Below are 72,089 nucleotides of genomic sequence, written 5' to 3'. Positions count from 1 at the left end.
GCCCGTCAACGACTTCGCTTTTACTTACTTCTTCAGTTGGCTGCCACGCTTCATTTGAAGCACAAATATCTCGTTGACTCGCGGTCGTGTCTGGACGCAAACTTCCGCAACGAAGTCAAACACAGCTGTCTGAACCAGGCTTAAGAAGTCGATCATTATATGCCTGTCGCTCCCTTATTCCTTTTATCACAATCTTCAACACGCATGAGAGCACGCCCGTTCCGGGCGCGCCGTGGGCTCAGGGTCGGCTTTCTAGAGGCAGCTTCTCGGCTAAGACTAGGTGAAAGAAGGCGTTGCCGAAGCTAGCGCACACGCGGAGTGGCGTCTCAAGTCGAGTCTCAAGCGCTCGCACGCCCCAGGCTTGTCTGGTTTTCCTTCACCTAGTCTCAGCTACGACGCTTCGCGACTCCAACTAACTATAGGGGGTACTGTTGCAGTTTCAAAATGGCGGAAGTATTGAGGGTCGAAGATGCGGGCAGAGCCTTGCTGCTGACTAGCATTCTGGATTTTGCGAATGCGACGAAATATTCGCGTTGCTATGAGGAGGCAGACCGTCTACTTCAGGCAGGTCACCTTTTCCTCTGCGGAAAAACGACATCGTCCGAGGACAAGTTAAGTATTTTTGCCTTGTGCCTCGCGACGAGCAGCGTGAGGGGAGACCCCCATGAAATCAACGTGGAGCTTGTTGCGGGAGGTGACAGCTGCAAGTTCAGAGTCGAGAGGGCAATCTGCTCGTGCGTGGCAGGCCCGTCGGAATGCTGCAAGCACACAGTGGCCGCTCTTCTACATTGCAACAGGTATGTACCCACAAACGGGCCTCGTTGTGCGGCGCGAGTACGAGATGGCCTTACGGCATCCCTGATCGTTGCTCGCCGATACTTTTATGGGCGCGGGCGTGCTCGCGGGCACAGGTGTTTTCGCACGCTGACGTCTCTCATTAAAGCACGATAGTCGATTCGGCTTTAAGCGCGCGCGATTAGGACTACCGCGATTTCGGGAAATGGGTGGTACCCTGAACGTTTCTCTGCTGTGGTCAACCGCACCGTGCGTTAACGTGGTCGGGTTTCGCCGTTTCATCAACCGCAGACTTAATTGTGGCTCGATGGAACTAAGAGTCAACATACGCAACAGTACATACATCAAAATTGAGAACAGGCAGGTTGCTTCATCTGTAACAACTTTTGGTTTCGGTTTCATCTTGCAGAACGGGAATTCACCGGCTGGAAGAGCTGAGCTCCACAGATAAGAAGTGTACGTGGAAGAAAACTCCTGGGCAAGCACTTTATGGAGAGCCTTTACAGCTGAAGGCCTTCTGCCACGTTAAGACTCTGCCAGCTCCCCTGGAACTTGCACCTGAAGAGGAGGCAGACACCCTGAAGCAGCTGATGGGGGCTTGCTTCAATTCTGCACTTGCTAAGCACAGGTATTTACGAACTGCTCTTCTGAAGTGTCTTTGGTTCAGCTTTCATAATAAATTTTGTCTTCTCGCAGACTTAAATTTTAATTTTTTTATGCAATCACTCCATGAAATAAAGCGCTGGCACAGTATAAAAACTTATGTGTTTGCAGTTCTGCGAACAGCTACCATCAGCAGCAGGACGAAGGAGGGCGCGCGCTTTTTGAGTGTGGCCCCCCGGACTGAGGCATTCGACCACTGGCTCCCGACTGTAACGGCCATAGGGTCATTCTTGTTCCTCAGTGTCGGAACAGCCATTACCTATGGCTGTTCTGACATAACAATTGCCGACAAGGGAAACTCACGACCCACCAGACACCCTGCCTCGACAACGAATGCCCACCAGCGCAACGCCATGGACATGCCTGAGTTTGGTCGCATTCCAGAGTTCGACGGCAGCTCCAGCTCATGGAAATCCTGGTACAGGCGGCTCCAGTTTTTTTTTTTCTCGAGGCTAACGATGTAAAGGACGCATGAAGAAATGTGCGCACCTGCTGACACTGTGCGGGGTGGAGACCTACGACGTGGTCTGCGTGCTCGTACAACCCAAGCAGCCAAGCCAGGTGACCTTCGACGAGATCGTCCAATTTCTGAAGGCTCACTTTGACCCGACCCCTTCCGAAGTCTTCAGCAGAGCACGCTTACAACGTCGCGACCAGGAGGTCGGCGAGACGGTCAGTGCTTACAAGACAGCCCTGAAGAAGCTCGCTGCAGACTGTAACTTTGGTACCAGCGCAGATCAAGCGACAAACCCGACTGTCCTTCTCCTGGAAGTGATGCTGCGGGATAGCTTCGTGTGTGGCCTGCGGAGCGAGCAAGTGCAGCAGCACCTCTTCGCTGAAAAAGACTTACCCTTTCAGAAGGCCTTCGACTTCGCCCTGAGAGCAGAGAATGCCGTAGAGGATAAAAAAAACGCACCTCCACGTGGCGACTGCTGTTGATTGGGGCAAAGCTCTGCTGGTGCTTGTCTGGGTAGACGCTGAGCCACAGCATGCCGAGCTTTTCGTTCGTTTTCATCCATGTCACGCTGCGGTCAAATGCTCAAATGCGTATGTAACCACGTTCCATACTACACATTCTCTTTCTGACATGGATGAAAACGAACGAAAGGCTCGGCATGCTGCGGCTCACCGTCTACGCAGACAAGGACCACCAGAGCTTCGCCCCAATCAACATCATTCACCACGTGGAGATGCGGCTTTTTTCTTTTCCCTACACAAGCACGTGCTCGTGAGCCCGTGAGCTCACCAGCAGGAACACGTGCACCAGACAGCGGACGGACGTACGGACATGGCTAGCCCCTAAGGAGCTTCGCCCCTGAAAAAGGTGAAGTCGGAATTCAAAGACGTGCACAAGGCAAGTGCAACTAGCTGCCAGACACGGAACGAAGATCGGCCCAGAAACCGTCTAAAAGCTCGGAACGCTCAACGCTGCTGGCGGTGCGACGCACAGCACAGCCCGGATACTTGTAGATTTACGACAGCCTCCTGCAACTACTGCAAGAAAATTGGGCACATTGAAAAAGCGTGCATCAAAAAACGAAAAGACACAGACAGCTCGCACAAGAACCACAGCATAGAGCAACCACACACCTTGCTGCAGACAACTGCACCAGACGTCAGTCACCAACGCTCAGTGGACACGTCGACACTGTACGAGCTCAACTCGGTGCCAACTGCTACAGCGCGCCGAAGTTCACACTGAAAGTGTCGGTTGACAACAAGCGCCTCACCTTCGAAGTCGACTCAGGAGCAGCCTGCACGCTCATCAGTGAAGCAACATTCGTCTCCACATGGACTAACGACCCGCCACGGCTGGAAACCAGCAAAGTCTCCTGCGCACGTGGTACGGCCAGTCGCTTCGAGTATTGGGTACCACAGACGTGCAGGTAACACACAAAAGCAAGACCTGCAAATTGCCACTCTTGGTTGTCAGAGGAGCCGAGAGTAACCTTCTAGGGTGGAACTGGTTTTCACACCTCGGGATAGACATCGCTGGAATCAATGATGTGTCGGACGGCAAATTTGTCTCCAAGCTGCGAGACAAGTACCAGTCTGTGTTCGGCGAAGACATCACAGGACATGTCGGTCCTGCAGTACAACTTGATCAGCTCGAGGGCACAGCACCGAAGTTCTTGAAAGCATGGTCGGTCCCCTTTGCTTTGCGATCAGCTGTAGAAGCTGAACTGGATCGACTGCAAGACCAGGGCATAATAGAGCCAACTCTGCACTCAAACTGGGCAACGCCCCTGGTATTGGTATGTAAGAAGAACCGCACGCTACGCATCTGTGGCGATTACAGCTGCACAGTGAACTTAGCAGCTAAAAGGGCAGCTTACCCACTGCCGACATCAAACAAAGCCATCAGCAACTTGACAGGAAGCAAGGTATTCAGCACCCTCGATCTGACCCAGGCTTATCAACAGCTCTGCATAACTCCTGAGACAGCAGAGGTCCTGAACCTCAACACGCTGAAAGGACTTTACAAGGTCAAACGGCTTCCATTTGGGATTTCGGCGGCGCCAGCCATATCCCATCGCTTCATGGAGTCGATGTTGACTGGTCTCCCAAGTGTATGCACATACCTGGATGATGTGATCGTCGGTGGAAGGGATGCCACAGAGGATGCCACGGGACTGGAAGCTGTTCTGAAACAACTGGAGAAGTTCAATCTACGCCTTGCAAAAGACAAATGCTGCTTCAAGGTTCGGGAGGTCTTCTTTCTGGGACACCGAATTGACGAATCGGGCGTCCACACTACAGAGGAGAAGGTTCGAGCCATTGTGGATGCTCCAGCGCCGACTTGTAAACAGGCCTTACAGGCATTTCTCAAAATGCTTGCATTCTACGACAGATTCCTGAAAGACAGGGCAGCTATCGCCAGCTGTCTTTATGAACTCCTTCAGAAGAACACTGTGTGGAGATGGAAAGACAGGCACCAGGAAGCATTTGAACAACTGAAGAGCTTGCTCATCAAGCAGACAGTACTGGCGCACTACGACGAAAGGAAAGAACTTTTTGTGTCCTGCGACGCTTCACCTTACGGCGTCGGAGCAATCCTTTCTCAACGTGACGACCAGGGGCAAGAGGCATTGATCGCTTTCGCTCCACGTACCCTTGGACCAGCAGAACGGAACTACGCCCAACTGGACAGAGAGGGCCTCACAGTGGTGTTTGGAGCCCACAAATTCCACAAGTATATTGTGGGAAGGAAAGTGACATTCATCACTGACCATCAACCTTTGCTGGGCATTCTGGGCCCAAAAAAACCGACGGCTCAAGTCCTGTCTCCACGGATGACCAGATGGTGCATGAAACTGTCTTCATATGACTACGACATTGTCTACCGGCAGGGCAAGAACCACCAAAACACTGATGCATTGAGCCGTCTGCCACTACCAGACAGTGAGGATGAGCCATAGCCACCTGGTGACATACTAATGTTTGAAGCCTTATCAACACAACCATTCACAGCCACGGAGATAGCTTGTCTGATGCAGCACGACAGCACTTTGTGTGAACTGTAGACTGCCATACAGAACGGCACAGTGGACAGACTCAAAGGTGACAGGTTCACGCCATACAAGCAGAGAGCTGCAGCACTGGCACTTCTCCAAGAGTGCCTTACCTGGGGCTCTCGGATCATCATCCCCACGACAGCACGTCCTCATGTCCTAGCGCTTAAGCACGCAGGTCACAGGGGCATGGTGGCAATGAAGAAGTGTGCACGGAGCTACGTCTGGTGGCCGGGGCTTGACAGCGAGATTGAGGGGACGGTACAGAACTGCCGTGTATGCCAAACGACACAGAAGAACCCACCAAAGGCTCCGATCCCTGTCTATGAACGTTCAGAGACACCCTAGCACACGCTTTATCTAGATTTCGCAGGGCCAGTGCACGGACAGACCTACCTTGTTGTAGTTGACGCGAGCACAAAGTGAGTGGAGGTACGTCACATGCCTCGAGCAACATCGGTTGCTGTTATTAATGCGCTACGGAACCTTTTTGGTACGTTTGGTATTCCGCGGAAAGTTGTCTCTGACAATGGAAGCGCATTCGTCTCCAACAAGATTAAGAAGTTCTACGCTTTAAATGGTGTGCAAGCCGTAACTGCTGCAGCATATCACCCTGCAACTAATGGACAGGCAGAACGATATGTCGCTGAACTCAAGAGGGCACTTCTAAAAGATACAAGCGGAAGCATACTTGCTCGCTTCCTCTTTCGACAGCACTCCACGGCCCGCAGTGCTACGGGAGTGACACCAGCGAAAGCGATGTTTGGCAAAGAGCTACCCTGCCCCCTTGACCTACTTCAGCCGAAGACAGCAGCGGAGGCCAAGGAAAGTCAAGATCCACTGGGTCCAGCTCGCCGCTTCGCCAGAGGGGAGAGAGTACTGGTTCGCCGGTTCCCAACTAAGCCAGACTGGGTTCGAGGCAAGATCTTGCGATGGGCAGGTCCACGTTCTTGGCTCATTGAATGCGCCGGTGGCAAGGTACGTCGCCACTTGGACCAAATTCGGAAAACGACACAAGCAGAAGAGACCTCGACGCAACCGGCAGAGTGGAGTGTGACAGATGACCTGGGTGAGCCAAATGCTACCCAACAACTGCCAGCAACCAAAACATCCCAAGTGTCCGGAAGTCAACTGCGGTCTCCACGGGCCAGACGTCTTCCAGACCGTTTTAAGGACTTCATCGTATGGGGGAAGAATTAACATGTTCGCAGTTCTTCTGCAAACAGCTATCATCAGCAGCAGGACGAAGAAGGGCGCGCGCTTTCCGAGTGTGGCCCCCCGGACTGAGGCATTCGATCCCTGGCTCCCCACTGTAACGGCCATAGGGCCGGTCTTGCTCCTTTTTCTTGTATATATTAAACATCAGTAAGCCAACTATGGCTGTTCCGACATAACAAAAGCCTAATAAGCAATTAATCAAAAGAAATGGGGCGACACTGATTGTGCGGTGTCAGTGGCAGCGCACAATCAGTTTTTCATCGCCGTGGTGTCGTCCCATTAGTCCTAATCTTTATTTGTGGCACTATGCCAACAATAAAGATTAGGATAATGGGGCAACAATGATTGGAATTATAACTAGTGACTGCAGCCACATCGAATGTTTATTTTATTAGTCGGTGCACAGCTGTCTGCTTTAGCTGTATGTTGGCCGCCTATCCTTTCAAAAAGCCTTTGACACACAACCAGCCCAGAGTTCTCTCGGCTCATTAAATTCTTTCTCGAGACATGGGAGCATTTTGTTTGAGAAATGTAATTCAACTTTGCTTATGAGAATTCTACTCGAATGGCTTCAAAGTATCATCTGTACAAAGACATAGGTTAATTTTTGTTTATGGATTTTTACTTTCTTTTTTAGGAGGCGGCGGCGGGCAGAACAGTCATGCAGGTGAGCCAGGGACATGCTTATATGGCCCCAAGGCGTAATTCGAACTTGGCAAGACCATTAAATAGGCAATACACGATTCAATAATAAGTTAGTACGTTGGATCGTGTGCAATGGTTGGTGTTTTACTCTCAAGCATTGTGTAGACAAAACAAAACAGTATGAGGGCCACATAGGGCAAGCATGCATTTATTAGTAGCATTTGATCTCCATATGATCTTTGTCTTGCATAGTAAATGAAAAAAAAAGGAAGTATGTGGTATAATTAGGGTGACCACCTTCCTGCTAGCGAAATGCGGGACACGCAGTGCAGGGCGGGGGTTAGAGGAAGTTTATCAACACGCACACCATGAACCGAGGCTGTTAACAGATTGAATATCCTGTGCTGTTTATACACCTACAAATTGTATAGCAGCAATTAAGTTAAAATAATTTTCACTCCCAGTGACATATTTTTTAATTCTAAATATGTTATTAAATGTGTCGAAGCTGAAAACATAAAAATCTGTTGCAGCAGAACTCAATGCATCAAATGGAAATAAGAAACCGTAAATCTTTTTCGAGTTATTGTTCCCTGTCAACGCTTACTTTTATCAACATGGCCCTACATAAATTTTTAAGATTATTTTTTTTTCAGCCTTTGTGAGTTGCACGCTTTTTGCTTTGTGTGACTGGCTTCACTGAAGAAAAAAAAAGATGCCACAGCAACCCTCTCAAATTGAAGCAGCGATTTGAAAATAATTACAATAATTTGTATCTAAACTTTTTGACGAACAATTTTTTCTTACAATATTTTACTACCAAAGGGAGAGGCACAACGGCGCATGTGCGTCGGATCTGCTGGAAGAAGGACGGTTGCTTCCTGCAATTCTTGTGTAGAAAATGGTGTACCATTGCGATTCGCACGATTACCAGCGACCTCAGCGCTTTTCCGTGCCACGTTGTTCGGCAGCACCATGAGTTGCAGAGTGAATTTTACAACAGTGTGAAATGCGGGACATTTTGAAGATTCGAGAATTTCTCGCGGGACGTGCGACACGAGCCCTCGATGCGGGACAGTCCCGCGAGTCACGGGACGGGTGGTCACCCTAGGTATAATTGGTGAGCATCAGTTTGATTTGGGCCGCAGGCATAGTATTGTTTGTGTGTGTGTGCTATTCCAGTGTTGGACGAGAGGTTCTGCCAGGTTGTAGAAAGCTGCGAGGGCAGTGTTCTCCTGAAGAGGCTTGCTGCAATCCCTGCCTCTCCTCCAGAAGGCTGTGCCAACTTATACAACAAGGAAGTAGTTGTTTCTATGGAAACAGCTGCCACCTTGCTGCGCGACACGAAAGACAACAAGGCAGCCTGGATGATGCAACGCCGCTGCCGGATTACAGGCAAGTGGCGTGTGTGCAGAGCAAATCTTTATTCACACTACAAGACAGATGTTAAATGTTTCCGAGATGTCCAGAGGCTTGCTAAACTGTATTAGTGAGCATTGAAAATGTTTTGAAAATATGTGTCATTGGTTTTGATTTAACATTAATCAAAAGCGGTGTTTCGCATATTGCTCGCCTTAGTGTGTGCCTTAAAGGTGCACCAAAGACGGTTCTGAGATCATCTGTCCTTAATGGTAACTCATTCGATGGGCTCTGTGCATCCTAAATATCAAAAAATTATGCTCGTGGAACGCGCGTTTCCCTACTAAAAATGTGATTTGCAATCGGGATGCGCCCCTTTTTGCACCGGACTTTCCGCACAAAAAGAGCGGGGCATAATCCAGCCGAGCGGATGGCGGCGTGGCGACACTGCTCGTCAGTCAACCTAAGCTGTCGCTCCCATAGCAGACGGCGTGGCGTCGTCTGCTATCGGAATGGCAGCTTAAGGTTCGCTGACGAGCAGTGTCGTCATCCCACCGCCCGCTCGGCTGGATTATGCTCCGCCCTTTTTGTGCGGAAAGTCCGGCTCAAAAAAGGGCGCATCCCGATTGTAAATCACAGTTTTACTAGTAGAATGAGTATTGCACAAGCATAATTTTTAGATATTTAGGATGCTTACAGCCTGTTGAATGAGTTACCACCAAGAACAGACAATCTCAGAAACGTCTTTGGTGCAACTTTAAGGTTGTGTCTTTTATCAACACTCTGCAGTTTGATAAAAAAAGAACACTTCCAATGTTGACTTTCCGGTAGAATCGCAAAATGGCTTCAAGTCACAATCCTTATGCAACCTCATACACATGAAGGTGCTGAATGTGACACAGCTTTAATGGTGATATAGCTGTGGCCAGTGAGCATGGTTATAAAAATCTATGGAGATATGCCAGAGCTCGTACTTGGGTTCAAACCGTCATTTCGGCTCCTGAAATTTGTCCATGACAAACGGGAACCTCACAATCGGGAATACTGAAATAGAAAAGCATAAACACCTGAGTTGCACATTTGCGTTCTAGACTTTCTCCAAGTTTTATTATTAGGGAACATAATTATCTCGCTCGGAACACAAATTCAAAGGGAACTTGGACGAATAACATATCAACATTTCGAGACCTCTGGACCATAAAATGGGAACAGATGCAGAACCTTCCCTCTAGGTTTCTTTATTGCATGTTTTCCCCTAGTGTCATTACTGTTCTTATTTTATGCTAAATCAAGCCAGAATAGAAGTGTGTTCAGTTAGTTTGTTCCCAACAAAAACAATTCCGTTGAAATATTTTGTCGAGTTATCAAATAAACTGAATGGAAGTATATCCAGGGAGCGAAGATTTAACATATAGAGCAAGGGAGGCACAAGCACCTTTTCCAAAGAGAAGGAAACATTGAATTTGGGGAATAGTTGTTGCTACTTGAAAGATGTGCTGTGCCATCCCATGTTTTAAGAGTTCTCCGCTACTTCGTTCCTTGATGACTACCAGCATGCCAGTGATTTCATTTAAGGGACATATTTCTTATTTGGTATGGTCTGCCACGAATCATGAATGATGAGCTCATACGCCTGCCCAGTGTTCTTGACTGGTGCTGGTTGTTATCTAACTGCAAGAAAGGCATATTTTTCTTTTTTTGTATGCACTGTGGTTTTTACAATGAAAACATTTGCTGTTGGCTGCACTTTATTGCAGGAACAACGTGCTATCCATTGTACACATACAAGCAGGGCGACTGGGACAAGAAGGTGCGGTCGACAATGCAGCCATCGTTCCGCGGCAACGCTGCGACGGCGTACGGTAAACGGTCAGAGCCCAAGGCACGCCAGAAGTATGAAGCTACAAGACAAGTACAAGTGTTCACTTGTGGCCTAATTGTATCGCCAAGCAACCCCTGGCTTGGCTGCTCTCCTGATGGTGTGCTCTTTGATGGTGGAAGGCCAGCAAAGTTGCTGGAGATCAAGTGCCCTACCAAGAGGCAGACCATGAGCGCAGAAGCTCTCCTTGCAACCTGTGACTTTCTCGAGAAAGATGATGCAGATATTTACACGCTGAAGGTGCGTCATACCCACTATGCCCAGGTGCAGCTGGGAATGGCGCTTTTAGATGTGAGGACATGCGACCTTGTTGTTTATGCGGACTTTGATAGCAGCATAAAAGTTTTAAGTGTAAGTCTTGATGAAGCTTTCCTGTGGTTTCTGCTCACCAAAGTGAAGAATGTGTACTTCGAACGCATACTTCCAGTTCTGTGTTCATGTTAGAAATCCACAGATCAAACGTGATGTCCAGGTATTATGACTTCAAAACTCATTTATTTATTTATAATCAATAAAAAGAATTTCGGGGAATTCTCTACTTTTGATCACATTTTAGTGAGGATATAGGCCCTTCATGGCCATAGTTTCTGGATAGTACTAGAATGCTTAGAGTGCACGGGTTCAGCTACGGCCATGGATGAATAGATGAAGCATTTATTGACGAGGATGGCGCTTAGGCCTGTGGGGGATAAGAAGCCATAAAAAGCCATGGCCATAAAAAGAATTTCAAAAACCTGCCTAGTGCCTCTAGACGCACGGCTTCACAGGGACCCTTGAATGTGGCAAGAACCCCAGCCAGCGCTTTCCTTTAGGAAGAGATGCCTGTCAGATTGGCACCTCTCACTAACTTGCCCCTTCTTTCCAGGTTGTCGGTCAGTAGCTCTGCATGTAGCATGCCATGCCAGTCTATGGGCGGTTGGTTGGCATGCCGCAAACGGTGCTAGTTTCCGACACTCGTAGAGGAAAGAGTATGGCATGTCAGGCTGAGAAGTGCCATTGTGACGGACATCTTCGTGGAGCAGGCGTTTTGTGCTTGTGATATTTCTTATGCAAAAATTTTCTTTTACTAATAAACTGCCAATTGACTTCCATATATGCAATAAAATTAATGTGAATATTCTAGGGAAGTGTGCAATATTTTCATTCAGAATAAATCTGTGTAAAGATCTAAAGTCAGCCGAAGTTTTACTCAGAGGCCCTTTTTTTCTCTTGCACCACCATCCTCTAAGACTCCAAAGAGCACATGCTACAGTTCTGTTCTAAAACACTGGTGGCTGCCCCCCTCGCTGATATCTTTCCCATCACGTTGGGCACTACCATACTGAAGGGCATGCAAGTATTAATACTCGTTTCACTAGCATAACAGGCCCAAGGAGCAAAGCTAAGGCGCACTCTTTCTCGATTAACCCTGTATCATAAATTATACTATAACAATGCTTCTATTAGAGCATCCCTCTTCCTTCCACCCCACAGCATATCTCTCCGCCATGATAACTCCCGCAAAGTTCGTCCGATTTTTAGTTCAACTGTAGCATTTTACAATTCCTATCTGCCCATGACAATCAAGGACTGGAATAAATTACCTGATAGCGTTGTAACCGAGACCAACCTTGATAGATTTGCCGAAGAACTAATCAATTACCTTGAACTTAATAATATGTCTATCTGCTAATTTTTTTCTTCCTTTTTACTGTTCACAGTGCATACCGTAAAAAATAATAATATTGTGTAATGTTCATAACTACTTGTATTCTGTTGTTCTTTGATTCACCTGTATTGCTGTCTTCCTCTCCGTGAGTGTTAATTTATTTTAAACAATGATTATTAGTGTTATTGACCCCCTTGTATAATGCCCTAACAGGCCCTCAAGGAATAATAAATGAATGAATGAAATAAAAAAATGAAGGTGGTTGCAAGAGCTTAAAAAAGAGCCTTCTAGAAGCTTCAGGGCTGCTGCTGTTTCGCTTAGGGATTTAATTTCAGGCCCTGAGAAGCTGTCTCCAAGCGACATGTTGGCAGCTGCTTTCCTGAGGCATCCAGGAGGCACCCTCACAAATCATGTAATATATATGACAGAGAAACAAACATGCACACATGGTTGGCCCACACAAAGAAATGTGAGACAGAAGCAGACAGGTATCAAGGAATATGCATTAAGCTTCATTTGGCAAGAACAGCCTCAGGCTGGCATGCACTAGCACAAAAACAAGGTACCCGAAAATTTATCAGTGATGATGACATCGCAGAGACGATACTGACAAATGCATACGAGCATGCACCCACAGGCGACCAACAGAACAGACAGAATGAGTTGAAATGTGGAACACTCAAGTAGATGTCCCTTACGAAGCTTCATGCAAGGACAGCCTCAGGATGGCATACATTAGCACAAAACAAGATACCCCAGGTGCTCTGGTGATAACATCAAAGTGGCGAGATTGACACACACACAAACATGCACACACAGGTGACGAACTGAACGAGTTGAAATGTGGAACATTCAAGCAGATGTGTCTTATGACAGCCTCAGGATAGCGTACATTAGCACAGAAACAAGATAGTGAAAACAAGGTATGTCACTTGCAATATTCACAAACATACAAACATTAGCAAGCACACATACAAACACTGCAGTAGATACAAAAAAGAATGTGTTAAAATATGAAACATTAAAGAACACCTGCAGAAACCGACATGGGGGCACGTGCTAACACAAAAGAAGGGAACGGTGCTGGACCATGGCCGGGCTGGATTTTTGGATACTTGTGGATACTCGCCAGAGCTGGAGAAATCATGCCTGTGGATGCGCAAAGCGCCGCGACCCCACCTTGCCGCAGTTCCACCCTGGTGCGAGCTAGGAGCACTGATCGGTGCCCTCCCGTAGCTTTGACTGCATGCCAAGGAAAGCTGTCCCCGAGTGTGCACAATTGGTCTACTTGTGCTACCGCCTATGCCTGCGGCTACCGGCCATACAGTAGTACCTTCACCTTGCCTCATCCGTGGTTTGCTCAAGAGGCCGTAAAGAAAAGACCTGTATCCAGCCCGGCCGCAGCCAAAGTCGCCGAGGCTGTAGGAGCGTGTGGCCTCGGACCATTCGTGTACGTTGCGCCAGCAGTGAAGAGGCTATTATTGGAGGTTGGCAGATGGTTGCACGATTAGCGGTTGGTTATTGACACCCGGTTTCTAACCTGCTCTGCTACTGTACTGATTGTCATCCGCCTCAAGTGATAGATCTATGCTGACACCTGTGAAACCTTGCAGCTTAGCAGCGCTGCTGATAGTCGTGATTATTTGGTTTAATGTGATTTCAATTATCTGCATCGAGTAAACCGATCATATATCTTTGGAATTGCAGCTTTCGAAACGATTACAAGGATGCACAATCTGCTGATTTGCTACAAATCCTTACAATGACATTAAGTTGAAAGCAGAACTGTCGAGATGAAAATTTTCGTAGAGTTCTTTAGAACATCTGAAGGAATGAGCAATGTCGGTGTAGAGAGCACCACCCGGGGTGAATGACTGCCAGTATGGCAACAGAGCGTGTCAGATAAATGGATGTTGATAGCCGCAAATGTCTCCATTGGCCGGTACTCGGCAGCAGCAGTTTCTCTCGCCCCTGGCATAACACGTGTACATACTGTAAAATACCGGGCGAGCGCTTACTCAAATTTTGGAGATAATCGCGAAAAAATGGGGGATGGGCGCTTGTCCGGTCATGAATTTTACACATAAATGTACCATGCATATTTTCTCAGATCTTACAAATTTGGTAATGGGCGGATCCGCGGTACTCTACGGTAGTCCAATGCCGCACGCTCCTGCGGCTTTGTCTAGCACGGTATCAACCAAACTTTGCTTCTACAGAAGGCTTAGAAGAACCTGTTATCTGCTAGAACTGGTGGAGATAAGTTCACCAAGCCGCATGCAATGGTGAGCACATCATCCGCTATTGGCACCATGTGCCAGGGCATCCTTTGGGGTGTAATCTTAAAGAGCTTCATCCTCTGGATAACTCTTTCCACGTGAACTCGTGCCGCAGCTATGCTCTTCGTGGCAAGAGCTTCGGCCTTCGAGAGCAGCTTCTTAGCATGTAGGAATGGGGGCCTCACCACAGCATTCAGCCTTGTTTCGCATGTGCTGTCGATCAGGAACTCCTTGTCCACCATTATATGGTCTATCCCCGGCAACAGCTTATCTACCAGACCACTCTGGTCAAACATAGCCTTGTCCGAGGCACGACCTCCATAGCCGCTGCTAATGTAGGTAATCAAACCAGCGGGTGAAACGCCTACCATATACTTGATTGTGTGCCCTTTTTTGTAATGAGAGTATGTGCTTATACGACACTTAAGGCACTTAGATGTGCCTACAGGAATCTTTGTGCAGTCAAGTACGATGCTAACATGAGAGTATTTCTGTAAGCACACCGACATGTTATGCAGCACTTCATCCTTGGAGGGCCAGGTTATTGCATTTCTCAGAAACACAGCAAGGAGCTCTGCTGTGTTTCTGACAGTGGCACTTGCGGTTGATGGTGACACTCCAAAGATATTTGACAAGAAATCAAATGTCAGAGCGTGCTTCAGTGCCATCATGGTCATGATTACTCTATCTCTTGCTGGCAGTGCAGCTCTTGCTGATTTGGGTGTCTTTCCAGACACGAGTTTCTCTAGAACATTGAGAAGCTCTATGTTGGGGATGCCCGTAAAGAAACATACGTTACCCTGATTGACCATGCGGGAAAAGTTTTCCCCAAAGTCACCACTCGACACCTGCACACCTTGGTCGAGGACTATTACAGGTGGGGTAGGCCTCTCCAACGAGCCTGCAGGTGGCAGAGCAGCACTTGAAACTTCCGCTGAATGTTCCTCCTTGTCGTCCCGATCACAGAGGTCCTCGGCCTCGCAAAGTGCGACCTAGAATGAAGTTGAAACATATTTAATTACACATACCACAAGGCTCTATCACTCAATTGTGTTGGTTGTGTTCACAGCAACCGAAACAACAGCGGCAAAGTCATCTGGATGAGCGTTCTTCGCACACAGCGTGAGAACTAACGCAAAGGGTAGCCTTGTGAAGCATCTAGGAGCCACGGTTAACCTGATGCCTCAGTCATATATGTTTTTTTGGCTGCTGTGGATGCAGTCTGTACAAGTGTACAAACCGATGAACAGAACTTAAGGGTGCAAACAAGCTGGTAGCGATGAAACTCTACGACAAAACTCCGCAGACTACGGATGAGGAAAGGACGACACATATATGGAAAGACCTTTTCGTGTATCTGTTGTTGCATGCTTACCCGCAGCTTCAGGGTTGTGTCGTAGTGTACGAACTGGCCACAGAGTTGCATGTCTAGGTATCTAAGCCTCGTTTAGACTGTTGGTTTTGAAACGCCGACAGCGGCAAAGTCACAGGGACAAGCGTTTTCTGCACACAGAGTGGGAACTGACGCAAGGGGTAGCCTTGTGAAGCATCTAGGAGCCACGGTTAACCTGATGCCTCAGTCATATCTGTTTTTTTGGCTGCTGTGGACGCAGTCTGTGCAAGTGTACAAACCGATGAACAGAACTTAAGGGCGCAAACAAGCTGGTAGCGATGAAACTCTACGACAAAACTCCGCAGACTACGGATGAGGAAAGGACGACACATATATGGAAAGGCCTTTTCGTGTATCTGTTGTTGTATGCTTACCCGCGGCTTCAGGGTTGTGTCGTAGTGTACGAACTGGTCATAAAGTCGCATGTCTAGGTATTTAAGCCTCGTTTAGACGGTTGCTTTTGAAACGATTGGAACGACGACAGCGGCAGAGTCACTGGGACAAGCGTTCTCTGCACACAGCGCAAGAACTGATGCAAAGGGTAGCCTTCTAAAGCAGCTAGGAGCCACGGTTAATTTGATGCCTCAGTTGTTTTTGTGGTTTTAGTTCCTGCAGATGGCAACCAATGCACATGAGTTAATTGTTCTGTAGTATGAAAGGTTTGTGAGTACAGGACTGAAAGAAATGCACTGTTTTTTTTATAAGAAATTGCACATTGACTGAACTGAAAAAAAGAAGGAACTACTCAGGATAAGATAATGCAGCATCAGACATATTTACCTCGGCCAACAGAGGCTCCACCACCGCCCTCTTCTCACGTCGCTTCTGGCAGCCTTCGACCAGTTCTTTTGCCCTCTTCCTCTTTTCCACATTCTCAGTGGAAAGAACAGGCAGGTTTTGGGAGGGCACAGTTCCTTTCTTAAGGTGGCGCTTCTGAGCTGGGTATTCTGAAGTAAATATGACATGTTGGTGATCGAGTTAGATAGCTTAACAAATTGGCTGCTCAGTTTCAAAGAGCTAGCGAAACAATCCTAGGTTTACACATTCAAATGTAGTTTTCTGCCGCCTACTCGCTGTTAGTACGAGTCTACCAAACAGCGCAAATTAACATACCTCTTACTTTTCCAAACTGGGGAAAATATTAAAATTCAAGGTACGATATTGTGCGAATGTCACATGAAGACACCGAGGATGTTCTCTCCGAGCGTTTCAGGTTGCATGAACGGAAAAGAACAAAGAAGAGACGACACGAGCACACCGTCCCGTCTCTTATGTGTTTATTTGACGAACACGCTCTCCGGGTCGTTTCTAACGAGCGCGACGCTCGGTTTTCAGGCTCACGCTGTCGAGACGTGGACCTCACTACTGTAGCAACGATCGAGTGCAGTGTTAATACGCTGATCGCAATATATCATAAGCACGTTCAACCGTTTTTATTGCGTCGCTGACCCCGTTAAAAACGTTTCCCGCGCGCCCAAAATACCCGATAAATGAGCCTCATCGTTTGTCTCGATCGATGCGCTTATCGCTGCACTGATTTTTCGAACCTGGTGATGCCGCCTCGGATAACGCAACGCAACACATATCGGTACACTCTTACCTGGCAGGGTGTAGTCGCTCGAAGTAAAATGAAGCGGGCACACCGGCATGGTCTTGGTGACACTTTTCCCAATCCGAAGGACGCGGACCCACTCGTCGCGTCTGTTTAGCACGTCTGGGCCCCTCCGACATGTTTCCCAGGCGTTCGGGAATCGGTGAAACGACAAATTATGGTCTTTCCACGCGGCGGCGGTGCATTGGGGCACCGAACAGTGCCGTTTGCACTTGGAGACGGCTGTTTTAGCGAGACGGTCGTCAACATCGCTGGAATCCGCCATAGCAGCCTCCCGGAGACTTTCAAATATTTCGTTCTGGCTACCGCCACGAGAGGGCGAGCGGCGAACTGGAGACGCCCTTTTGGCCAAGGCAGTACAGCTGGTACTTACAAGGGGCGTATCGTATTGATTGACACTTCTGTTTTTGTTGCCGATACCGACTACTTAGAGGTCGGCAGGTATATTCACGTTTTCTAGATACTCCCCCTGAAGCCGAAGGCACTTGCACCACCTGTGGGGCGGTCTTCCCATGACCTACCGAATCCACTTTTTGGAAGGGCATCGCACCCCCGCCTGGACAGCAGCTTGCAGCTCATGAATGACCAAGAAATTTTGTCTTCGCAAGGATTTTTTTATGCCCCCCAAAAGGTGATAACAACTCGGTACCAGGTCGGGTCGTACAAATTCATAACTGAGCACCCGGCAGGCCGTACAACGAGTCGCGCGACCTTACGTGAATGCCCGCGACTTCTTTACTGAGCAGCACCTTGTAGGGTATGGCCATATTTCCGACGGGTCGCTTGGCCCATTCGGACGCTTGGTCAAATATGTATACGGCCCGATCTGGTCCCCAATTATCACTTGTTTAAAACCATAAAATAATTGTGAGGACGGTATTTTGCGATTATTGAGGAGTTGGAAGCTGCTGTTCAGGCATTGGCCCGATGCCCTTCCAGAAGGTGGTTTAGACGGGGCATGGAAAGGCAGCCACACAAGTTGTGCAAGTGCATTCGGTTCCAGGAAAAGTATGTCTAAAAAGTGGACAAATCTACCTACCTCTGAGTGTTCAGTATCTGAAGCAGAAAAAAAGTCGTGTGAATCAACATGGCCCTCGTACACGCCGCAGCCAGTGTCGACTCACAAAATCCATACATGTAAGTGTTTGCGCATTGCGTAACATACTGTACATTTTTAAACAAGTTGCGGCGACGTTACCCATATCTACCTAGAGCATAAAAACTAATATGCACGTGAAGGAGTAAATGTGTACGTGCTCATGACACTATTTTCACTTCCAATTGTTGCACTGGCGCGTACTGAGCCTCGTTTCATTTAAGTCCTGACGCCACCAACGCTACAAATTGATGGGATCAAACAAAAAGCATGAAAAGCGCGAGTCTTTTCGAGGTCTTTTCTGCGCATGATTGATTCAGTGATAATAGAACACGTGCGGCTCTTGACGAGCCCCATGACGCAGCACTTTTGACGCTGCTTGTTTGGTTCTTTTAGCTCGTAGCGTCGTCTGCGTGTGGACGTAAGCTGAAACAAAGTATACGCACCTTAAAAAAAACTGCATGTATTTTCCCCACGCAAATAGTCCCACTTCAGAAAAACACCGGTGCCCACGCCCTTTGTCACAATGTAAACAAACGCTGCACTCTAAAAACGTTTGTGCGTCTACTTTCACGCACAACACTCGGAGAGCCAATCACCGCAACTTTCGGAGGCAGCTCAGCGAATGACAATGGCGAAACATATGTTTAGACCAAAAAAACGCAGCCCGAAATGTTTTTTTTTCTTTTTGGCAGGCTATTCATTATGGTGTCGGAACACTACCCTATTAATATTTTGCTACAGAGTCGCGCATTTTTTTAAATAAAGCCAAAAAACGCAACTGTTTGAAACCGAAACTGAAACTCCCGCACCGCACGAAGAAGTGGGGAGGATAGAGTGAGCGGTGGAAGTCGCGTAGCTACACCCGACAATGCGGGTTTTTTTTTTTTCTTTTTTCTTTTTTCTCCTTACGTAGCAGACGAAATGCGTTCGTTCGCCGTGCGATTCCTTTGTAGTTATATTTGTTCCGCTCGTTGTTCTGTACTTCAAGATATTTGGCGAGTATGTAGGCTCTCTAAAGGGGTGTCCACACAGGACACTACAAAACGCACGACTCCGACAAATCGTGAAAATTGAAGCGGACGCGCCCGCTTCGCGCCCGCTTCATTTTTCACGATTTGTCGGAGTCGTGCGTTTTGTAGTGTCCTGTTTGGACACCCCTTAAGAAGAGCTGCCTCACATGTCCTGCATCTGAAAGTGGCATTGTGCGGCAGAGTGCGCAAGTTTCCGGAAGATCAACGGGTCGGGATCAATGGCTGCTGCAGTTCGTGTAGAACAGTTACGCGAAGCTCGGAAAGCGGACGCTACCCGATTCACATGCTCCTTGCATTTTGTGGAAAGTGACTACATTGAGCTTGTAGGTGTCAAAAATGGAATCCCATACCATTTAGTTCGTCGACGTGTCGTCCACAACAATTGTTTTTTTTTGTTTTGTTTTTTCAGTGATAACTGTAAAAAAAAAAAGAAATGTAAACATCGCAAAATGCTTGACAAAAAAAAAAAGGTACATTAACACCAGGGTTTAAACCCGTGCCCTCTGCGTGTGAAGCGGACGTCTTTCCACTGAGCTACTGAAGAAACTCAATAATGCGTATAATGCGTATAATGCGGCGGGTAAACTGTATGTCGGAAGTTTGATGCCAATTTCCCTTCAATACATGCACTCCCGGCTTGCAGTCGGGCAGAACCACGCATATGACAAATTCGCACCTCGTAAAGAAACCGTACGCCTGCGTATTCAACTCGATGTACGCACTTCGTGCTTGACGTATGAGCGACCGACGTCTTCGCGCGATCGGCTTGCTGGTCGGGCGTGTCGTATACGGGATGAATATCAGTTCTTTTGATCGGTCCAAAATGTATCTTTCGAAGGAAGACACACTTCGCCCAACGCCCGTCGCCCGCTGCCATCCGCCAATCCCACGATACGCGAAATGACGCCATGCTGAGAATTATGCAGTGAACACACAGAATGCTACCGGTTGTCTTTGCTACCTTTTTTTTTTTTTTTTCAGTCAACGCATTTGCAGCTTTTTGGAAGCCACAAAGTATGGGTTTCATTTTTTTTTTCTATTTTTAATATTGACTGTGTGCCTTCAATGACCCACGACTTTGATTACATTTGGTGGTCGCGTCGAAACCTTAGAAAACGGCCCCGTGACCACGAAAAAGAGAGTGAGCGCGACTCAAAACGGCCAGTTCTCGATCGGCGGTTTTCGGGAGGAAAGAAACAGAATTTCGAGCCGCAAATTCTATGCTGGGTAGTTGGGCTCTCATATGTCACGTACAACTAAAAACCTCGGCGAGCATAAATACCCTGTCAGTGTCCCTTTAAGCAATGCAAAACGTCACGCTTGCATTGCTTAATGTCACAGCTCAGAGTGCATTTTTCGGTCTAAACATATGTTTCGGCATTGTCATTCGCTGAGCTATCTCCGTAAGTTGTGGTGATTCGCTCTCCGAGCGTTGTGCGGGAAAGCAGACGCACGGGCTTTTTTTTAGAGTGTGTTGCGAAAAAAGAAAACTCTGTTACGCCGAAATGCCGAAATAGAGCGGAGTTCCTAAGGAGGAGGGGGAGGGGCAGGTACAGAGAGGAGGCTATGCCCCTCCTCCTTTCCTCCAATTTAGGGGAAATTTTCCCGCTAAATTGAGCGTGGAAATTTTTCCGCTAAAATTAGTGGCGAATTTTTCCGCTAAATTTAATGGGGAATTTTTTTCGCAAAATTTTGCGGGGAAATTTTCCGCTATATTAGTGGGGAAATGTTTCCGCTAGATCTGGCGGGGCTGGCGGGGAAAATATGCAACACGGACGACTCTCTGTGCTACATATATGTCACAGGTTCCTTCTGTTGATGACTTGCACAGCCGCCACGCGTGCCAAGACTGAATGCCAGGAAAGGCGCGCACCGTCAGCCACTCTTCTTTCTTTATTTCTTTTTTGTTGTTGTTGACGATACTGAACAACCTCATTTTCGTCCAGAAAAGCCAGATGCACCTAGCTTCTCGGATAGAACGCTTATTATTGACCTGGCCGTCTGTGTTGCGTTTATTGAACGTTCTGTCAGGTTGTCCAGATGCAGAAAATAAGCATTGGGCTTGTGGGCAATCGTTTTGTGCAAACTGGTGAAGCTGGTAGCGATTCTCAAAATGACTGGCGGCCCCGTCACCTACGTACGTCAGGTGCGAGTATTCCGCAACGTTGTCTTCAACCCACTCGTTCACTTTTTCTAGAGCCAAGCACGTGAGAGCGACGTTGTCACACAGGTCCTCACTGACGTTAGCAACGCTGTTTGTAGATTTTCTTGTCGTCACTACACCTGTAAATATCGTAACTTTTTTTTTCCAGTGGTATGCTTAAACTCTCTCAGGAAGCACGATGGTCCAGTTTTCAGCAAAGTCAAAATGAAAGACAATACTCCCGCGTTGCATGCACTGCTTTTCATCGTATATCGCTTTAGCTTGCGTTTGTCGGATATGGTTGTGAAATATCCAACTTTCAACCGCTACTTGAATGACTTTTAGGAAAGTATCAGGATCCAATGTCTTTTTCACAAGGTCGCCGGACTCCCATGTTGTAAGCACAATCTCTTCACCCTCTGGGATGTGAAGTTTCTCGAGTGTAAGAGACTAGCCTTTTGGGTAGTGATCCCAGCCTCCTAAAGACACAGACTTGTTAGTGCGTCATTCAGAAATGCTGAGTTCATTTCACCAGTGTTGAATGTTGAGCCTGTAACATTCTCTACAGCGACAATGCAAAGAGAATAATTGGCGCAGCGCACGCAAACGCTCACTTCCTGGTGTGGAATACATTTGTCTCATTGAGGGCACACGGAATACAATTCCGTTAGCCCAACGCCGGAATCAAAATGCTTGTCTTTGTATAAGCAAAATGCCTCTCGGATTGAGTGTATCAGGAAGCGCTTTGCCACGAACGTTCTCTCCCCGTCGAGCATGACAGAGATTACGTCCTTCTGGTTGAGACAATGGCGCGAACATTGTAGCTCGTCTTTCATGAAGTACTCTAGGGCAGCAGACACGGTATCAGGACTCACCTTGCACCTCATGTAAGGATACGGGTCATACCACAATGCATGCGTTTTCCTACCTAGAGCGTAAACACTGTCGCCATGTTAATATTTCCTAGGTTAACATGGTGACAGTGTTTACATTATATTGTATTTAGGCGGGGCTCAAGTATTTGGGGGTTCTGCAGTCTGTCGGTGTGTCCCTTTGTGCCTGATATGATCGCCCGTGAAGCCAGCGAGTGGCGACAGGCACGACTGCTCAGTAAACAGGCAACGGCGGCCATATTTTGCTGGTTGAAGCGAACCCCCTCATTCTTGACAGCGAGCGGGGAAATGCGAAAAAATATAGAATTGTCCGTTTTGCCAGAACTAGCGACCAGTGTCGTCTGCTCCTTCTGTCAACTATTGCGCCATAATCGTGACCTTCGCGAGGAAATGACTGTTGCTAGCCACACAATACGATCATACAGAAAGGAGATGCTTGTATATGTTTTTATTCTAGATATAAATCAGGGATATATCTAATAAACAGAGAGATGGCGATAGAGGGGAAGAGAGAGGAGCATATAGTGTCGTAGGAAAATAAAGTAAACAAAGTTCCCAGTGGCCGATGGCTGCAGGATCTTTTCTCGGATCACTAGTCCGTGATATGATAGCTCTTTGTACACAGTAGTTTCGGCTCACTTTTACTGTGTGAGCGATTGCTATATTTATCAATGGCCTCATCTGAGTAAAAATATGTAAAATATGTGTGTTGGTTTCATGAAACTGGAACTCAGAGTCACTTCTCGTCCGGCACTGATAAGTGGAGCCTTTGAAAAAGGACCCTACTTTGGGGAGTTGTGTCTTCTTTCTCAATCAAATAATGCAACATGTTTTAATAGAAATGAATGCCAAAATGTATGACAGGGTACCCAAATTAAAAAAAAAAAATCGAAGTTTTTTTTTTTTTTTAATATTATTATTATTTGCATCGGACGTTTTCGTTGTTTGATTTTGTCCCTATATCTGCCTAAATGTATCCCCACTATCGTATCACTCAGATACCTTATATAACTTTTTTTAAATAATAGTCATATATAATTACAATACTATCTGAAACGTATATGATAATGATTAAATTATTTCATGTGATAAAGGCCATCAAAATTTGCCATTTGCCGTTCCGGCAGGCATGTTTGGTAATTTTTAGAAAAAGAAATATAACAAAAATAACTATTATTATTATTATATATTACAAGCAAGCTCTAGCCATAGTTTATACAAATTATTAGAATTCTTTTACTTTTATCGTTTTAGTTATTCACTTTCAAACATGATCCTCCATCAGTGCGCGTAAATACAACTGTCCACCTTTTCATGCCCGTACGATTTTTCTATCCCCAATTTTTTTTTTTTTCTGGCCAAAACGAAGTTTGGATTCGTTCATACCAGACACTAAACATTTTTTTAAATCTTTTTTTTTATTTTTATTTTTAAATTTTTAACACAACATTTTTAGATCAACTGATATCTTTATATGCTATATATAAAGATATCAGTTGATTTAAAAATGTCGACCAGCCACCCTTTGGCCGACCTTATCTGAAATCACCCTACAGTAAATCTGCACTTACCGTAATCGACTCTGTAAAAGACGCCTTCTCGTTTAATCAAGCTCAAGGGCAATATATCTCTCCTATCTCCAAGTCCGTGTGTGTATCAATGTGTAGGTACATGTGTGCGCGCTATATTAAACTCTCAGCTTTCTTCCTTGTTCTTTTTTTCTGCTTCCCCTTTGCTGATTTATTTTTTTGTTCGTTCTACTTTTTTGAGCTTTTTTTGGACGTCATGTTATTGGCGCTATTCCGCACAACAAACGAAGCTTTCTGAATTTTTTTACAATACCTTCTCTTTTTTATATAGAAATAGGTCTCTTTTTTTCAGCAACACGTGCATTACGAATAATACCTTCAGCTTATTTAGCACAAAACTCGGGATGGCTCCTAGTAACTCTAAATTAAAATAAAAAAGTGCGTCAAAAATAACTTGCCAAGTCATGCCCGCACTGACTGAAGGTCGCGTTAGGCGGCTCTAACGATAACGCATCAACACATTGTATTGAAACGCCCGAAGTTGGCAACATTGTAACGAGGATTAGTGGCACCATACGTATCGTCTTCGGGAACATCACCAAGAACTGCTTATATGTACAAGCAAGAGATGGCGGAAGTGTGTGTCGTCCGCTACATCAGAAATGATATTTGATGCTTAGAACAAATAGTTATATCTTTTCAAAAAATTATAACCGTGGAAAGTAATCTTAAATGGCTTGAGAAAAAATTCACTTTCAAAATAACTTTCCTTTTCTTTGAATTACATTTTCTCGCGTTCATGATCAAGCTTCGAAATATTGCTTCATCGGGAAATTATTTTGAACAACTTTGAACACAAATACAAATAAATTAAACCTACGTAAGACCAATTCAGTTGTGCTAGCACACAATTAAAAAATGTCAGACCAGCTACTAAAATGCTACCCAAGAAATGTTATATCGCCTAAGATTAAATTTTGTAATTCAAGCTTTTTAAGGCAGAGTTGACAACTAAACGGCTGGAGTTGCGGTTCTTATATAGATTTTTTTTTTTTATGCAGGGTTGCTAGCTTTATCAGATATACGCCCTCAACGTTTGTTACTGAGTTACAAGACTACACCGCCCTACGACATTTTCAATGTGTGGCTATTTTAGAGTAGGCCGTATACATATTTTCACTACAATAGACGCTACACGCGCTTACAATCTTAAGTTGCAATAAATAGGCTTAGCTCGGCTCGTAGAGAAATTTTGTTTTTCTTTCGTATATTTTGATCTCGGTAAAATCATGTTGCTTCCCGGTTTCATCACTACACAACTCCGTTCTCGAGTTTTGCGAAGGAGAGACTGAAAGATATAACGTCCACTTTTATCCTTGAAATTACGGGGTGACAAAAAAGCCTCTTGGCCAGTGGCGTGCGAGTACCCCTCGATTCCACTTGTGCCGTTAAGCTTGTGAAAAGTGAGAAAACTTTCTACTCTGTATTGTTGCATGTCCCTTTTAGAGTAAAACGGAGAATGGATTCCAGCAGCCTAGTGACCGCCACCGCGCAGACATTTCCGTGCTCCGTGGAACAGTACAATGAAATCTTTTGACGCCCTCCTTATCTCAGCGAGCTCCAATATCGCCAATACGCCCACCTCATAAGCTTATCTGCTCTTGACCAAGTAACGGCCGGGAATGCTCGGCCCTATCTCTTTAGCGGGTAGTCCATGGAGCGCCGTGCCATAGCCAGCCGGCAACGCCCGGTCTCGTTGTAACTTGGCAAAGGGTGAACGAAACGCCCCACGTTGCGTGCCGACGGCTTCGATATCGCACACATATTGAAGTATGACACAGCGAAAAGCCTGATACTTCTTAGGAGTAAAAGCGCACTCCGGTGATACGTTGTCACATTCCGATCGGCTCGCCAGGGCCGTAGCTTCCGTCGTACTGGCATGTTATGCGATCACGGCTTCCTGGCCCACTCAGTATTTCCTGCTTCACACGCTAGGCTAAGCGGCGCCACCAGAGTAATAGTCTACTTTTGAACGATGCAGACGCCACTCCAAGGCATACCCCATGTTTCTTGCTTCAGTCGCTAGAAAGCGCAAAACCAAACAGCATTGCAGGTTGCCTTTAGAGCAATATTTTCACGGATCGGAGTGATGACTCGGTGAATAAGCCGATGAAGAACTGAAGAAACTGAACGTTTAATGCGGCAAACTTGTGCCGAGGAAACAAAGGACAGAACAGACAGCGTCGCAGGCGCCGGTGGCGGCGTAGTAGCCGGGTCGAGCGCTGGAGCGAGACCAACATCGGGCCGCCACGTGGAACATCTTCTGAACCTGCCTGGGTTTATGGAACATTCGGCGTAGAGCGTTCGGCGCGTACAACTTTCGTGACTCGAGGAGATGAGAAGGATTTCGAACTTTTGAGAACGCTAAATTCAAAGAACAAAAAGAAACGTCCGGTTCTAGGAATCGAACCTGGGGCGTCCCTGTGATAGCCAAACACCGTAACCTTTTGTCAACGCACTCTTTTTTTTTTCAATTTATTTTATTTTGTTTTACTGCCTCTTTTATCGACACGCGAGGCAATATTATGTAACGTAAAAAGAGGTCACTCCCATAGGCCCCGGCGGCTCACTTGACCGTCAGCGCATCTAGCGGCTGTTGTGAAGTTGGCCTCGGCTTCCTGTTCAGGCGCTTCCGTTCACTCCATGGCTAGAGACAGATGGCTGCTTTATGAATGGGTGGATAACTAATATTTTTACTCCATTCATATCAGGTGGTAGCTTGCGCCACCTAGTCTGCCGTGAGAATTTGGAATAATCGAATTCTGAATTGATGTAGGAAGTGAGTGCTTAAATGCTCACATAAATTCTGAATTCCAAAGTTGATTATGCGCAATACGCAACATAAAATTAAAGCCGCTGCACTCAACAGATAAAAGAAGGGGATAATAAAAAAAAAGAGAATTGAGTGATACAATTGTTTGTTGTGACGACAAGGACAACCATAACAAAAGGCTCGAGGTACACCTAAGCATTTCTCATGAGTTGTCAATGTGAAAGCATGGCTGTCATTCTTCGCGCCGCGGCCGTTTCTGATCCTCTCGGTGCTCTCGGCGCCTGGGCCGCTGCGTGCCCATGGATGGATGAATGAATCCGGCTGAGTCCTTTGGATCGGGCGGTAGCTTACGCCCCCTAGCCATTTTGTTTTACCATTTAAGCTTAGACTATTTAAATGTGAAATTTATATTCACTCCGCACTGCAAAGAAAGTGAGGCTATAAAACCCCCTTGTCATCAATTAATAAGAAAATACCTAGTTTTCTCTCGCTTTCTGCCACCATTCGCTTAATCTTTGCTTGGTAATTTCAATTAGCGCCATCCCAAGGCGCGGGCAGGCAGCGCCATGGGGTGGCGCTAATTGAAACTTGCGCGCGGCGGCTTCATACCACTATAATTATAATGCAATTAATGCAAAGGGGCGGTTGCTCACCAGTCACCTAGCTGTGGTTGGAGATTTATGTTTGTCCCTTGTCCCTCTTGTTCCCCTTCTCCAGGGATTATTTTCATCATCTTCATACCACTGCCGTTTTGCGTGGCTTTTTGCGTGGTTTCAAAGCTGGGATGCCTCGAATCGCGGCTTCGGGAATTTATCTGCCGTTTGGAGAGGCTGATGATGCCGGCTTGCTCCATGGGACAGTTAATGGTTTCGCATTAAAAACCAACTGCTCTACAGGCGTCCGTAGAAATGTGTACTCCAGTTCACCGTAAGGACGAGCAAAGAAGGAGCAATGAGAGCGAGCTCGACGCTTCAAACAAACTTGTAATGCACGCACTCTCGTGAAGTGAAAGCGTCGTTCAAGTCAATACGTTCTTGTTAGTAGCGTTAGCTTTCTTCAGTTTATGGGAAACAAAAAAAAAAGAGCTTTTCGGCGACGCAGCTGACGTCCAAGAGACGCTTGAAACACTCTACACGTGGTTGCGCTTTAATCGTCTATCCTTCGAATCAAAGAATGAACGTCCAGAAATCCGCACAATGACAGCAACAGGACTACGTATCCACCCCCGCCACCTTGGCTCCCGTTATGGCGGTCGTGCGTCTTGCGAAAGCCCCGGTCGCACTCGTTGTAATATCTTTCAATAAGTTTGAAGCTAGTAATAGTTTTAGAAATGTAGATTAAAGATAAACAATTTATTAATAGATCAAATTTGAAAAAATATGTATAATTAAGCACCACTGCGCCAGCTAGCGGGTGTTGTGATACGTATCACTGTAATACGTGATGGACGGTCGGTTTTTTCATAGCCGTCACTTTCTACTCCCTATAATGAATTTCAACTTCGCAAACAATGGAATATACGAGTGCAGTGATTCATTGAGTGCCTTTGAAACAGGCGCGTGACCACGCGCCGCCGGAGGGAAATGTTTTCGGGGCGCGCAGCTCAGAGTACAGCTCTGAAGCGGGTTTCACATGCAGCGATTTTGGCCCTAAAGCGGCGCGATTTCTGCCGTCGCGGCGCTCGTGCCGCAGAATTGCTGGTGCTGGCCAGAGCGCCGCGACGGCAGAAATCGCGCCGCTCTAGGGCCAAAACCGCTGCATGTGAACTAGGCTTAAGCTAGATTTTAGACGGCATGTTCTTTTCAGAAGTGGCGCGCGGCACTTGTCTCGAGTATTTCCCCAACAATGAATGGAGCCACTTTTCCGAGTATAGATGGGCTTTGCCTGACTTCGACGCTCCTATCGGCTTCACGCGATTGAAGACGTTATCGGTTGGCAAGTTCCACTAAAACGGATAAGTGTCCGCAGGGACCTTTCACCTCCTTGACGGAACTCGCAGAAAGTTCTAGATATCTGGCAAGCACAAAAAGGGCACGCTTCGATCAGCGCTCGGTACTGGCGACGTACTCCACGCAAGATGCGCCTGGGCATCTCCCTTGCCGTTGTGTTCCTGGGCATTCTACACTGGGCCTCGTCGGTCCCACACGGTGTATTGCCCCCAAGTGCGTACGCTGTGAGACACAACCTTTCCCCCCAGGTTCCTAAGGCACCAGCTAAAGAATGCAAAAACGCTTCTTCGTCGGGCAGTCAGAAATGTGGAACCAAGACGGTGACGCACGAGAAGACCGTGATCACCATCGAGAGGACAGTGGAAACCGAAATAATGAATGGCGGTAAAGCTCAAGAATGTAAAGGTTGCCCCGACATTGGGACAACGACGAAAGCTCCTGTTACAACACCTCCGACTACTCCGGCGCCTTGCACGTCAACGACGCCTCAGACAACGACCGTTCCAACTACACCTGCTACGACCACAACTAAGGCGCCTCCTACTTCACCAACGACGCCTGAGACAACGACCGTTCTAACCACATCTCCTACGACCACAACTAAGGCGCCTCCTACTTCACCAACGACGCCTGAGACAACGACCGTTCCAACCACACCTGCTACGACCACAACTAAGGCGCCTCCTACTTCACCAACGACGCCTGAGACAACGACCGTTCCAACCACACCTGCTACGACCACAACTAAGGCGCCTCTGACTTCACCAACGACGCCTGAGACAACGACCGTTCCAACTACACCTCCTACGACCGCAACTAAAGCGCCTCTGACTTCACCAACGACGCCTGAGACAACGACCGTTCCAACCACATCTCCTACGACCACAACTAAGGCGCCTCCTACTTCACCAACGACGCCTGAGACAACGACCGTTCCAACCACACCTGCTACGACCACAACTAAGGCGCCTCTGACTTCACCAACGACGCCTGAGACAACGACCGTTCCAACTACACCTCCTACGACCGCAACTAAAGCGCCTCTGACTTCACCAACGACGCCTGAGACAACGACCGTTCCAACTACACCTCCTACGACCACTACTACGGCGTCTACGACTTCACCAACGACGCCCCCCCCAACCCCCGGCAAGTGCAAACCCGTCAACTGCAAGCTTCCCAACTGCACGTGCGAGAGCACGAAACCTCCGGTAGACGACATGCCCCAGTTTGTGATGCTGACCTTCGACGACGCAGTCAACCAGGTAAACATGAAATTCTACCAGGAGCTTCTTGCAGATCCCAAGCGCAAGAATAAGGCCAGCGGATGCCGCATCGCGGCCACTTTCTTTGCCTCGGGAGAGTACCTTGACTACCCGTCCGTGAACGAGCTCTACAGGATGGGCAACGAAATTGCACTACACTCCATCAGGTAAGTTTAATCCTCCATTCGTACATTTCAGCAAATAAGATCTCCAGAGAGCATCAGCCCTGCATAAACTAAAAATGCTAACACGTAAAACTCAAAACAGAAAAAAAAAATTCTTCCTAATGTGGAATAAAAAAAAGTATATATATATATATTTTTTTTTTTTTTTTACATGATCGTAGCAATGGCAGTGATAGCACAGAATGTAACTCAGCGTCAACCTAGAGATCACAGAGCCGCCGCTTCTGGCGCCGCGGAAACTCGGGACCCATAATTCCAGGAACAAGACACGCCAGAACGGAGAATATGCGAGTCGCGCCCCCCGGCCTTCTCGTGAAGGGCCCTATCTAGAAAGAGCAGCAAAGTGTGAAGATAAGAAGTAAAAACGAAAGGGCGTTCGCGCTTGGCAGCAGCGCTAAAAGCCTGGCGCTCGCTTGTTTAGCGCGTGCTAGGCGTATAGAAAGCGTCGCTGGCGTCGCTCTATGTGTAACCACGTAACGTGACCAGCGGAAGTACCTTGGATCACGGTGAAACATTTACAGACGCTTTGAACACGGGCCAGATTACAGTCGCCATTGCTAACCTTCTCTTGCTTTACCGAAATAACGAGCCTCCAGAAAGACCGTTGTTGGGGAGAAGAACAGAGTAGAATTTAAAATGGCAATAACCTGGCCTGCTATGATAATGATGAAGTGAAGTAAGCGGAATGGAAGGAATCAAAAACTGATGGTCAAGGATGGCGGCGCCCATGCACAGCTGTTTTAAATAGTCTATCAGTGTAGACACCGCGCCCGTCGTAGCAGCCTCATAGAATAATATAGTGAATGTAAAGAGAGGACACAGAAGCCGATTCGCGGCCCAGATAGTGCGTTTAATGCCCTCCGCTACGTGGCGCTTTTCTGTAATTTGGTTAAAATTAATTAGAACTCGTTCTATGCGAAGTCTTCATTTTTGAAATTGTTATGCGTTAGAATTATTTAAAATGTTTAAAACGACTAAATGGTATTAATCTAATACGTAACAAAAACCACGTGAGGAATGGCGCCTGTCATGACCTGCCGTGGGCCTGCCCGCTTGCTTACGAGCACGCCGTCGCCTCAGCATTATTCTGCATGGCCTCTGCTCGGCCGTGCGTCGTTCGTCCGGGCCGTGCGTGCCGTCCGCCTGTGCTTTCTGCTGCAGCGTGTTCGGTCGGCTTTGCATCAAACAAGGTGACGCATGACTGCCCGCGCGCTCGCAAGCTCGGCGTGAGTTTGTGGAGCCGAGCGGCTTGAACTTCTCCTGCTGTTGTTTCAGTCAGGCTATCGGGCCACAATAGTGTGTGTGCCTTGATTTTCGATGAGATTTCTTTGAAAAGGGACTTGACTTATGACCCTGCGGACGACATTGTCCATGGATCCGCAGACGACGGTGTTGAACGGTGTTGCAGATAGAGCCTTGGTTGTTGTGCTCTCTGGAATTTCTTAGGGTGCCTTCATGTGAAGGCACCCTAAGAAGGCTCCCAGAATTTCTAGGAGGTGGGTTCAGCCCCCTGCATACACGGTTGTGCACACTTCCACACCGTCTTCTGTTACCCGCAGTCTCCTCGTTTCTCTCATTGCGGGAGCTTAAGACTGTTGGCTTCACAGTAAAGGCTTTGATCTGTGATCAGAGTGCTTCGAATGTAAGCTTGGCTAACCAACTTGGTGTGTCTGTGGGTAAGCCTTTTTTTTTTAGTTGACAACGAATATGTTTACTTTATATTTGATGTTCCGTACTTCATCAAAACAACCTGGAACAATCTCCAAGCACACAAATTTTGCATTGGAAATGAGGTCATTGAGTGGTCCGATATTGTTAAACATTATCGCTCTACCCATGAGATGAGGTTTCGATTGGCTCCGAAACTTGCTGAGAGACACATTTTTCAAAACTCTCTCAGTAGCATAAAAGTAAAGCGTGCCGCACAGGTAATGAGTGCCTCAGTCTGTCTTGCAATCCTATCCCTTGCTTAAGCCAAGGAGCTTCCTGAGGCAGCCATCGATACCGCCTATTTTTGCGATGGGATGGAGATACTTTCTAAATAGCTCACAATTCAAGAAGACAGGGCAGAAGTTCCCTCGTGCCAGCGGCGTAGACTTTCCATTTTCCCGTGGGAGGAGGCAGGCTGAGTTCTCCCCGGGGGGGGGGGGGGGGGGGGGGGGGGGTGCTGCGTGTTACTTTTTCGACAGAGCTGGAGATTGAAGCTAACGAAAACTCGCTGGTATTTTATTTCCCATGTATTTTGTCAATAAAGGCAACGTGGGCGTTGTTTTGTTTACATGCCGCTACTAGAAGCTGGTTACATGGCACGTAAACAGCGTCTCGGTAAGGATCATGGCCTGGGCCCGGGGGGAGGGGGGGGCTCTGCCCTTCCTAGATTTCACCAAGGGGGGCACGAGCCCCGATGATTGCCCCCCCCCCCCCCCCCCCATAGTCTACGCCTATGCCTCATGCCTTACTGAAAGGAGAATCTGAGGTACTCGATTTCTTTCACCTGCAACTCGGTTGGATTTTAGCATGGAAGTTCCAAAATATGAGGTAGCCACAAACCATCATAAGGTGGCAAGTTACGATAAAAAGTGTCCTCATGCTCTGGGAGGAGCTTTCAAACAGCCATGACTAAGTTTTTACTTAGACGACGCCTGCAGCAAGATCCATTTGAGAACATTTTTAAAGCTATATGACAAATGCTGGGCTGCAATACAAACCCAAAGGCGTATCAGTTCACCTCAGGACTAAAACACATAGGGATAAAGAAACTGTCCAAACTGTCAAAATTGAAAATGTGGAGGATGAGAAGTCGACGTCCTCAAGAAGTTGCCAATATTTTTGCACCATGAAAGTTCAACTGCGAACAATATGGAATGTCTTCCAATTGATAACTTCCCGCCATTAGAGGATATTTCTGAACTCACATTACACATAAAATCTAACATATTTGATGACTCGTCTACTTATTACGTTGGAGGCTATTTGATTAAGCATTTCCTTCAACTGTCAACCCACAGCCGTGGCTGTTCTCAGCTGCTGGGGGAAGAGTCTGACAGCTTGACCAGGCCTCACCAGTACTTTCTTGTGCTTAAAGCATACCGCGTGCCGGGAAAACTCTTCGGGAATCTAGTATACCATCCCAGGCTGCCTTTATTTCATTCAGAAACGAGAAAATCGCTTTCTGGCCGTAAGAGAGAGAGAGTGGCGTATGTTCTAGGAGTGTGTGCTGTCTTGGGTATTACACACTTCCAGGTCTGGGTAGTTTTAGCTTTGCTCAGAGTGCCACAAAAGGTTTTTTAAAAATGTTTTCCAGAATACGCTTATGTTGGCATGTTCGATTTTTTAATTGGAACTTGGAAAAAGTTTGGATGCACTCCTCAGTTCCTGTAAAGCAACTAGACATGTTTAACTGTTATTAGTGTATTAACGGAGGCGGCTGCCAAATCAAAAGCAGAAAATGCTTATTAATTGAGCGGTGCAGCTTTCACCCCCAACGTTTGTTTCCCTTATTTCCAGCAAGTCTGAATCACGGCCTTTTTGCAAATATATTTATCCATTTTCTACAAAATTTCTATAGAAAATAGTGTATAGAGGCTAAGTATTATAAAAAAATGTATCCACTTTTGTATCCACCGTGTATAGTGTTTAGCCGCTTTTTTTAAGCCACACCCCCTTTCTGATCAAATGTATTGCGGGAAATGTTTAGGGACGTTGGATCTAGTCAGATTTCGAATAGACTGTAATGGTAATGGCTCGCCCGCAGTGTGTTTCAGGCTATGCCAATTCGTGTGTTTTATATTAGCCGGAAATTCGGAGTTTGTACACTTCGCTGTGTGCTTTGCTCTCTTATTATATATACTCTTATGACTGGTAATGGTAGCGATGTCCTATGTATTTCTGCACCTACTTTCCGTGCCCGAGTCGGCGTGAAAGCGAATTGATCATTCAGCATGTTCTCTGTGGAAAGTTTTTGTTAACTTGGTTCCGCTAAAAATCTATTACGAGGTGTACGATATGCCGAACCCCTTTATATTCATTTATTTTTGTGAGTATTGGTATTTGTTTCTTATAAAACATACGGAGCGTCTGAAATTAAATCATGTATATACGAATTTGGTCCAATAAAATGGTTTCGAACCGCTTACGGTTGTTGACACCAAAATGCTCCACCAGTCAGGAGTCAATGTGGAGATTGCGTAACTTCGATGTTTTACAATAGAAAAACAAACAAACAAGATATACACTTCTGTTTTGTGATTTAGAAAGTTTGTTTTACACATTTTGCATGAATTCTATCGTAAAAATTAAAATAAAACTGCGTCAACATGAAAAAAAAGAAATTTAACAGCGGCTCCGGGAGTCGACGAGCTCCCAAGAGCCTAGCTAGTTAGCCTAGCTAGTTAGCCTAGCGAGAAGCGACGCCAAATGGAAGGAGAGAGAAAAAAGAGGAGAAGAAGAGTACCGGAGAAACCTGAGCAGAAACACCCAAACCCAAACAGGAACTAACTTGACCGGAACCGGAACTAGCTTCTGCTTAATGCCGCCCGCTGGGAGCACTAGCTGTCACTCGTCTATCTCGGCCGCTGGGGCCTATGGCAGTGTCCGCTCTTTGCCTCGTGTATATTACTCTATGGCTGCCAGATAAAATCCTCTCCTCGCCTTGGTTGCAAGCGGCGCCAGCAGATGACTCTTCGATATGTGGCTAATGGCAACAGTATCGCGGGCCCGGTTTCTCACGCTTCTCTATGAGAGACATGCTTGCTTTTAAAGTTGTTTCCAATGTGCGCCACGTCATGTAGCACTTAGTAGTTGCGCTACTTGTTGCTTATACACTGCTTCGTCACTGACCCTGGTTTCGTACCTCAACGGCGGCAACACCAGTTCTACGAACGCGTTGAAGCCGAGAATTCTCTGGCGCGGTATTCAAGTCAAACACCGTCTGTGAAGGTTAAAGTCACTATATACTTTGAAAGTAGCACCATTGTTTTCCATGCATTCGCGTTTCTTGTTCCGTTGCTTTAGTTGCATCAAAACCAAGTAGCAACCCATGTAATGTGCAAATGCAATTTTCTTCTAGACCAATCAATGTCCGCTCTGTTCCGTGGGCGCCGCCATCTTTGTTTACATTGACGCCATGACATAGTAGGGGGCTCCGCTTTTTGCAACACTTGGTGCTTTTTTTAGAAATCTTTGCACATTTTGTAGGGCAAGAATGTCAGCAATGCGTAGTCCCTAAGCTCCAAGAACAACACCGATGCTAACAGTGCTGTAAAAAGAAAAAATATATTGTTTGATACGCAGCCTTTCTTTTTTCAAGAGCCTGCGTTTGATATGCTTATTTCCCATTTTTGTCTTTTAGGGCTAGGGTTTCGGGCACTGGTCTATATCATGAAAACCGAGTTGAATGTCGACGCGCCTTGTCCACAAATCGGATTAAAGGGCACCTTTAATATGATGCATCATGTTTACATGACGATAGCTGAGAGGAATTTTGTTATATGACCAACTTTACTAGATCGACTCGGTTGCGAAACTCCCCATAGACGAGTCTTCGAGGAGCGGTACTCCCGTTCCACCTCCCGTCGTTCGACGCATCACAGTCTCTTGGAGGGGACGGCTGCTAGGGTAACTACTGTTGCTGATGTTTTGAAGCACAGTGTCTATATGGCGCTTCACTGTAGCGCCACCGACAAATGCACCAACAAACGACGCTACAAGTTGGTTAAAGCCCATTATGTGTTTGTATTCGTTTTGCTAGATAGCGTCAAAAGCGCCCGTGCATGAGGCGCCTGCCTCGCACGTTCTGTAGAAGCAAGTGGCGGCGCAGCACTAAAAAGAGCCGCCCTCGGAAGCGAATGGCTGCGGAGCACTTGGTTATGGAACGTGCCTCGCGTTTTAACAAAACAATGGTTGACGGTAATTGTAAGAAACACGAAACACAAATGTTATCAAGGGGCTGGTGGGCTTTGGGGGAGGTGGGGGGGAAGGGGGAGAGGGAGAGGGGGAGAGTTGATCTAATAACGTCGGAGATGGCCCATTGTGTCTTCATGTCTCGCCTGATACGTGGAGAGATTATCTTTGTAATCGAAATGGATAAAACCATGTTTCTGAAACCAGTCATTGCGCAGGAGGTGATATCAATAATCAAAAACATAAATAACAGCAGTAGTTGTGATATTGATGGATTTTAGATACGACCGGTGAAGCACGTACGCTGATAATATTTCGCCTATTACTCAAATTTTTTATTTTATGTTTCGTTGATGCAGTTTTCCCAGTGAATATGCAAGTTGCGAGAGTTACGGTTCTCTATAAAAAGGCTGATCGAAACAATTTAGGAAATTATAGGCCAGTTTTTATTCTACCTGTATTCTCAAAGATATTTGAAAAACATCTTGCATTCAAGGCTTTCAATCTTTATAGATAAATGTAACTTGTTCACTCTTTAACAATTTTGTTTTCGTAAAAACAAATCAACGGGATTGGCGTTACTCGAACAAATAGAATATATTTTTACACAATTTGAAGACAAAGCGATTGTAGCTGGTGTATTTGTGGATTGTTCCAAGACCTTTGATTTAGTGATTCATGATATTCTGTTGGAGAAACTTAGTTACTATGGTATATGTGGACTAGGGATGTCGCGAACCACCCTAGGTTCGATTTCGAAAGGTTTCGATATTTGCGAAGCGAACTGAGGTTCGATTTCGAAAAATTTCGATATTTTCGTACCGACCGAGGTTCGATTTCGAAAAATTCGCAACTTTTGTCCACAGCGGAGTTTCGAATTCGAAAAGGTCGAAGCTTTCACGGTTTCTAAAATTTCGAAATCGAATATTTCGAATATTTTTTTATTTCAGGTTCGATAAATTCGAAGATTTCGAAATTCTTTGTAAAAAAAATTCGAAAACTTCGAACGCTTCGAATTTTTATAGACATGAAGTTCGAACAATTCGAAGATTTCGAATTTCTTTTTGCATAAAGTTCGAAAAGTTCGAAGGTTTCGATTATTTTAACGCTAAATTCAAAAAAAAAATCTTCGAAGATTTTGAATTTCTTTCTAATCCAAGTTTTCTAAGTTCGAAGTCCGATTTTCAAGTTTTTCCACAGTTTCAGTTTCAAATAACGTTTTCACGACTCACTGGTTTTCACAAAATCAAGTTTAGAAAAGTTAGGGTGTGATATCTAGATTCTGCGAAGTTGGTCAGGCAATTAAATGAGACGACGAGTGTCCCGGATGTGCTGGAATATTTGCCAGTGCACAATTGTGACCGCCAGCCCCGGGGGGGCGGGGGGGGGGGGGGGGCCTTTAACCTGCATCACGCAGTAGTGATTGCACGAACACACTGTTTTACGAGACTCTTCCAGTTCGAAACGGCCAGGGGCGAGCAGGAGGTTGAGGCTCAGAAAAACCGTGAAGGGACCTGGCAAACTAGCTCGCCACCCCTTGCACGCTGGTAGTAATCCGATCCGGTGAAGTTTATAATTGTCCTGGAGGTTTATTTTCTGGGACGGAGGAATCGCCTCGCAAAAAGCACAAAAGCCGACACAACTCGAGGTCGAGGAGCGTTCTACCATACAAGTGGCGTCGGAAGAGGAAAAACGGGGGGAAAGAGGGTAGCGGGGGGGGGGGGGGGGGGGGGGCTTCAGCTTCCTTCTCCCCCCTGCAGGTATTTCGGACTGTTAAAGAAAACAGTACGGGGAAAGAGGGCGTGGTCGAGCATATTTTAATCTGAAATTATTTATGCATATGTATAGCTAATGTCGCTCTTCACTGCATAAAAGGTTGCGTAGATGGTCATTGTTAGAAACTCGTTGTCAGAAGGCACTGCTCGTCACATGCTTTGTGGTTCGGAAGTTCAAAGCTGTCTTTTCGACCTAAACACCTGTGCCGATAGTAACAAAAGAAAAAAAAAAAAAAGAATAAATGCGGGAATAAAAAGCAGGAGAAAAAAAAAACTATCAAGAATTCGTCGGAAGTGTTCTATTCTTGCATATTCAGAGGTTCAGAACTTCGAAACAAGTTTCTTTTACCAAAATGTGTACAGGCTAAAAGAAACACGTCCCAGGAACGTGAAGGGAAAAAAAAAAGTTTTCTTTTAATGACGTGCTGAACTTGAACACTACTAGAAATCTTCTCCCATGAGTTAATTTATTCCTTAACGTGAAAGAACAATAAATATATTATTTTGTATTCTGCAGATGGCAATGATATGTACTGTCTGTGGTGTTAATTTAAATGCGATACCTCAAACAACTTAGACGAAAATAAATATCAAGTTTAGGTCATAATTGCATGCGGATACATGTTTGGACATTTCTTCGAAACTCACGTTGAATAACAATAATCACATCTTAAGACGGCACTTACCTAGGCTATACATAGATCATTCTTAAAAAAGTATAACTTATCTACCATGAATAGCTCCGGCTGCAGCGTGCTTCAAATCTGGCACAAACGATAATCGTCAAAAACCCGTCGTCCTTCCTGGCCCCTTCGGGGATTTATTTCTTTAAACCTAAGCATGCCAGAACATTGAAATAAACGACATTGTCTTTCGTAAGGAACGCAGCACCGCGTGTAAAAGTTCGAGAGAAAAAAAATTACGAATGTACCCCACTACTTGAAATCAAATGAAACCGTCCGCCGGTCTTTCGAAGTTCGACGAACGTCGAACTTTTACCCTAAAAGTTCGAAGTTCGTCGCACTTCTGACTTTTCAGAATTCGAAAGTTCAAAACTTTTCGAATTCTCTTGATAAATAAGTTCGAAAGTTCGAAATTCATCGAATTTTTTGGTCAGTCAAGGTCGAAAGTTCGACAAGCATCGAACCTTGCAGCGCAATAAATTCGAAAGTTCGAAAAAGATCGAATTTTTTAGCGTAATAAGTTCGACGGTTCGAAAAGCGTCGAACTTCTTAGCTTAACAAGTTCGAAAATTCGACTTCCGTCGAATTTTACGATATAGACAATTCGAAAAATCGAAATCTTTCGAACCTTTCGAACCGCTTGATTCGATCATCGAAACTTCGATTCGAAAAAAGTTCGCGGCATCCCTAATGTGGACAGCTTTTATTACTTTTGAAATCTTATTTATCAAACCGAAAACAGGTTGTTCAGATAAACAACATGTGTTCTAAGGCTCGATTCGTGACTTGTGTTGTACCAGAAGGTAGTATATTAGAGCCACGGCTATTTAATATTTATCTTAATGATATTGTAAAAATTAACCCTAGTGCCAAATTCATTACCTACTTTGATGACACTAGTATTTTCTTTGCCGGCACTAATATCCATGAATTGGTAGTTACATGTAAGCACACAATGAAAGCACTGGAGAGCTGGTCAAAATCTAATTCCATGCAAATAAATTAATTAAAAACAATAGCAATACTATTTAGACCGAAAAATAAGCCAATTCCGGTGCATAGAAATTATTTCCTCAATTGCCGTCCAATCGAAATTGTGGAGCACTTTAAATGTCTCAGTGTCGTGTTTTCCGGAAATATGTCGTGGGATACTCATATAAACTATTTAGTAGGCAAAATAGCTCAGATAACTGGAATAATAGGTCGTGTTAGATACCTTTTTCACACAAGAATCAAGTTATTTCTGTATAATTCACTCTTTTATTCCCATTTGAATTACTGTCAACTAGTGTGGCGGACAACCACATTTTCAGACTTACAACGTGTTTATTTGGTACAAAAAAAATGAAATCCGCTTACAACTCCCTGTAACGCCGAATTAGAGCGCAGCTCTTGAGGAGGAGGAGGGAAGGGCACTGGGGGGGGGGGGGTTAAACTAACCAGGGGGGGGTCACGTGACCTTAGGGGTCACGGGACCCCCAATGCCGGTGATGTCATCACTGACGTCACTGATGACGTCATCAGTGACGATGACGATGCGGGTACCGATGACGTCATCAGTGATGATGACGATGACGATGTGGATGCCGGTGACGTCATCAGTGATGATGACGATGACGATGTGGATGCCGGTGACGTCATCAGTGATGATGACGATGACGATGTGGATGCCGGTGACGTCATCAGTGATGATGACGATGACGATGTGGATGCCGGTGACGTCATCAGTGATGACGATGTGGATGCCGGTGACGTCATCAGTGATGATGACGATGACGATGCGGATGCCGGTGACGTCATCAGTGATGATGACGATGACGATGTGAATGCCGGTGACGTCATCAGTGATGATGACGATGACGATGTGGATGCCGGTGACGTCATCAGTGATGACGATGACGATGTGGATGCCGGTGACTTCATCAGTGATGATGACGATGACGATGTGACGACGATGACGTCATCGGGCGTCATCGGGCGTGGGGCGTGATCGGGGGTCACGCGACGTCGGCGGGGGTCACGTGACCTCGGGGTGTCACGTGACCTCGAGGAGGGGGGTCACGTGACCTCAGGGGAGTCACGTGACTTCGGGGGGTCACGTGACCTCGGGGGGGGGGGGTCACGTGCCCCCCACGAGGTCACGTGACCCCGGTGGGGGGCTCGCGCGGTGCATTATGGGACATTTCCCATGATGCACCGGGGTCACGTGACCTCGGGGGGGTCACATGCCCCCCACGAGGTCACGTGACCCCGGTGGGGGGCTCGCGCGGTGCATTATGGGACATTTCCCATGATGGACCGCGCGGTTACGCCGACGCCGACGGCGACGGCGACGGCGACGCCGACGCCGCTCAAGCCGGAAACGGGCCCCTAAGAGCTGCGCTCTAAAAATGTCTCCGAGATATTTACAACGCGCCCTACAGAGCGTCATGTGCGAACTTTTTTTATCGCTCCTACGTGATCCCAGCATACAACCTATATAACTATCGATTGAGTGTTCGGTATAAGTTGGAAACACAGAGGAATATAAATGATATACGTAACCTGGCACAACTACAAATAAGAGAATTGAACTGTACTACAAGACAGGGAGAGAATTGGGTAATACCTACACCTCGTTTAAACTACAGAAACGAATGCCGGTGTTATACACTTCCGTCATTATTAAACGCTCACCAACTTATGCATTTTGATTTATTCGCCCGTAAGTACAGTGAACTCTGAGCAATGTCTGTAACCATGGGAGTATGATTTTTGTTTTGTATGCCTGTATGCCTTTGCGTTTTCGTTGTCATTATCCTTTTTAGCATGTTCATTCTTCCCAGCGTAGTCCTGCTTAGTTGCCATTAATACAGGGACTGTGGGCTCGTCAAGCTGCTCAGCGCAGCTTTTTTCCCACAGCCCCTCCATCCCTATTTTTACAAGGTGGAAATAAACACATTTGATTTGAAGCATCAAAAGCCGCTGGGGAAATACCTCCCCGTCGTAGATTAAGTGGTCTTCGCTTAAAGGTCCGTTCACACTCTTGCGACCTCTTAAAACTGGGTTCCTGGAAACCTCTTACACTCTAAAGAAAAAAGGGTGTCCTATCCATATATTACAACCCAAAACTGCATTTCGACGTACAGCGCCCTATAGTCGAACAGACGGCCCCAAATTTTACGAGGGGCTTTATAAAGGTGCGATAGAACTTATTAAATAGCTGAAGTACGTATCGGAGACCTCATAAAGAAAACACCGAATTTTTACAGTAGGGCCATCCCCTATTACTTTCTTTTTTTTTTTTTTTGTAGTCAGTAACGCGCACATTAGCTATTTTAATAAGTTGTACCGCACGGCTACCAAGCCCCTCGTAAACTTTGGGGCCGTTTGTTCGACTGTAGGGCGCTGTACTTTGAATTAAAGTTTTGGGGTGTATTATATGGGACAAAGGGTGTAGCGATACACCCTTTTACACCCTTTTTTGTTTAGAGTGTACAAGAGAGGACACACTGGCGCCATCTATTTGGTAGCAATGTAAACTTGGCTGTCCGGCATATTTTCTATTTCTCTCCCGCATTTTCCTTTCTTTCCTGGCGCGCGTCAAAGCGAAGGCACCGCGCGTGGATCGACCGCAGACGCGTGTCTTGTTAGCTAAAATGAAAGCTGCACATAGCAACAAGTCTAGAAAACATTTTATTACACGGGTAAAATAACAACACTGCCAAATAACCGGTACGAAATGGCACGAGGTATGCTTATAAGACGTCTATAGAAACCCGTGATTGTTTTAAGTCGAAAACATTGAGTCACGCAATGATTGCTGTAGGAATTGCATATTTTATACAAAAAAACTGACAAAATGGTGACACACGCTGTGATTGGACGCAGCAAAACAGATCACAGTTAAAAATCGGGTAGACGTAGTCAACGTGGACACAGCTCGACAAGTGTCATTTAATTACGACAGTGTAAGCGATGTTATTGCGTGCAGTCACTGAATTCTTTCGCTATACTCCGGCCACATGGCAAACTTAATGTAATCTCGATCCAGTGACATTATGGGGTCGACAAAACAGTTTGCGACGCTCATATAATTACTCAAGACCGCGAGCTCACTAAATCCAATTTCATTTAATGAAAATATATTAACTTTTCTGTGTGGCAGGGGGCACTAAACTTACTATTTAGTCAACTAATTTACTTCTCCCTATGGGCTCGAGCTGCCTTAGAACAAAATATAACTTAACTTGTATACAATAATACTTTTACCCTAATATAGTTAATATTTTAGTATAAACGTGGTAAAGGCACTAAAACAGCAATAGTATAAATAAACACAGAAGAAACAACGCACTTTCAATGATCACACAAACTTTTTGTCGTTCACCTTCCAGTAAAAACTAGAATATTAACATGCATATTTACAAATGTTGACGCAACAGCACATGGATAACGACGAAGAACAAGATTCCATTCTATCACAAGATTTAAAAAAAAATCGACTGAAGCACTTTACATAACCAAGAAAGCCCCTAAATAAGTTGTTTTTCACCTGTCAATCGTATTCATACCTCCCGCACTATCCGCCATGAAAACATTTAAACACAAACTCCAAGAAGTCTGTTTGTCGAAAGAGGGGTCTATCGATAATCGATCAGTGTCATCGTTGACTAGTTGCCACACATGTCACTCAAACCGTAGCATTTAGTTGTTCCGCAAATCCACGTCAATGCCCTAGTATCAAGCGAACACAAGAAAACTACCCGAGACTGCGGTGACGATAGATAAACGACAAGAAGCAGGAAACATGTCTCAAAAGTATCACACACGAGAGCACCGGCAGCAGGACGAAAGGCTTAACGTTATCGACCCATCTCTTGCTCGTGTGCGCTCCCTGCGGCGACTACTGGGGGTTTTTTTTTCGGTTCCCTTCCTTTCTCAAATGTGTCAGCGTTCCTTTTCTGACAGTCAGCATCTCACACACAGCGTAAATTTACCAGAATTGGAACCCGTATGAAGGAAGATGTCGAAACGCAGCCGGCTCATTCGAAAAGTGTGGGGAGCTGCAGGACTGCACGCTGTCCAGCGGTTACAGGGATACTCATAAATATAAATTTCATACTTTCAACCTTGGTAACGCGTTGTATATTACGTTTATATTATATATATATATATATATATATATATATAATATTTTGTACAAGATTGCGCTTTTAAAACGCATATTTATGTCATATAAACGCGCACAAACATCTCAGCGCCGCTCCACGACATGTATTTTTTTCACGCAAATGCCAGACATTTTCTTACGTAGTTGCGCCATGGACTTCCTTCTCAGATATTGTGACATAACCACTCGGAGCGCTACGGCCTTCTTCTCTAGGAGGTGTTGCTAGGAGGAGGGTGGGAGGGGGGGGGGGAGAGGGGGGGAGGGGGGGATAATGAGTGGGAAATCTCCGCTCAGTGCGTAGAGCACGTGCACTACTGTATCACGTGCTCTACGCTCTGCTTTCAAAAATGTCGCGCCTCCCGGCCGGGCTCTGCGGAGAACAGCGGGGCGTGCTGCTTGTAGAAATGCGCTGCGTGTACGAATGCTTTCGCATTCCTACACGTAAGCAGTCTTAAGTTTCCTCCTGTAATTTTTCATTTCAAAACTGTGTTGCATAGACTATTAGCGCCGAGATGTTTCGGTGGCGCCCTCTTATGGTTTCCCTCCGTGATGTCACGACTGGGATTTACCTCGCCGTGACGTCACCAGTTGTTATTCTGGCTACTTACCATCGGGTGTGACGTCGAGTTCGATGGTGTGTTTAAAAAGCACAGTAGAAACTAGGAGCCATCGCAACCCGAAACTAACACCGTCAAAGTTGACAATCTGACAGTGCTCATATGCCCATGGTTTGGCCAATCGTGTAAGCCTGACCGCAGCGACGCTTTTGGCCGCGCACATCGCTAATAGAGGACGGTGAAACGCCATCTAGATGCTGTCCTTCGAAGCACACGTATTTCATAGAATACGCTGCAGTTACCATTGCAGCCGTCCCCCCAAAACGATGGCGCGTCGAACGGCGGGAGGCCAGCTGTGGTGGGCGAGAAGCGAGGGAGGGGGGGGGGGGGGGGGTACAGCCAAGACCTCATAGACTAGAAGGGCCTCGGCGCTCTTTCCGCATGACCGAGAGAGAAGGCCATCGGGGCCGCTCTAAAGCGCGGATGAGAAGGCAGCGCGCGGAAGTTTACTTTACCGTCATCGCAATGAGTTGTCAGGGAGTTTTCGTAGGTAGTTTCCGCTGTCCCGCAACGGCTCTCCGCAACCCGCTACGACAGCCGGAACTCTGCAGTCAAGCGATGGGCGCGCAGGCGCAGTAGCGGTTTCTTCGTTGCGGAGGGCATAAAGCGCGAAACACACGTACGACGAAACCGTCCGATCCGACGTCCGACCGCGCAATACGACGGTCGGAGGCGAGGGTTTTCAACGCTCTCCGATGCTACGAACACCCTCTCCCCCAAGGTCATTCCGACAGTCCGCACGTCGGATCGGAAGGTTTTCGTCGTACATGTGTTTCGCGGTCTACGAAAACTCCCTATTATTGAGGCAAGCGTGTTCATTTCTTCAAGTACCAACTGCGCACAACATTTAGATTAGGAAGCTACTTTTAATGGGCTGGCAAATTATAACTACATAAAATCATTGGTGTAAAATGGAAAAAAAAAACAGGTGTATAACGAGGTCTACAGATAGATAGGGTTTACTTTCAAGCATGAAATTGTAAATGATATAATTATAATTATCCCCGCAAGATGGATTAGTTATAAAGAATACTTCGCAAAAATTACGCGATAAAGGATGATTGAAAACGGCATTACAACATCACAGTACCAACACATTTGGCGTAGTTAAGGCATGTAATAACTGCATTCTAGCCTGAAACTAAGCTGTGTATTTACATAGCAAAGATTAGAGGTCAGATGTTCCTGTTGGCCTAGAGTCCTTTCTGCAAGGATGTTATAAAGGATTTTAATTTATTTAAAAAAAAAGCTTACCTTTTTTTTTTTTTTTGCTCCTAGAATTACTTGAAATCTTTTCATCTGAATTATAAATCTTTTAATTCAAACTTCTGAAACGTATTTTCCGAAAAAAAAAATTTTGAGCTTAGACCACAACATTAACAAGTTAAAACTATTGGGCCCTTCGTATTATGAATGCCACATATTATGAAGATTTCTTATTAGGGAGTAATGTAGTCCTGAAAGCTGAATTGTAGATACATTGGTGTGACAAATTTATTCCATTTGTTTGCTTATCTACAAATCGCATCACATCATCTTATCGGTGTCTGGTAGCAATCAGTTCGACCAAGACTCACCTCTCCTGATACGAAATATAGTGATCTCCAATGGCATCTGCTTTTAAGTAAGCCTTGGCAAAAACGCACGTTGAGAAATCAATTTTCGGTGGGAATGCAATGCAACAGACGTCTCTCGAAGGATACCACTCTCCGTGAAGTGAATCTCGCCCATCTGAAAAACAAATGTGCCTTCGTAGAAGTGACAGCAATTTGTGAGTACGTTTTATTAAGTTCCCCCGTGTTACACGAAGCATAATTGTGTACGAACACGCGTGCCAACAGTTTTAATCGTGCACTTCTTTTTGCACGGATAGATGTGACTTATTTACGCGGTTTCATCTCTTTTCTAAGTGCGTTACAGCATAAACAAAACTGAGAAATATTGGCGGTTGTGAATTCGTAGTAATAGAATAAATTGTTTAATGAGGGATCCGTTAACCTGGACACCAAGCGCAGCACTCAACGTCATATCCGTCCGCAAGGGGAAATATACCGGCAACACGGGCTTTGTATGAACAGGCTGTCAAAGTACCGGTCCCATCTCGAGTCCTCAACGAAAGCTGTCGAACGTAACAAAATACTGCTAACGGACTCGGAGCCCATTGAGCCGTTTTTGAATGACGCCCGACATGATGCCATCCGATGTAAGTCATTCGACGGAAGCTCAGGAGACTTAGGAAGCGGCTGAAACTGTACATACAAGAGACCCGGAGAATCGAAACAAGGAGGAGTTTTTACCCTGCCGTGTTGAGACACAAGAAGATTCTCCCGCGGGATGGCTCTTGTCTACGCTTGCCGCAGGACACCGTCTTGGGGGAACTTCAACCCGTGCGCTTTTTCGGTGTTTTTGTAGTTGCCGCGACATCCTGTAGAGCAACGCTTGTTCGACATGTCGATCCATCGAACAAAGACGCGCGCACGTACGTTTTAAAACAAGGCTTGGCAGACGACGGGTGGAGAAAAACAAAGGAACAGTGCGAACAACTCCGACGTCTGCTCCCAATTTGAACAGTCACGCATGCGCAGTCGGCGGTTTGGCGGCGCTTCGCGAGCCGCCACTGCCAACGGCCGCTTAGGCCATGCCCTTATTTCTCCGCCATCTTTGCCTCCCGACTCACAAGCACTGAGGCCAGAGCCATGAATAGAAAGATTTTGGTCAATGGGAAAAGTGAGCAAATGGGCCAAAGCCAGGGCATGCACCAAACGCAGATAGAGGCTTGGTATGCTCTCTTGGCGAAGAGGCCGAAACGAATCCCCTAGCGGTGGTAGCGAGAAATAGTGAGAAATAGTTTCAGTAAGAGCGTATGGGTTGAATGTAGGAACTCTTCATGGTTGAAGATGTTGTGCACTTGGTGTTTTGATTAAGATCATGCAAAAAGACGTAAGAAACCAATGCGCCGCTCGAACTCTGCTTTGCTTTTACAGAGCACTGCTCGAAGCGCAGATTCCCTTCCCTGCTTTCGGCGCCTGGCGTACGGATTATGTCGATCGTTCTGCCATACTCTGTTTCACGATAACTTGACGAACAGTGGAGGCCTCAGCACCCGCGACCTAATAAGGGCGCCGGAGCAAGGCATGTGATAACACTCCATGGTCGAGGCCTCCGGGGTCTGGCTACCGCTACAACAAAACCCTTCGCGAAAAAAAAAAAAAAAGTTTTAGGTTTCTTTTTTTTTTTTTTTTAAAGGCCGACGAACAACCTCGGTGTTCTGCAGGGAAGATAATCCCCTTAGCGCTCCCTTCTCGTAAGCTGCGAGGGTACCCAAGTTGGGGCAAGGTAAAAAGTGAAGAGGATATAGGAAAATAGGGAGGGGAGGGGAGGCAAAAGTGGAAAGCACGAAGTGTACGCCGGCCTGTAACGGCAATTGAACTCGCGCGATTCTATCTATAACGAGAAGATATGGAGAATAAGGAATAAATAGTCACAAACTTATGAGCTTCAAATATATTTAAACCAAACAAGTGACGCCGCATCCGTCTCCACTCGATTTTTTTCGCCATGATAGCACCGTGGCCGTTTGCGATCGCCGGCGATCGCAGCCGTGTAATTGGTCGTTTCCGTTCAAAACATCGCACTGTGCCCTGGCACCCGTCACAGATTCGCGGCTATATTGAGCGTATGGTTGCCTCATGAACTGTCCGCTAAATTCAACTGGACAATTCACGTCCCGTGATATCAGGTCACGCGACGTAAATCTCCCCGCTAAATTTAGCGGAGGAAACTGAGTAGGGGTATCGGTCGGGTGACGTCAATATCCCCGCAAAACTTTATGGGGAAACTGAATTGGTATCCAGGTCGTTAGACGTCGGTTCCTCCATTAATTAGCGCGAGAAACAAAATTCGCATAGAGGTCACATGGCGTAATTTATTGGGCTAACTTTAGCGAGGTAATTAAATTTATTTATGGGTCACGTAGCATCAATTTTTCTTTTGACTTTAGCGAGGAAACTGAACTAGTTTTTATGTCAGGAGACGTCAATTTCCCCATTAAATTTAGTAGGGAAGCTGAATTGGTGTTTAGATCACGTCGCGTATATCTCCCTCTAAATGTAGCAGAGAAATGTACGGATGGGCGGACGGAAAAGTTCTGAGGTTTGACGGTTTTGTTTAAAAGAAATCCCTGCTTTGAAAAGTAACGGTGATGTATGCATATGTAGACAGCGACGTCATTCAGCCCCAATCAGCGACTGCTACCTCCGCTGTAGATGCAAAATTTAGCCACCAGAGTACCACTGCAAGGGTTCTAGCAGCAGTATACTACTAGCACTCCAGGATAGCAATACTGCTACCACTGCCGACGTGCATCACGTAATAGCGATACAAGATCGCATGCTGGTACGATGCTCATCCAGATCAAAACGGGCAGGAGTGGAGTCTGAACGCTCAAACAGGCGAAAGCTCCAGATCCTACAAAATGACAATCCTGACGAGCTCTTTTTTTTTTTTTTTGCTTTGTTTTCTTCTTCTAGTCATCAGACAGATAACGGTAAAAGCTACTGGAATGGCCTGGACACGGAGAAATGGGAGCGCGAGGTCGTCGACGAGAGGCTGATGGTGGAGAAGTACGCCAACGTTCCCGCACAAGACATCAGGGGTCTCCGGGGTCCCTTCCTCTTCACCGGGGGCGATGCCGGTTTCCGGATGCTGCACCGTCACTTCGACTACGACTGCACGCTGATCCACAAGCGGGACGGCCCATACGACGCCCCGGTCTTTCCGTACACGCTCGACTACGGCTTCCAGAAGCCTTGCATGGTGAAGGAGTGTCCCAACGACAGCTATCCCGGCCTCTGGACCGTGCCCCTGAACTACTTGTTCAGAAAATATCAGGAGGGAGGAGTCGATAAATACGGGCACTGTTCGATGGCGGACGCCTGCCAACCGGAACTGAAAACTTCCAGTGAGACATTTGAGTACCTAAGGTAAGTGACAGCAATACGTTGATTTCATTACACTTAAATTATATACTTGTACGGTACTCATTAATGAAATTACTTGCAATTGATTACCTTTTAGCGTAATTTCGTAATCAATTGATTATATTTATTCGGAAGTAATCACAAGAGTAATCTGATTACTTTTAAGGTTAGTATTCAAAAAGTATTCGTATCCGTTACTTTTTTTCCCTTGCCGTTCCTTATAACGCCATTTGTTCGTTTGATGTTTCCCTCCAAGAACTCCTCCAACCAGAACACCTAAAGGAGAATGGTTTATCAAAAAGTTGTCCATAATTATGTGTTTCTGATTAAACGATGGACAGTACGAAGGACCCGTTTTCGAACTGGCGAAATACTGTAGTTTCGAAAATCTACTGTAATCGGAGAACTAATGGTTACTTTTTTATGTAACGGCCAGTTACATTTTTTCCTCAAGTAATACAAGACTGCGCTTAATTGAACGCAATATAGCCTTTTCGAAAATCAGTGCCATCTGGCGTTAAATGGGCCATAAAACGATGTTTTTTACTTTCGCTAAATACTACTCAGAAACACTCCCTCGCGTTAACAACCGAATAAACTTGCCTTTGTTTTTCTTTCTAAGAATGGCTTTCGGCAAATAAATTCGAGAAATGTAAGCATTGTTCATCCTCTCAACAGACCAAACAGATCTATTGCTTTATTACCCAGGCATCAAGGAGAGTGCAGGGTTTGGTGTTCCACGCGCCACACACGCACGCCTTCCCCGTATAAAAGCTTGGAAGAAAATAACCAAAATAAAGCGTTGACGAACGCGCGTGCAAGATGCCGTTTGTTTTAGGCATTTGCTTTAGAAAATTTACTACTGCTGAGGCCAGCACGTGCGGCGCGTGTAACACCAATTCCTGCATTCTCCTTGATGCTTGGGTAATTTAGCAATAGGTCTACTGGGAGCTAGAACAAGCGGTCCCGTGGCCTTGGGTCTCTCATATACCGCCAAGGTTAATCATACCCACGCGCTGGGATTGGCAAAGTAGAAAACGTGTGCTGAGCTCCAGGCATTGTTAGGGTTCGGCTATTCTCATGAACGCAGTGGTTGGGCACGAGCCACTACCTGAATGCCCGCCATTGCATTGTTACGAGCCGAAGTCAAGTACTCGCGCAGTCCTAGTGTCTAATTCATGAGCCGCGCTCGACTGTTGTCGTACAGGAGGTTTCAATCCCACAATTACGTCATAAAGCTTTACGAAGGCAAGACTAAAAGAAATAGACCCCTTTTAACCTCGCAAGTTTACCGCGACAAAGAAGAATCTGCTCCAGTGGCGGTCCGTGCGAGTATAGACGATTGCAAGCTGGACGACTGGCCGCCGCCATGTCTCTGCTCGAGCAGGCACGCCCGTGCGATTACGAGCTTGCGAAAGCTACGTTCACCCGCGCGTTGCACGCGCTTGCACGCATGAGGCACCACTTGTGGCGCCATGCTTGCAATTGTCTATAGTGGGACCAGAACACGGTGTAAGATCCACACTTTAGGTGAGGACACAACGGGGCTAAACGCGCGGCCCGAGGAATCAGATAGCGTTCGTTCGACTGGCATCCGAAAGGCTGCATTATTCCGCGGGGACCGTGCCCGCGGCTGACAGTGTCGCCGGCGGCCAAACGGAGAAACTGTGTGAGAGCGAAAAAAATCATCTCGTTGTTATGACACCCCGGTACACCGTGGTCTTTCTGCACGTGCGACAACCTCGCTGGAGTAGTGGCTAGAGCGGCGGCCGCTTTGTGAAGATTTTGTGCGTAGACGACACCATGGCGCTGCTGTTCTGTGCCCTAGGAGCGCGCCCCCGTCAGCCCCATCATCAGCGCTGTTAAGGGGTGTCCAAACAGGACACTACAAAACTCACGACTCCGGCAAATCGTGCCGCGCTCTGCCGCGATCCGCTTCCGGCCGTCGGAGGGAAATTTCCCTCCGTCAATTCTTCCCGGGGGGGAAACTTCCCTCCGTCAAATCTCCCCCTCGCTTCCTCCACGGCGGCCTTGCTCTGCTTATCACGTGGGTCCGGAGAGCCACTCACACGCTCTGTTGGCTGTCGGTCAATCGCTCAAGGCCTCCGCTCACAATAGGCGCTTTCAGCGCGCGCCAGACTGAGCCGCCATAGCCGAGCTTCTCTTGTCTTACCGAGATGCCGAGTCACCGAAGCGGGTGTTGACGAGTCTCCACAAGGGCCTGTGCTAGGGAGAAGGAAACAGTAACATTTAAAATGGCAGTAATCCGTCCTGCTGTGGTACTAATGAAGTGGAGCGAACAAAATAAGAGGGAACAAAAACTGAAGGTCGTTAATGGCGGCGCCCAAGCACAGCTGTCTGAAAGCGTCTATACGGAACCGCATCGGACGCCATCACGACGAAAGTGAATCTCGACAAAGAAAGCAGATCCGAGGTGGGCGAAACGCACCCTTCGACGCAGGAGTGTCCCAAATCCACCCGAGGCCGGACCTCATTGGCCTTCGAGCCGAGGCGACGGCGGTACGCGAGGGCGTTGGCGTGGTGGGCCAGACGCAGGTGGCGTGTGACGTCAATCTGAAGAGGAGAGCAGTCGTGATCGTAAAAATTTTCACGACTCCTGCAAACATTTTCACGACTCCGACAGACCGTAAAAATAGAAGCGTCCGCTTCAATTTTCACGATTTGCCGGAGTCGTGAGTTTTGTAGTGTCCTGTTTGGACACCCCTTTAGGCGCTTACTACTGTGGTTTGACTGGAGCTTTTCGCGGTGCGAAACAACTGCTAATGTTGTTCTGTATACTCTGTTTCACCTTATGAATGATGTACCACAGGAAAGACTTCAAGCGCGAGCTCTTTGCTCTGGGGCACATCTCGGCGGCACACGCTCTCGTGAATTAAGAGCAGCTGCCAACGCTATGAGCTCGCGCTTCTAGCCTTCGCGGCGGTACAACATAAGGTGAAACGAAGTATAGTAAATTGTAGTTCTGCCTTTAGACTAATGCCTCTAGAGTGTGTGCTATCCTCTACTTGAAATATTCCCGTGTTTTGAGGGAGATAATTTTATTAATACCGACCCCCCCCCCCCCCCCCCCCAGTTCTGACACATCGTTCAGCAACGCTATCACTTGGGTTGCAGGTTTAATAGCTGCGAAAGAAGTTCTACGGTGCTACATTTCGGAGAAGCGTACCGCGTCACCCTCGTCGTCTTCTTCGTTCACCGCACACGTGCCATTAATTCTCCTAGGGCACAGAACTTCAGCGCCACTCGCGGTATCTACATCGACCGTCTTCACGAGCGTCGTTGTAAGCGTGCGCCGCTCTTGCCACTACACCCTTTAGAACACTGTATCTGCGCGAATGGAGCATGAGGCGGCACAAGCCGTCTTGTGCACTGCTGCCTGCCTCCTGCGTCTTACACCGTGCTCATAAAGCCCCTTGATAAAGGTGTTTTCACAAGTACCGCCAACCATTGTTGTGGAAATGCGCAAGACACGTGCCACGAGCGGGTGCTCCGCCGCCATTCGCTTCCAAGGGCCGCTCATTTCAGTGCTGCGCCGCCATTTGCTTCCAAGGGCCGCTCGAGACCTGGGCCACGTGCGCTCGCGCATTTGGCGCTACTTGCAAAGACAAACGAAAACATATTGAGGGGCTTTACGTGCTCACGGCTCGACGAGTCATCTGCCGGCGCCGCTCGAAACCATAGTGAGAGAGAGAAAGAGATTGAGTGAAAAAATAACTTTATCGGCACGTCACGAGGAGCGCGCTGTCCTCACCTGAAGAGTATTATCTTACACCCTGGGCCAGACTAGGATTAGTACGTCTCTGTAATGTTAGGAACATTCCAACCCAATATCGTTTCATGACCCCTTGGAACTGCATTTCCTCGTACACCGTCACTTTTGCACGTCAATGGCAGATGAGAATTAGTTCGAGCACCTCGTCATTCTTTCTCGGTTTGTTTCATTTTCAGTGGTGTGACGTTAGAAGTAACTAGTACAAAGTGGCGACCCATACGCCTCTTAATTAAATTTCCGCTATCAAAAGGCTTTAGAGCCAGACTTCTGCCAAAAGACTTATTGGGCCGAATTCCGTACTAAACGCTACCCAACAGCTGTGGTGTTGCACTGACGTTTAGAACGTACATGCCTCGTCTATCATCCGCTTGGTAGTATCTTCAATCTCTTCCTTCCTCAGCCTCAAGAAGGCCGTTATTAGTTTCGGAGAGGCGCCATACATTGACATGGTAATGGTTATCAAAGTTTCCAGACTGAATTTCTTAAATGGTATATGCAACCGCGCTTTGCAAACACAAACACGTTTTCTTTTCATTCACCCCTGCATTACTCTGCACACATACTTGGGAAACTCGGTCATCTTTAGTCTGGTGCCCGGAACCCGTCTCCGACTGTTGTGTTTTCCATGTGTACCTAAATGTGGTCTCGCGATCTTCGCCTGATGATTTTATTAGCGTCGAGATGCTTCGGTGGCGCCCTCTTGTAGTTTCCATCCGTGACGTCACGACTAGGATTGGCTTCGCCGTGACGTCACGAGTTGTTACCTTGACTACATACCATCAGTTGCGACGACAAGTTCGATGGTGTCTTCAAAGAACACAGCGGAAGCTAGGAGACATCGCATTCCGAAACTAACACCGTCGGGCCACTCGGGGAAAGCTGACCGCAACGACGCTTTTGGTCGCGCACGTCGCTAACAAACGTGTCATGCTGTCGCCCACCGCGATCCTCGTGGTCGCGCGCAGCACCGGAGGGAGGTGTACCAGACGCCTATCCTGCTGCACGTCGCTCTGCGCCACAGTGTAAGATATACTCCTTTGCCCGACGCGGAGCGCCAGATAGACTCCTCTCACGAGCGCAAGCGCGCGCCCAACAGCCCGCGGCGAAAGCCCGTGAAAGTACTTTATCTAGTCTATCGCGTCTCATTGTTCCTCACGCCAGTGCCTTCACTTAAGGCCACGGTCCCACTGAATTTGGCAGTTTAGGTACCTTTTGGCAGGTCATTACTCAACCCCTTTTAAATACTGTTATGTGGGATTAATGTCATTCGAAAGGCAATGCAATCCTCTTTCATTTGATATTATGCATGTGTTGGTTTTTACTGTTCATGCGCGTTTGTAGCGTTGCGAATATGACGGCGCGGACCCTCACTTGCTCCGCTAGTTCATGTTTTATGAACGATCCATTAAAGATAACACGGTTCCAATATAGCAGTTTTGTTAAGATGATGTCGGAGCAGAATGTAACGATACACTTTTTTGGTATTTGCACTACTTTGTTTTTTTCATCCCTCCAAATATTGCCCTAAAATTGACATTTTTCAGCACAAATATGTTTTTAACGACAAGCGCTAGGGCAATGAAATTACCTACACATATAGTGCTTATAATTGGTAATATGCAAAAAAAATTTAATATTGTGTAAAATTTTTTTGTTTAGATATTTTATATCAAACGTAGCACTTTTTTGTGCTTCGAGTCATAGTACTTCAAATGCCGCTGAGGAAATAATTAAGCTATGATAAAATCTTTTATAACATTTAGAGCTACAATGGTTGCCCAAGAGGTGGACGATGGCTTTTTTTCATTTTCAAAGTCATAACGCTCCAGGAGCCCTTCAAACTTACCTGTTTTTGATGCATATCTTTTTTGGACATCAAACAAATTTATTGGCATCCAATAGCAGTATTGTTAGGAATAGATATACATTGCGATGTATTAAATTTTCACAATGATCTTGCGTTGGTTTCTTAATAGGTGTAGAGCTTAGGTAATTTTAAGAACAATTAAAAACTGTTTGGGTGTTTTGTTGCGCTACCTGGCGGATGGCAGACAAACTGCTGATATCTAGTGTTCAGAAGATTTCCGAGGGCGGCGTTGGCGTCTGTATCATCATCAATCTCCGTGTCTTTTTACCTTCACATTTAAAAATATATTGGAAGATTTACTATCGATAAATGAATGGTTTAAGTACTAGGTCCGATTAATAAATCTAAGACAAATAATTACACACGTGTAGCGTGATATAATGTGTTCATTATTCGATATGATTGAAATCAATATTCGATAAAGACGAAGAGGAAAATAATAGACCCGAGTTCACTTCATGTCTAGAGTCACTAAATGAGCTTTAAAGTATCGGCATTCCGTTCCCCAAAATTGTTTTGGGCGCCGCCATTTTGGGTCTTGTTCAGAGCAAACACAACTGCCGATCGTCATGATCCAAAAGTACGACTTCCTCAGCATTAGATGCGGTGCTAAGAAGCTTATGCAATATTACAATGCTCTGTCGCGGGTTGTTTAAACATTTGTGGGGTACGGAAAAGCGTTTCCTGTGATTTTAGGTATAGCTTCAGGTAACTGGCAACCATGATTTTAAGCCACAATATGGCCAAGCGTCGTTACTCTGAACCGTAGCTACTTTATACCCCTGTTACACGAGCACCCTTAACCGTGGTTAACTCAGCTTTAACTGCTGTTACGTGGCACCACAGTTACCGCACTATACTCTCGGACAGCTATTTCAGAAGAAGTGGAGAGCGCTCGTGCACTGCTTTGATGTGTGCTCGAGATGCTCTAGCGCACGTTCGCCCATAGCTTTGACTGCATAGTCGGAGAATGTTGTCGGCCAGTATTGTGCGCTAATACCCTTGTTATACCCTTATTACACGGGCCCAATTAACTGCAGTTACGCTAAGCCACAGATAGCGCACAATACTTGCGGACAACATTCTGCGGCTATGCAGTCAAAGCTATGGGCGAACGTGCCCTCGAGCATCTTGAGCATCTATCGAAGCAGTGCGCTCGCGCTCTTCACTTCTTCTGATATAGCTGTCAGAGAGTATAGTGCGGTATCTGTGGTGCTGCGAAACAGCAGTTAAGTTGAGTTAACCGCGGTTAAGTGTGCCCGTGTAACAGGGGTATAACACGGGCACACTTAACTGCAGTTACGCTAAGCCACAGTTAGCGCACAATATTTGCGGACAACATTCTGCGGCTATGCAGTCAAAGCTATGGGCGAACGTGCGCTTGAGCATCTTGAGCATCTGTCGAAGCAGTGCGCGCGCGCTCTTCACTTCTTCAGAAATAGCTGTCAGAGACTATAGTGCGGTATCTGTGGTGCCGCGCAACAGCAGTTAAGCTGAGTTAACCGTGGTTAAGTGTGCCCGTGTAACAGGGGTATAACTGTGGCTTAGCGTAACTGCAGTTAAATGCACCCGTGTAACAAGGGTATTACTGGCACAAGTGGGAACAATGAGGAAGAGGCCGGTGTCAAAAGGTAGTGGCTTGTGGAATCCACGGGGCTTACGTCATGGCCCCTCCAGGTATTACAAGCCTCTTGAACAAGAGCATGAATAGTGTCATTAAATAAGCTACGCGTAAGAGTAGCGACACTTGGCCATATTGTGGCTTAAAATCATGTTTGCCAGTTATTTGAAGCTTTATCTGAAATCACAAGAAACGCTTTTCCGTCCTCAAATTTAAACAGTGTGCGACAAAGCAAAGCAAGATTACATGAGCTTCCTAATGCTGAGGATGTCTCACTTTTAAATCATGACGATCGGCAGTTGCGCCTGCTCTGCACAATCACCAGAATGGCGGCGTTCACAACACTGAGGGCGAAGAGAGTGCCGATACTTCAAGCGCAGCTCATTTATTTGCTCTAGTTCCCGCAAAACTCCTTCTCCCTGACTGAAACTGAAAGTAAATATGAATAATACACTATTATTATAGCTTATTTAGTTATAACCAACTACACATAATGAGAGGAGGAAGCGGCCAGGTAGGAGAAACGCGGGTTTTATGTGCGACCGTTCTAACCGTCTCAAAAGAGAGAACGCGCAAGCTTGCGCTGGTTTAAAAAGAGGTATCCAAAAGAAAGAGGCGGCACGCTGTGCTCTTTGTTATTATGCGTCTAATTGCAAATTGTTGTGTGTATGTTTATACAGCCGGAAGTTAGTCCGCCTTAGTGGGCGTCTGACTCTCAGCTGTAGATGAGCAATTTAGCCAGTGCGGTACAACCGTAAACCTGGGGTCTTTAACGTGCACCACGCAGTAGTGATACACACGACCGCACGCCGGTACGCTGCTCTTCCAGATCGAAACGGGCAGGGGCGGGGTGGCTTCTGCAGCGCGAGCTTTCGCTCCAAGTGCTCGGAGCTGGTGTGCGCTAGACCATGCACCATGCAGTTATATTTACACTCAAGGGCATTGATATCCAACGTATTCAGAGAGATGACACCTTCTGGTCAACCAACATAGAGCCTTTTCTACGCAAGTTTTACATGGAAGGCCCGACTTCCGCTGAAATTCCTTACGTAGACGAGTTGTCCGACCGAATAAACTGCAATTACTCCCGATCTGGGAATCTCTCGATCTTCGTTCGTAAGCCATGGTATCATGAGATCGAGGGGTGTGGCTCTTCGTCCGCTGAATATTGCTTCGGCGGGTGTTTTTACCGTGTAAGATGAGACCGTGGCGTGCTGCTGGAACAACAACCTGGCGATACTTCACTGAACTGCTTCTTTCGTAAGCTTCAAAAGGGCTTTTTGTTTTGTTTCGCACACCATCTGTTCTGCATGGCCGTTAGTTGAAGGATGGTATGGTGCACTAATGTGATGCCTGATGCCGTTTTTTTTCTTCAAAAATTTGTTTATTTTGTTTGAAGCAATATTTTGCGTGTTATCAGAGAAAAGTATTTTCGGTAGTGCAAAAGTAGGTACAAGAGACCGTAGAACGTCAATGACGTGTTTGGACGTCGTGGCAGGCATCGTGTAAACTTCCAGCCACTTAGAGTACGCATCGTCCATGACTCCGCAGATGCGGATACGTTTCGCCGCCCACCGATTGAATAGTTAATCGTTTTCAGTTACTGTTCATGATGGCGTTGGACTCAAGGAAGACTTCGAGTCTTTCCAGAAAGTTAGCCCAGGTGCCAGGACTTTTGTCGAAAGCGGTAAGTGTTCGAAACGTCGACAACGTCGGTAGCCACGTGTTGTGCTTGACAGTGGACACTTACCATTCGCTGACAAAAAAACTTGCTTGTTCGACTGCCACGAGTCGTCCGATATCAGGTCATCACCGCGACACCATCTCCCGACAAAAACGCATGTCCATAGTTAGCAATCACGTGAACTTATAAATTCCCGAACGCTCATAACTTGCCGTCGCTAAACGCCGTTCATTCATAGCGTCATCATTGCAAATAAACGTCTTCCTATTTCTTGTGATGGTTTTTATCATATTGCTCCTAAGCTGTACTTACAACATTATGTGTGTCGGTACTTCCGAAAATATTGAAACGGCGTTTGTTTTCTGGGAACTATAATGTAACAACCTTTACGACATCTTCCGGACCCCGTGAAACACAATAATTCGTGACGTTATTTTAGTCGTCGTTAAAATGGTGAGGTAAGTACCGTAAATCGCGACTTCCCGTCCGCTTCCACTGGTGTCTTGGAAGTGTGAGTCTACTGAGCGTGCATTCCTGCAGAGGAAATTTTCATTGATAGAATATTGACTCGTCAATCAACATTTGATTCCTTCTTGGTAAGATTTGTTGCGAAAGCCCGTTACAACCACCCAACCGCATCTCCGCATACATCCGTTTGCTGGGCCACGCTACTTGAGCTAGCTGAGCACAGCTGGCAGCGGCGCGAGCAAGGCCACGAGGGGAACGTGATGTTGCTCGAGCCATCCCACTGTGAACCAATGTTTCGGCCACCCCACGGGTGCGTGTCGCCATCTATTGGTTGAACTAACGCCTTGTTCAAGATGGCTGCCGTGGGACCGCAGCCTTAAACACTCTTACACCGTGCTCGCACACAGACAGTTCACGGAAGCTTAAACAGGCAGGAGCTGGAACGCTGCGATGACAGCGACCCTTGTGGCCGCTCGCCTTTCTTGCCAGGATATAGACGATGAACCGCCAGGATCGCGACTTCCGAAAGCATGGCTCGCTGGCATCTGTCACGTCGTTTGTTGCAACTTCGGGGCGACTTTAGATGCATAGGGCGGGACAGGATTCTAGAAGGCCCAGTCGAAGAAGCCTTCCAAGGCACCGGTTGTAGAACGTGTGTGTATAGTTTCCGATTCGCCATAGTGTACATCTTCGACGCAGGTTTAACTTCGAGAACTTCTACAACAGCAACCGGGCTCCGTTTCCTGTCTTCCTTCACGAGGCGTGGCTCCGGGAAGAAGAACGGAAGAAAGGCTACCTTCGCTTCGTGGACTGGCTCCTGCAAAAGGAAGACGTGTACCTGGTCACCGTGTCCGAAGTGCTCGACTTTATGAGGTACCCTGAGCCCAAAAGCAGCTACGTTCAGCGCCGCTGCACCAAAGACAACCTGCCCGAGTCCACGTGTCCGAAGTTGAAAACCTGCCCTTACAAAACGACGCCTCCCGGAAATGAACGGTACATGCGGATCTGCGGAAACACCTGTCCCAAAAACTACCCATGGGTCAACAATCCGCACGGCAATTATTAACATTATAAAGGCGCAATTGCTTTAGTTAGAGTATTTTTATGATCACTGGGCGTTGTTTAACTTCCCAGTATTCCGGGGACAGCTATGTACCACAGCAAGTGCGTAAAGACAAGCGGCGAATTTAAGCAAGAATAATTGAAAAGAACGTAGGGCTTGTTCGAGGAGCGCGAACATCGAGATGCTGCAATTATTGAATATCTCTGGTATATATATATATATATATATATATATATATATATATACACCACTAAAATGACTCCCATTTAAGAGCAGTAGAAACGCGTTTACAGTAAAAGCGGACTATAAAATATTTTTTTTTATTGTGCTGAGTTTATCGGAGAATAAGAGGTTTCTGACTTTCCTTCATTCTCAAAGTTTTCAATGTTTAAAACGCTAAAAAAAAAGACTGAACATCGGACCCATACGCGAGCAGAGAGAATAAAACGAATGTTCTTTATTGTGAATTGCACTCACTATTTGGCTTTCACTTTATTCTGATCGTCTACTTGCGCAGGTAGGTACTGATAGAGCGTTACTACGTAGTTTTGGACGCCTCATATTATTTTCTAGATACCCTTCATGGCTTTAACACATAACCCCCATGCAGAAAAATGCCAATGCCGTGTTCGCGCCAGCAGTGTCGGACAGTGACATTAAGACATGAATGAAACTATTTTTGCACTATGTTTAAAGCCATTAATTTGAAAGAAAAGCATAACTGTAACTGACCAATATTTTTATGCACACGACTGAGAAATTCCAAGCTACCTATTCCAAAAGTGTTCTTCGTAATGTTGGCTTTATTAATCAAGCGCAGATAATAAATGCACCCACCTTTTCCCTTAGGAATGGATTACCGCAAGTCAATTTCAGACTGGTTGCCGTCTGCTTTAATTCGAAACCGCACACTAGCACCAGCTGAACCTTTGGCGTACTTTATAACAACTTTATGTTCGTTGCACTCGTCGAAGGCGTTCGAACCCAGAACGCCGGGGTTTGGCGATTGACTCTTGCATTCGAACGCGTTCGACGAGTGTAGTGAAGACAGAGACAGCTAGATTTAGATGTATGCTGTCGAGACCGGTTATAGCGAAGTCAACGGGAATCGGAAATAACTTCGATATATCCTCTATTTCGTTATAACGGACTTTGGTTATAACGAAATGCAGAAAGGATGGGAAAGCCTGATCATCTTTGCTGTAGCCGCTATTTCGTTATAACCGACTTCGTTGTAACCGGTCTCGACAGTACCCACGAATGATTGGTATCAAAGCTAGAGCTCGGCATCCTGACGTCCACGCGCGCTCTCGTATTCTCTCCCTCACTTTTTCGGCGCATTGAGAGATAATGAAAAATGAAAAAGGGCGGGAATCTTTTTAAGAAAACTCATAATTAGCAAGAAATAAAAAAAATGCGGGGGGGGGGGGGGGGGGGAGGGGAGGCTCGGATAGGCAAAGGTCGAGAGCTACACCTGTCGTATTGCCGTATCTACGAAATATCAGCAATAAGATTAATGTTGAATTCTGTAGGTAGATCCCAAACGCTTTTAAAAATTCGCGAGGGAGGCGGAAATCCGATCCGTGCAACCCGCCCCATATTAACGAGCGGAAGATGGACTCGCATGGACTCCATGTATCATGGACTCCATGTATCATGGAGTCCATGGCACAAAAAACGAGGAAGACATCCGCGTTCGCCACCGCCACTTGCCTTTCGGCCGCTTTAAAGTGGCGGGGCACGCACAGCGATCGCCATCGGTGGAGCTCAGATTACTAGTAAGTCTTTAATCAACATAAAAAGGTAACAAACCATATCGCTTGCACGGTCATTGCCTAGTCTAGTCTTGCTTTATTGCATGAGAAAACGCCGGCGACATGCAGTGTAAAATGCCAAACAATCAGTGGCGGCAAAATGAACAGGCCTAAACTGGTGTCTGGTTCCTTCGAATTTCCTGTCGTTCTTCCTCGCGTGTTTCCTCTCACGATCACGGACTTCAGAGATTACGATTTGCGATGCCTCAGTCCCGGCTCTGCACCCATGATCTACACGAAGCAGGATTGTTCCAGCCGTCACAATCCCGCGTAAACAATCGATGCATCCGAACAGATCCAACTCGACGGCCCGGTCGATACGGCGACCTCGACCGCGCATGTGCACCGTCGAGATAAGGGAAATGGCGTGGCGTGCTTCTGTCGACTTCCGCCAAGCTCCGTGAAAATTCCACTGCTCAGTCCGGCGGGTTTGGAGGCGCTCCACGGGGCCGGGCGGTGCCACAAATATGCGAGCGGAGGATGACCAACTTGATACGGATCTGCCTGCGGAAGATGCACGCTCCAAATCTGGGCGCTCTCTAAACCTGCGAGCGAAATTCCCCAGAAGAGAGTGGCAGTCTGCCGGTGTTGTTAACGCTCCAAGGGAACTTAAAAGATCTTGTGTGGGAGGATTGACCGAGGGGAAAGCAAGACGTGAATGGAAGTTCAAACCATAAAAGAAGAAATCGTTTGTCAAGGGAAAAGTAGAGGTATTTTATATAAGATATTACTGTCGTTGGGAAATGGTGTATATTGGCCAGTTGGGTAGGTGCATGAGCGATTGATTAATGTCGCAGTCACAATTCTATTACGTCATAAAAAAAGATGCCCTGCAGTCACTGTTTAAGACATGTTTGTTCCTCATATGACAGTCCTGCCAAACTGCTCACACGCAAACTGTTTGCAGTCGTATGCGAAGCATATACAGGGTGTTTTTTTTTTTTGTTTCTTTGTTTGGAAACGTGGCCCAAATCGCTTTTGCGAAAACTACGCATCGCACAGTGAAAAGGTTGATGCCGTAGAGGTCTGTGCCAAAGGACCCAGGAAAGGAAATTATTAGCTGACAATATAAAAGTTAATTATTCAATTTTCTGTAATCAAATTTGTAATGATTAATCTTAAAGGTACAGCTCCCATTGGGAACTTGGTGCGAATCACCGAAATCTACTGAATTCACCCACATTACAATGAATATGAGGCACTCGCGCTATTTTATGGTGATTCGAAAGAAATCCTCACTTTAGACACGTTTCTACGTATCGGTTTCTCATCGGAACGCATCTCCGTGCCAGCAATTGACCCCTTTCCAGTAATGACCACCGTCTGCGCAGTTGTATTCGAACAACAAATAAAGGGCCGCCCAATTTGCCTTCACCCGTCATGGTACATTGCCATCGTGCCGTTGTATTGATGATTTTCGTTACCTTTCATGCCCTATACCAGCGTATACTCAAACAAGAACGGCCAAAAAGGACCAGATACGCCAAAAGGTAGATGCTGAATATGTTGGTCGACCGGAACTTTGTCCCGCAGAAATAGCGACAGCGGGAAGCAAGGCCAGGAGGGGGCGCGGAAGCTTACTGGAAAAAGGTCCATTCCGCTCCCCGTGGCCAAAACCATAGCCTCCTCTATACTGACAAAGCCTGGCGGTTCGACGACGAAGCAATGGAGTGCCCCGTCGCAGATTAGGAGCGCGAGGATCCGGTAGCACAGTGCATCAAAGAGACATTTCTCGGGGAACATGGCCGTCAGCGCACAGCTTCTGCAGCGGCGAGGACCGGAAACACGATTGTTCGCTCGAGAGAAGTGTGTTTCGGCGTCTCGCCGCAGCGGGGCGCCTGTCACGCGGCTCTCCTCTCATCGGTTGTCTGCCGCTCCACCTTTTCCATTTCGGCGGCCGCGTCTCGTGGCAATCTGCCAGGATTTGTCAGTGTAACCGCTCATTCACACAGGAAGCGGATCCGCGTTCGCAAAGCGCTTGCGAACGCGGTTGTATAAATATCCAGTACAATTGCACGCGCACACGATGGCATCAAGTGCGCGTGCAATTAATTGTACTGGATCTTTATCAACGAGGTAGAGGGGCTTAGAGTGATAAAACGGAATTTCGGAAGTGGCACCCCCCCCCCCCCCCCGGTGCCGCCATGTTTTACGCAAATGTTACCACTCGTCACGTGACCTCCCAAGAGCCGTGACGTCACAGGTAAGATGGCAGCGCCCAGAGCTGGCGGATGCGAGTTTGTTTGGTGCGCGGTAGCCGCGATGTGCAGCTGCTTTCCGACGACTTCGGGCTTTTTCGTGTTCGCTGACGCAGGTATAATGTGAAAATATTAAGAAATGAGACTTTATACCCTTTTTTCGCAAGATCGAACTGGATCATCTGGATATTAACACCTGTGAGGCAGCATCAGCCGTATCGCCGTACCGGTTCTCGGATTCCCGGTTGTGTTCGAGGATCGATCGAACATTGAGTGCTTTCAGCATAAAATTTTCGCATCCTCTTAGCTTTGTTTGAACGTTGAAATGTCTGAGAATCGACGCGAAAGGTATGCGTTGGATGTAGGGCCTAGGGGAATTTATTTCAGCCCTAGGTAACTGCATAATCACAGCAAGTTTTAGCGAGGAAGCTCCTGCGACCTTTGCGTTTAGCACTTATCAACAATTTTACGATATAACTTCAGGCATAAATTATTAGAATTTTTCTAGCTTTGTTTGAACGTTGAAATGTCTGAGAATCGAAGCGAAAGGTATACGTCGCGTTAGGGCCTAGGGGAAGCTGTTTCAGCCCTGCGTCACCGAATAGCCATAGCAACTTTCAGCGAGGAAGTTCCTGCGATCTTTAACCTTTTTTGCTAATCGACAATTCTACATTCGATCGCTTTTCTTCCTTTTTTTGAGTGCGAAGTGCACACTTATTTCCAGCTACGAGGATTACGTTTCATTGAGTGTGGGGATGAATAAATCGTTGCAGGCACCTGCTTCAAAGCTATTGGACTTGCTATAAGAACAACTGTTTTGGTGTATACATAGATTAACTGCACCTTTTTTTCTTTCGTAGGATTTATTGCAGCAATACTTTTTTTCATCAAGAGTGTATTGCATTAGTAGGTCAATTATTTACTTGTTCTAATTACCTGCATAAGATTATTCACATTTGTGTTCATCCCTTGCCTGAAGAGCAGTCGTTGAAAAATGTTGACCATTCCGCTCGGTCTCTTCAATAGACTTTTTGGAAAGTGTGGGCTGCCTATACTTCGTATCATTGTAACTTGGAAAAAGGCAACCGCCACAGCCCCCTCGAGCCAATCAGAGAGACGGAGCGAAGGTGTGTGACAAATCTGTGCAGACGAGCACTCTGATATGTCGTCATGTGCCTCTCTCCAATGTGCCTATTGACTCGCCGAGACTGTAGCCTTTGCCGTTTGCCAAATTGTGATGAAACGAATTACAGTAGCTACTACTCTAATTACCCCAGGCTTTCATACTTTGGGCACTTGTTCCGCAAGAATGTTATGTCCGCCATCACTGTAAACTCGGCTCAGCGCCTATTGGACTGGAATGCTGCATTAGCGTTCGACGTGAACTGGGGCCCAGTCGTGTGCTTTACGCCGAAAAAAAAAATGGTAATAGTTGTTTTGCTTGATGGGGTTCTGCAAAGGGTCTATTGTGTCATACGTATAGGAAGTGCCCTGCTATATAACTATGCATCAACACATACTATTAAAGTATATGCTCAGAGGTGTGTTTGTTTTTGCAATTAACAAGTTACAGCAGTGTGCTTTAGCGTTATTGTCATGTGTGTAGTTTTAAGTATCCTCTCTGCAATGCCTACGAAGGCCCCTGGAAGGAATAAATGAATAAATAACATTTTCACATCACTGGAGTTGGTTTTCGGATGCACCACGTGCTCAGGAGAGGTGGAACGAGTGCAGCCCCATGCAACAAGTCTGCCAGCTTGGTATGTCCCATTAATTCATATTGAAGGGTCAGAGATGCGAGTTTCCTCAAAAGGACCTGCGAGTGCAGTGAACACAATTCTTGTGTGTATAGACGCCCAAGGCGTAAAGGCAAGCGGAAATATGTTTATCTGGTTAGTGTATCAAATATGTTTATTTCCACTTGATTAGATAATTATTGATTCTTAGTAAACGGTTCCATAACGAGTTCTTTCTGCGACAGTCTTCTGTCAGGCGCTCAGTCGTAGTACCCGTGGACCTTGTGTTCGGATGACGCTCCTGGCACGTCCCCTACAAAAAAATGTATGGACGTCCTATGTCCATACTTTTGCCGTTCTATTACCTCTTTGTCCATCCTATGGATTCCTGTAGACAATTCTTAGACCGTCTATGTACCATTGGTTTGCCACAGAATGGACACAACAACGCTATAGAGATCATTGCGAAAGGAAAAATTTTTCTTTCCTTCCTATTTCCGTTCTATGGTCCCGGTGAGTCTATTGTTAGCGATGACGGTTGAACCAATTACGATGAGGTTCGATTAAACTGTTTATTTAATTAAAACTTTGAGGAATACACAAATGGGCGATTATATAAGGGTTACAGTTCTAGAGCGGTGCTGCGTCTCGCTCGGCGTCGTCCGATGGAATGCCCTTTCTCCGTGGGCGAGGGCGGTCGCCTCCGACGCTCGGCGTCGTCCGATGGAATGCCCTTTCTCCGTGGGCGAGGGCGGTCGCCTCCGAAGCTGTTGCTTGCGGGCACGCACGCGGGGCTCGGGTCTCACGGCAGAGAGGCCCCGTCTTGGGGGCCCGGGCATTCTCCAGGGACCGTATAGCAACTTCTGTCTGGGAGCAGCCGGGGTCGAAGGCCACTTACGAGCTTTTGCATTCTTTTCTTATTTAAATCGCTTGATCGTTAACACTCGGCCTTCCTACTGCACAACCGCCCCCGGTTGGAGTCTTGTCGGAATATGTCCCCGAAATGAGCCTCCGAATCTCAAGTCGCATTTTGCGTGTCTTCTTCGCACTCCGAGTCCGGCGACTGGTTGTCGTCGCTGCCCTCGTCACAGGGAACGAAACGCTTCATCTTGTCAACAGCTGCTATTCCGTCGTAGAAACGCTGTGAGCGTTGAGTCTCGGGGAGGTCCTGCACTCTGTACCTGTCGTGGGGCAACTTCTCCACAACAATGTACGGGCCTCTATATTTTGGACGCAGTTTCCGTGACTCTCCCGTTGCGACTGGCTCTCGTTCGAGTAACACCATATCTCCTGGTTTGTAGACAGGCGCAGCTACTCTTTTCTTGTTGTAATGTTCTCTCTGCTTTTCTTGGTCTTGGCGTATGTTCTCTATTGCCTTTTCCCGGAGCTTGAGTACAGTGGAGTTGAGCTCGTGCGCGAGCGCGCTGTCGACTTCATCGCCTGTTACGTTTCGGGGGCAAAAGTTGAAAAGCAGACTGAAGGGCGTCGCTTTGGTCGCTCGGTTCAGCGTGTTGTTGATACCCCACTGGAGCTGGGTCAGGGTTTCGTCCCAGTCCTTTCCATCGCTCCGTTTTGAAAGGCTGGCAATGGCGGGTGTTATCATTCTGTTATATCTCTCGACCTGCCCGTTAGCTCGGGGCGTGCAGGTTGCATTTTTCACGTGGATGACATTGACAGACTTGCAGTACTGTACGAACTGTCGGCTGGTGTACGCGGTTCCCTGGTCGGTGACCAATCTTCGCGGCGCACCAAAAGGGGCGACCAGGTCCTTGAGGAAATTCCTCGCGTAGCCCGACGAAGTGTTCCTCACTGCTCGAAGGATGACGAACTTCGTAAAGCCGTCTACTGCCACAATGATGTGCGTGTTGCCGCTCGTGCTGCGGACGAATGGGCCTAAATGGTCCATGTGGAGAGTGTCAAATGGTACGGCCGCTTTTTCGATGCTGTGTAGCTTGCCTGGTTTTTTTCCGGACGGAACTTTGTGATACAAGCACTCGAGACAGCACGCAAGATGCCGTCTCACGTACCGACGCATCCTGGGAAACCAGTACATCTTGGTGAGCAAAGCCATGGTCTTGTCGAGAGCGAAGTGTCCTACATCGTCGTGGCATCGTCGCACAATCTGCCAGCGAGCTCCTCGTGGCACTACCCATAGTAGGCGCTCTTCTCCGTCATCGATGACTCTCTTGAAAAGCTTTCCTTCTGAGAGTGCGTACTCCTTCTCGATACGCTGCGACTCCTTCGTCTTTGAGGGCTTCTTTAGGCTTTCCCTGATTCCCAGCAACGTTGGATCTGTCTGCTGAGCTAACACCAACCAATCGTCGTCGGATAGCTCTGTAGCAAAAACACTGGCGCCGATTGCGACATCCATTACTTCAGGCTCTGACACAGGAGCCCTGCTGAGAGCGTCGACGTGGGCCATCTTATCTCCCGGTCGATGTTCCACTTCGAACGTGTAGTCCTGTAGCCGCAGATACCACCTTCCTATACGTGGCACTAGGTCTCTCTTCGACAACGTGGTTCGCAAGGAGTTGCAATCCGTGACGAGAGTGAACTCGATCCCATACAAGTACGGCCGAAGCTTCTCAACTGTCCACACAACTGCCAATGCTTCGAGTTCGTAAGAGTGATATCGTTCCTCGTCTTGCGTCGTGCGGCGGCTGACGTACATAACAGGGTGCATCAACCCGTCCGCTTGTTCCTGTAACAGTACTCCTCCGAGTCCAAACTTGCAAGCGTCTGTGTGCACCTCCGTTTTTGCACCGTGTACGTAGAGTGCCAACGTAGGCTCACTCATTAGGCAGCCCTGCAGCCTCCGGAACGCAGCCTCCTGATCGGTCGTCCAGTGCCATTCCTCTCCTTTACGAAGCAGCGTGGTGAGTGGCTTTGATATCGTGGCAAATCCAGCCACAAAGCGTCGGAAATAGCTGCACAAACCGAGGAATCGTCGGAGATCATGGACGTTTGTCGGCACTGGGAAATCAGAGATGCCCTTTAACTTGAGGCTGTTGGGTTTGATGCTCGAAGCCGAAATCTCGTATCCCAAATAGGTGATTTTCTCTTGAAAGAAACAACACTTCTTTAGGCGCAGCGTGAGTCCAGCGGTCCTCAGAAGCTCGAGAACCTCACGTAGAATAGCCAGCCCCTCCTCAAATGTACCCGAGGGGATCAACAGGTCGTCCATGTAGGCCATGACCTTCGTGTTCCGGAGGGAGCCGAACACGGTGTTAATCATGCGCTGGAACACGCTCGGTGCATTGACCAAGCCAAAAGGCATGCGGGTGAACTCGTAGTGTCCGTCCGGGGTGACAAACCCGGTCTTCTCTCGGCTTTCCTTGGAGAGGGGCACCTGATAGTATCCAGATGCGAGATCGAGGCTAGTGAACAACCGTTTGTCGTGGAGCCTGTCAAGCTGGTCGTCAATCAGCGGGAGCGGATATCTGTCCTTCTTGGTAATTTTGTTGAGGGCTCGGAAGTCGACACATAGCCGCTTCTCCCCTGTCTTCTTCGCCACCAGTAGGATAGGGCTTGCGAAGTCTGAGCTTGAATCTTGGACAACACCTGCCTCCTTGAGTTCCTCAATCATGCTTCGAACAGTCTCTCTCTCGGAGTGCGCAAGACGATAAGGCCTATACGTTACAGGCGTGTCATTCGTGAGCTCAATTTTCATCTCGGCTACATCAGTGCTCCCGATTTCAGACAAAGAAGTGGCAAAGCACTCACGGTATTCGTTGATCAGACCGACGAGTCTATCCCGTTGTGCTGGAGTCACGGATTCGCCCATATTGAGGTCCGTCGCCTCAATCAGCTTGTAGTGTTGCTTTTCGTCACCGCGCACACTCTCCTCCGCTGGGGTACGCTCCTCGTTGCACCACTCGGCTCGAACGACTCGTTCTCCTTCTTTAAACGTAATCTCATGATCTGCCACGTTCGCCACTGGCAGGACGTATTCTTCGTTGCAGTTCTTCTTCAGAACACAACTCATGATCCCGTGGTCCTGATCCAGCCTTCCGCAGTGTCGTCGGTCAACGAAGATGTCGCCTCTTGACTCGTCGCTCGTATAGAGGGTTACAAAGCCCACATAATTCGGAGGAATTACCGCAGCCTCTTTGGCCCAGAGGCTCACTCGGCGTGGCGCAAGATCAGGGATTTGGATGTTTCGCAGGGTTCCATCTTCCTCTCCCGATTCCTCGCGCTCCTCGAAAATGCGGAGAGTGTCTTTTCTGCGAATGATCGTGACGTGTGACTGTTCCGTGAACGGCTGGCCAATGAGTAGCGGAATCACCTGGACGTCGTCAGGAACGATGTATACGTCGACGTCCGCTGTTGCCTCATCCACCGTCAGTACAGCTCTTGCGCGCCCCAGTGGTGTCGTCTGTCCTGCTCCGTAGCCGCTAATCGTGAAAGGGTGAGGGAGCTTGTCGTACGGGAACGCCAACGATATCGCGTCGCTCTCTCGAAGAGTCACACATTGGCTGCCCATATCCACGAAAGCGTTGACCTCCTTTCCGTTTAGGTACGCCGTCATGAAATACTTCGCGTTGGTGTCGGTTGGATTTTTCGGTGACTTCCCGTGCTTGCACGCTTGGGTGAGGACTGCTCCCGGTTTTGGAGATGTGTCCGACTTGCCAGATCTCAGGCGGCAATCTTTTGATTCATGTCCGGTTCGATTGCATATACCACATCGAGGTCTTTTTTGAGGCTTGGGGCATGCAGCAGAATAATGTCCGTATGCAGAACAATTGAAGCAGAGGGGTTCACCTTTTTCGTTGAATTTTCGCAGGGCGTTGTTTCTGCCAGTTGACGCAGTGTTCACAGACTTCGTGTCACGAGATGTCATCGGTGGGGGTTTGGTGATCTTGGGCTGCGTCTGTCTGAAAGTGTCCACCCGTTCATCCAGTCTCTTCATACAACGCAGAAGTTCTTCGGGGTTGTCGTACTCGCGGACACTCAGCGATCGCACCATGTCCTCGGCGTGTAATCCTGTCACAATATATTCCATGCAGGCCTCGTCGTCCAAGTTGCATCGTCGTGCCTTGGCTAGCTTATCGTAAAAGTAGATCTCCATGCTTTCGTCGCGTTGTTTGCGACGTGACTCCATCTCTCTAAAAAGATGCTGGAATCCGGCGCTCGATGGAAACGCTCTCTTCAGCTCGGTTTTCCACTCATCCCACGATCGCTGTGCAGTCGTGAGTCCGTCGTACCATGTTTTCGCCACTCCTTGTAGTTTGACGAGGGCAAAGCATGTCGTCTGCTTGTCGTTCCACCCGTAGGCAGCCGCCAGATTATCCACCCTGCTGATCCACGCCTCCACCGTTGGCTGTGTTTTGGTCGAGGGGTCGTACACTGGCACAAGCTGGGCGCTCGCCGTGGCCAGCCGGCCGTCCGTTGCACTCGTAACGTCCGGAGTGACATGTCGTTGTTGCGTTTGCCAGAGTTGAGCAGCACCGCTCATCGCCTCACGCACCGCCGTCTGGATGGTCGCTTGCATCAATGCCTGGAAGTCGAAGGAGCCACCGCTGTCGTTCGGGGGCTGTCCCTGTGCGTTCGGCATTCCTGTGTTGCCTCCATCAGGCGGTGTTCCGTTATCCACCTCCGTCAGTGGGGGCAGCGGAGTTGAGAAGGGGTGTACGCCCGGCAGGCTCGTTGCTGTCACTTGGCTCACTTCTTTGCTTTTGTTGGCTTCGTCGCCGCCAACAACGTTGCTCGTTGAAGTGGCCTCGCTGCTTGCCGGCTGTGCGTCTTTCGTTCCCTTCCGTTTCATGATGATGAGTTTGGTGGCCGATTGACGATTTGGCTATTTGGAATGTATCCCACTTCTGAAATGTTAGCGATGACGGTTGAACCAATTACGATGAGGTTCGATTAAACTGTTTATTTAATTAAAACTTTGAGGAATACACAAATGGGCGATTATATAAGGGTTACAGTTCTAGAGCGGTGCTGCGTCTCGCTCGGCGTCGTCCGATGGAATGCCCTTTCTCCGTGGGCGAGGGCGGTCGCCTCCGACGCTCGGCGTCGTCCGATGGAATGCCCTTTCTCCGTGGGCGAGGGCGGTCGCCTCCGAAGCTGTTGCTTGCGGGCACGCACGCGGGGCTCGGGTCTCACGGCAGAGAGGCCCCGTCTTGGGGGCCCGGGCATTCTCCAGGGACCGTATAGCAACTTCTGTCTGGGAGCAGCCGGGGTCGAAGGCCACTTACGAGCTTTTGCATTCTTTTCTTATTTAAATCGCTTGATCGTTAACACTATGGACATCCTATTTCCTCTCTATGGTGGGAGCTATATATTGGCACATTAATAAAGTGATGCCGGGAAGACGTTTTCTTTAGGTGTTGCGAGATGTCCGAGTTCAAGAGTTGTTAATTAAGTTCCGGGTATCAATATGTTACATTGATGTCTGGAGGCATATCCAACCTCAAGGTATACTCATTGTGGAGATGGAAGTGTTTATAGTATGTGCCGGAATAATGTTTTTACTTTCTCAGTGGGAGGTAGGTATATGTGGGTCGCTGCGGCCCCCGTAGATATTCGTAACTTTCACAACCCATAGGGGGCGCACTGGTGCCTATCAAAATTGCGGTCATCTGGATGATCGTCGTTAAAAAGCGGTATACTAGGCTGGGTCTGCGCGCGACGCGTAAGTAATTGTAGTTTTGCTATATACGCGCAGTATCAGAGACTTACTTTATGCTTTTTTTTTACGTCAGGAAAGTGTAGGCAAGCCATTTTATTATGAGGCAAATCATTTAGGAGCTAGGGAGTGCGATCCTCACACCGCGGTACCACTATCGCTTAAAGTGGCTTCTCT

The 72,089-nt window shown here is 47.1% G+C and overlaps 2 protein-coding genes and 2 pseudogenes across 2 annotated transcripts; 2 read left to right on the top strand and 2 right to left on the bottom strand.

The window, feature by feature from the left end:
• LOC121833561 overlaps positions 1–206 on the bottom strand; it is a 5,352-nt pseudogene extending 5,146 nt beyond the window's left edge.
• A 238-nt stretch (positions 207–444) lies between these two features.
• Positions 445–10,552, top strand: LOC121833499 (annotated as a pseudogene).
• Positions 10,553–13,943: 3,391 nt separating this feature from the next.
• LOC120850716 lies at positions 13,944–15,424 on the bottom strand. The gene is made up of 2 exons (XM_040223331.2): positions 15,374–15,424; positions 13,944–14,990 (listed from the first exon to the last, which is right to left on the bottom strand). Exons 1-2 carry the CDS (start codon positions 15,422–15,424, stop codon positions 13,944–13,946), a joined length of 1,098 nt encoding a protein of 365 aa, XP_040079265.2.
• A 13,079-nt stretch (positions 15,425–28,503) lies between these two features.
• Positions 28,504–60,000, top strand: LOC121833409 (mucin-17-like). The gene is made up of 3 exons (XM_042286661.1): positions 28,504–29,912; positions 48,588–49,040; positions 59,170–60,000. The coding sequence occupies exons 1-3, from the start codon at positions 28,609–28,611 to the stop codon at positions 59,534–59,536; spliced, it is 2,124 nt and encodes a 707-aa protein (XP_042142595.1). The 5' UTR covers positions 28,504–28,608; the 3' UTR covers positions 59,537–60,000.
• The last annotated feature ends 12,089 nt before the right edge of the window (positions 60,001–72,089 follow it).

The sequence above is a fragment of the Ixodes scapularis genome, unplaced genomic scaffold (assembly GCF_016920785.2).
Source record: "Ixodes scapularis isolate PalLabHiFi unplaced genomic scaffold, ASM1692078v2 PGA_scaffold8__174_contigs__length_109621045, whole genome shotgun sequence".
Lineage (NCBI taxonomy): Eukaryota > Metazoa > Arthropoda > Arachnida > Ixodida > Ixodidae > Ixodes > Ixodes scapularis.
The sequence above is the reverse complement of the archived record's forward strand: the minus strand, read 5'-3'. Positions and strand labels throughout refer to the sequence as shown.

Bases quoted from the DNA above. Each gene is read 5' to 3' on its own strand.
- LOC120850716 (XM_040223331.2), bottom strand. From the start codon at position 15,424: ATGCAACTCTGTGGCCAGTTCGTACACTACGACACAACCCTGAAGCTG. The intron at 14,991-15,373 runs GTAAGCATGCAA...ACTTCATTCTAG, and splicing joins ACACAACCCTGAAGCTGCGG to GTCGCACTTTGCGAGGCCGA.
- LOC121833409 (XM_042286661.1), top strand. From the start codon at position 28,609: ATGCGCCTGGGCATCTCCCTTGCCGTTGTGTTCCTGGGCATTCTACAC. The intron at 29,913-48,587 runs GTAAGTTTAATC...TTCTTCTTCTAG, and splicing joins ATTGCACTACACTCCATCAG to TCATCAGACAGATAACGGTA. The intron at 49,041-59,169 runs GTAAGTGACAGC...TCTTCGACGCAG, and splicing joins GAGACATTTGAGTACCTAAG to GTTTAACTTCGAGAACTTCT.